General features: G+C 48.9%; 3 protein-coding genes and 1 long non-coding RNA gene across 4 annotated transcripts in view; 1 reads left to right on the top strand and 3 right to left on the bottom strand.

The window, feature by feature from the left end:
• LOC120390878 (maestro heat-like repeat-containing protein family member 2B) overlaps positions 1 to 552 on the bottom strand; it is a 3,129-nt gene extending 2,577 nt beyond the window's left edge. The window contains exons 1-2 of the mRNA XM_039513829.1: positions 405 to 552; positions 1 to 52 (exon numbers count right to left, since the gene is read on the bottom strand). The exon at positions 1 to 52 is cut by the window's left edge and continues 68 nt beyond it. Of these exons, the coding sequence (XP_039369763.1) occupies positions 1 to 52; positions 405 to 539 (187 nt within the window). The 5' untranslated portion in view covers positions 540 to 552. The remainder of the gene's footprint in view (positions 53 to 404) is intronic.
• An 11,043-nt stretch (positions 553 to 11,595) lies between these two features.
• LOC120391213 (maestro heat-like repeat-containing protein family member 2B) lies at positions 11,596 to 14,774 on the bottom strand. The gene is made up of 5 exons (XM_039514685.1): positions 14,678 to 14,774; positions 14,030 to 14,128; positions 12,593 to 12,744; positions 11,900 to 12,063; positions 11,596 to 11,602 (listed from the first exon to the last, which is right to left on the bottom strand). The coding sequence occupies exons 1-5, from the start codon at positions 14,754 to 14,756 to the stop codon at positions 11,596 to 11,598; spliced, it is 501 nt and encodes a 166-aa protein (XP_039370619.1). The 5' UTR covers positions 14,757 to 14,774.
• A 1,043-nt stretch (positions 14,775 to 15,817) lies between these two features.
• On the bottom strand, positions 15,818 to 21,021 carry LOC120390879. The gene is made up of 3 exons (XR_005591162.1): positions 20,884 to 21,021; positions 19,329 to 19,471; positions 15,818 to 15,834 (listed from the first exon to the last, which is right to left on the bottom strand). It is a non-coding gene; the product is annotated as an uncharacterized LOC120390879 (long non-coding RNA).
• A 21,032-nt stretch (positions 21,022 to 42,053) lies between these two features.
• On the top strand, positions 42,054 to 63,043 carry LOC120391212 (macrophage mannose receptor 1-like; the record flags this gene model as incomplete). The annotated part of the gene is made up of 7 exons (XM_039514684.1): positions 42,054 to 42,080; positions 46,375 to 46,457; positions 46,545 to 46,674; positions 53,386 to 53,476; positions 55,288 to 55,472; positions 59,061 to 59,167; positions 62,548 to 63,043. Coding segments are annotated over 7 exons (771 nt in total), but the record flags the coding sequence as incomplete, so codon positions are not given.
• Positions 63,044 to 70,797: the final 7,754 nt, after the last annotated feature.

Here is a 70,797-nt window from a genome sequence, read left to right as displayed (position 1 = left end):
CCAGGTCCTGACAAACTGCTAAGGACGTTCCTAGCGCCTTATACAGGAATCTCTGAAAGAAAGAGACCGGCACTGAGATACCAGTAACAGAACGTGGCAGTCAGTACAGACCCAGCTCAGCAACACTCAGGAAAGAACAAGATAGCCAAGTCCAAGCACCCATACTGCAGAAACATCCCATCATCTAGCCCAGCCAGAGAACCAACAATGCAGCACAGACAAGCAGCCTGTCCAAGCAAATATTGGAAGGGCAGGGGGGCAAGAGAGCAGGGAACAAGTAAAAACAAATTTTATATGCAGAATAAAATATAAAGTAATGAAGCCTTGAGAGAAGCCTTATGCAGCCCCCCAATCAGAATTTCAAGGGAAATTAACTAGAAACTAAGCCTTAACAGAGAACAAACCTTCTCACGGGAGGGGCTGGTATAGCTGGCCATCTGCTGGTTCAACTCAAGGCTTATCTGGCTGCTCCAGGCACTGTCGTCTATCATCGCCAGAGATGTTCTTAGGAACTGAGTGTAAAAGAAGAGTTTAACCATCTGCTTTATTGCAAGAATTTGGGGGTTGTTGTGGGGGTTGTTTGTTTATTTGTTTGGTGTTTTTTTTTCTTCCTTGTTCTCTCTTGTAAACTTTCCAATATTCAGGTGTCATGGGAAGGTTATTTCCCTATTGAGAACTATAAACATCGACAACCCAGACTTCCTCTGCTGTTGTTCTTTAACCTTTGTCTGATGACTCCTCTCAGTCCCCAAACCCAGATGGACAGTGAATTGGAGAATGAGATAGAGCCAAGAAATCTGACCATTGAGGAGTGATTTTATAGTGGATGGAGGATGGGCCTAGTAAACTTTGAACAAAGGGCCCTGGACTACGAAGGACCAGGCACCTTCTCTGAAGTGCTATGGACCCTTTATGCCACCTCCTGAGGGTCTCCAGGGTTGTGAGGTACCTCACTACCACCTGCCCTTAGCATGGAGGAAGACTTCTCTGTGCTCTGCCAGCCACAGGAAATACAAGCACGCCCTTCTCACGCCATTCAGGTTCCACTATCCTTCTACAGATAAGCAATCGGTACGGTCCAACCGCCGAGCCCTCTCTGCAGCCCCACAATGTCCAGCCCCTGTTCCACTGGACACTCACAGAATTCATAGGTTTGCTACACATCACCTTACCAGTTTCACCTCAGCGTCACCGCTCCATTTCACACACTTAGATACATTTATAGTGAAAACAAGCAGAGTTCAATTGACAAAGATCAGAGAGTTGAGAAGCAGCAAGAAAATAAATGTAAACAAATGGTTACGTAAAAATAAAATCATAACACACTTCTAGAGCTTAAACTTAGATAACCAAACATTCCCCTGTCTCACAAAGGATAGCTCCCCCAAATCTTTCTCCCAGCATGAAACACCCAGACCAAAGGTCATCCTCCATTCATAAGACAAGCCAGCTGGCAGTTCGTCCAATAGGTGAAGGATACCTGGTGCCAGATACCTCTGGACCTCCAGATAGGGTTCCAAGCATCCATTCTCTTCATTTGTAAGCAGGGTACCCCCTATTGTTTGTTTGTTTTTCTTGTATCAAATGTCCTCTGGAGACTTCACAATCACTTGATTAGAATTTTCCTCTATTGATTAGCATCCACTGTGAATAATTACTCAATCTACATACAGCCATTCAGGCAGATAAGCATCTGCTGCCTGAAAGAAACTTGTTTATCATTTTCTGGTGACCAGCCCCAACTCAGACCTTAAAAGCATCAATTTCAGTATGGAACCATAACACCTTATATATTATCCATCCAGTCACTGTGCAATGATTATGATGAGCCGTGTGGCACGGGTATCCAGTAAAGGCTTTACATGACACCCTTTGATTATATAGAGATCAGATCCAGGGAATCCTGTGGCCTCAGCCAGTTGGCACCCAAAGGACCCAGGGTCACACCCTCAACTCCCATTGAAGTCAGCCAGAGGTTAGTAACTCTCAGCACTTTGCTGTTTCAGGCCCGAATTTTGAACAGCAGCCAGGAAATCTCAGAAACCTCACAAGAAAACCTAATCTTATTTGATTTTTTAGCCCAAAGAATTTCAAAGGAGGCTGGATCTGGAATGGGGAACTCCAGAGTGTAATCCAACCCCAAATGGAACTGCAAACCTTCTGGGGCGTATTTGTCACTAGGTCCCTTCCTTTCATTTTCAGCACTCGCCATCAAAATGTTCCTTGTCTGGATTTACACGAGGCTGCAAAGAGCTCTTTCTGAGCAGAAAGGCTTCTCCCTGAGATACAGTCACCAAACCCTGTCTTGTCTCTTTTCCTTTTGGGGTTTCTCACAGCAAATTTTCCTTTGAGTGGCAAAGAGAAAAAAAGAATCCTTTCAATGTCCCCCAGTGGTGCATTAGCACCATGAGCATGCTGGTTTTGTGGTTAAGTTGTGTGTTGTTCCCAGTGGTAACGCAGAGTTATTTATAACTGGTTGAACAATGGTAAGTCCATTTCACAAAACAAGTAGAATTTTTTTTGTTTTCTTGATTTTTCAACACACACATGAAAAGTGAAAAACAAAAATATTTTGCTTTTCAAAATAAAAAATGACCATTATTCAGTTCTTTGTTTTCCCCCTTTCCTTCCCTTTATCCCTCGTTCCCAGGCCTTTCCTCCCCTCTTCCACTTTGTGACTGAAAAAGCCGGGGGCTAGGGGCAGGGGAAGGAGACAAACAGGAAAGCAAATGAAAAAACCCCAAAAAATCAACTTCAGTTTCAACTGAAAATTTTCCGGTTGGGTTGGGTTTTGTTTTGTGAAAAAAAAAATTGAAAATGTCCCATGAAAATAAAAAAGGCCAGTTTTCACTGAACAAAATGAAATGGTTTGACCAGCTCTGCTTATAATGAATAGTTTATCATTAATATTTTCCCCAGCTGATACATTTGGAGGGGGGAGGGAGGGCTATGACAATACAGCTGAAAGCCATCTTGTACCTGAAGCAGCATGTGCTCCCACCGTGCGTGGTCCAGGGAATTCTCTGTGTTTCCTATGAAGCAGGAGGCAAAACATGATGTCAGCTAGGTTAGCAAGAAGACTCGTCCCAGGAATCTCCTTTGCAATCAGTCCTTCAAAAACCCCTGCTCTGCCAAGCTGTAACATACCTGGGCTTTCAAAGCTAAATGGGACCTACGCCAACGTTCTTTGCTGGACCAACAGAAAGTATCATATTATGTACCCTGCTGGCATTTTTATTCAGGGTCAGTCAACCCACCAGGAGTGAGATGCTGAGCACTCCCAATTCCTTTTGACTTTAATGGGAGCTGAGGGTACTTAGCATCTCAGAAAACGGTTCAGCACATCAGAAGACTGGGTTTAATGTGAATATAAACTTTTCCTGCATAATAAGAGAGTCTGGACTTGATCCTAACTTGATGTAAATCGGTGTAGCTTCACTGAAGTCAATGGAATTATACTGATTTACATCAGCTGAGAATCTGGCCCTGTTTCTGAATGTCCAGCTCTAACCTACCCTTCTTTAATGTCGGCACAAGGCAGTACTGGGGACTCTGTACAGCAACAACAACTAGGGAAGATACAGCTCATTTTTTAAATCTTTTTTTGACTATCAAACCCACTTGAACATTGTGGGGTCCGACCTTCATCAGAAACCTATCAGGTTTGTGCTCCACGTAGGGTCTGTCATACTCCACAGAGACTACAATGGCACAGCCATGTCATTGGAGCTCTGCTGGCATAACCCCATAGTGTAGACGCAGCCTACACTGACTGAGGAGGTCAATAGATTCATACCACTGTAAAATTGCTGAAAGACATTATTAGGCCCACAATACCTAGATTCTACATAGGGCACCCACTTGGCCAACCTAGCTTTTATGGCTCAGGTTACCTTAAAGAAAGGAAAACTCTGGGTTTTTTAATTGAATCACCCTTGAAAGTAAACATGGGGTTTAATTTTCAGAAACATTCAGTTTGCAAAATCAGACTATATATGGAACCCCAAAATATTTCACTAACCTCCAGCTTCATGCGTAATTCACCTTCCCAAACATTAACCTAGCAAAGGTGTGGGGGGAACTGCTGTAAAATTTCCATTCAGCTGAAACCTTCCGGGCCTGATTCTGCCCGGATTGAATTGGCTTCAGTGGTTTAACTCTAGATTTACCCCAGTGGTTCACAGTTATCCAGATGAAGGAAAAGTGAGGGCCTAGAAGCCCAATTTCAATTCCCACTGTTCCCACATATTGCAACAGGAATGGCACAACACGTGTCAATACGAAGCTGCATTTTCTGGCTTCCCTTCTATGCTCCATGGACCGCACTCCTCCTAACTAGCACTTTACCTTCAATGTACTGCAGCAGAGATGGGATCTTTACTACCCACATCTCACCCACTGCTGCATGGATATTTTGGTGCAGGGCCTGTAGTAACTGCAAGGCAGCACATCCGTGTCCTTCTCCTGCATAAGGGGACGAGGCCACTACCTGTCAATGAGAGAGAAAGAACAGGCTAAGTTTGGTCAGCACAATACCAGTGTGTTCCTGAAGGAGGGAATAGTTCAGACTCTCTCACTGTGGAGACCATACAATAGAGTTGTTGATTCTACTGCAGTACCTTCCTGAAGAAAAAAGCATTCTAGCTAGTATGAGGATGCAGAACAGTGTGTCTCAGGAGAGGGCAGAGACAGAGACATCCAATCATACACATTCCTCAGCCTGTCTACAAGCATCTAGCTAGAAAACCCATTTTTATAGTTAACTGTCCCACTTCACATTCCGCAGAAAACCTAGTCTCATGGTCTACTCACCAGGAGTCGTGCCAGCAGCCCCTGGGGTGTAGGGAGTTTCACTAGGGAAAGGAAGAGAATATCATTAATTCTGCCAGACTTTCAGAGAGTCCTGCTGATGTTATTCACCTAGTCATTTCCAACATGTCCACCAATGTTGAATGCAACTGATCATAATTTGCATTTCCATAGTGCTTTCAGTCTGAGCTTCTCAAAATGCTTTACAGACATGAATGAATTCCGTCTCACAGCACCTCTATGAGGTTGGCATTAATTACTCCTTCATTTCACAAGTGGGGAAGCTGAGAGAGAAAGATCAAGTGATTTCCCCAAGGTCACATCAGAATTTTGGTGGCAAGCTGGGAACAGAACCCACATTTCCTAGCTCCCTCCCATGGCCATGTTGTAATCACAAGACCATTCCTCATTTTAGCCTTCTCATTGCAGAGGAGAGAACTGGAGCAGACTGAACCTGTTCATTGCATAGTGTGCCTGGAGAGAATAAATGAAAGTTTCTGTTATAAACCTGGTCCACCGTAGTTGAGGCAAGCAGCTTCTTCTCCTTCCTGCTGCTTTTTCTCAGCCAGCTCCCTAAGGCATCTGCAGAGAGGCTTCAAAGTACCAGTGTACTGAGCTGGCACCACATATTCGAGAAGCCTTGGCCATAACACCTGCAGAGAAGAGCAAGACTGTTCAGTACGCAGCTATTTCCATCCCCCCACCTCCAGTATCCTGCTGTCGGAATCCCTCCCTCTCATGTAGCTTCTCCTTTTATTCATCACTGACCCTTCCCTTACCTATCACCTCATCTCTCTCTCCCCATCATCTCACTCCACCTGTCCGGTGCCCCCTCACTCTGTCTTTTAAATACTCTGCCTTCTTTGGTGAGCAATTTGGCTCTCACCCAGAGATGAATCCTCTTTCCCTGCATTAGAGCATTATGGAGCTATTTAGATGGCACCATCAACTCACCCAGAACTTTACAGACCTATATAAGGCACAGTCCCAGCCCCAGCATTTGTTCAAATCCAGGATCACCAAATCTAAATGTCAGAAGTATTCATGGGGGACCTAAGGGGCAGTTGCACTCAGACAGTGGAAAGAATGAAGAGAAGATCTCTGCAACATGATTCCTTCCAGTTCAGTTGCTTTCTATCTTTTCTCTAATGTGAACCACTTACTCCATGATGAAGGGGTCACATCCCTGACATGGATTTGACATGCTGTTCCTCCATTATGCTGACTGTGCAAAAAGCTTCCTTGTGGGGAGGTACAAGGAAAGTAAGGAAGAACGTCCCTATTTCAAAAAGCAGTAGCAGCAGGTCACTTACTTGGGTCATTCCAGTGACTGAGGTGTCCAGACATTGCAGGATGTCAGTGCACAGGGTTTGGATAGTGTTTTCTTCCGGAATAGCCTGGGTGAGAAATGTTGTACCCTGCTGTGAGACAGCTCTATAGAACTTATTAGCTAGTAGCAAGACACTGGCTAGAGAATCAGTGTCCTTCTCTTACAAAGCCATCTTGAACATTGACCTATGCCTGCTTTTATATTGCACTGGAAGTGCACAAACATCTGAAGGGAAGAGAATAACGGAAACTCCTAACTGGTGGGTCAGATCCCAGGCTTAGGAAAACCCTAAAGTGAAGGGAATGATTCACTGAACACAAAAGAGTTTCCCCAACAGGGTTAATTTTCTTTACATTTGAAAAACTGTTTCATCTTTTTATCTCAGAGGAAAAGCATTCAGACTATGCAGAACCAGGGGGATCCACTCTATTTGTTTTGATGCCCCAACCAGCTTGGTCATTTCGTGTGTAGTGAGTGTGATTCTATCAACAGGCCTAATTCTACTCTTACTTACTCCGGAGTAAATATTGATTGACTCTACTGATTTCAGTGTAAAGGAGAGCAAACCTGGCCCGAGGAGAACAAGCAGCCTTCCTTAAGATGGGGGGGGGTGCGTGTGTGTGAAAAAAAGGCCCTTGGAGAGTATTGCCACAAGCTCCAACTTTGTAGAAAAGGGGCCAGGCAGAGCTAAGATCTTCAACCACTTACTGTAAAGTTGAACTGTTTATGTTAATACAGATCATGGATCCAATCCTTACCAGTTTGCTGGTGGACACACTGAACTCCCTGAAAACATGTGCTACCATATCCCATGCTGCACAGTTCTCCACACTTTCTGAGCTGAGCAGCCTCCGGATGAAATGAAGAACTGCCTTCCTCACCTGAAAGGGTAGAGATGTCACACATGAGTTATTGTTATCCCTTCTGCCTGAGATAGGAGATAGGATATGAGAGTCCTTATGCTTTTGATTTGATCTCCTTGGCTTATAAACATGGATCCATTTAACACAGGCAGGAGAATGACATGCCTTCTGTAGTCTGCAGTCTCTCCTCTGGATCTGAATGAAAGCTCCACCCAGATGTCCATTCATCCCATATCATTGAAAAAAATTGAAATATTTCACTGCTCCACACACAATCTTACCATAGCATTCTGATCACTGAAAGTGGATTTCACTGCCTTCACAATCAGCAACTTTTTCAGTCTTGTCTCGGGCACTGAAAGATAAGGAGAGGTGTACAGTACTTCTTTGTTCCACACACTCACTTTCCACATTGGAATGAATCCTGGATTTCAAAAGGCCCTATTTAAGAATAGTCCCAAGCTTCTCTCATACACAGAATCAATGGGGAAAACATAGGACCAGACTCTGGTCTCGGTTACACTAGTGTAAATCTAAAGTAATTCCAGTTCTATAAATAGTGCCATCATACTGCCATGATGGAAATAGTATAAAAGAATTAGCTCTGAGGTCAATCTGTGTTTACACAGTATAACAACACAGAATCTAGTCTATAGTGCCTAATACTGATGATTATCGAGTCGGGGATTATTTTATTTTTGATTATTGTTAATGTGCATTAGCCCCAAGTCAACTTCTGTATCTGAAGTTGAAAAATATCTTGGGCTACATTCAGCACTTAGTTGAACCTGTTGATTTCTAGGTGGCCATAGGGGGGTAACTTAGAGCAGCATTTGATCCCTTAGTGGATATCCAGACCACTGGTGACTGTGTGTTATAGAGATTCTGTGTCCCATTTGCAGAGGCGATGAGTCTGTTACAGCCCTGACATGCCTACAAAACCTTGGTTCTTTAGCTCAATCTATAGTAGCTCATGCTTTTAGCTCTGGATCAGGGCTGGCTTTAGGCCGATTCCCCTGATTCTCCCGAATCAGGCTCCGTGCCTGAGAGGGCCCCACACATAACAGGACCCCGCGCCCAGTGGCCTTTTAAATTTTTACTCACCCGGCAGCACTCTGGGTCTTCGGTGGCACTTCAGCGGCGGGTCCTTCACTCGCTTTGGGTCTTCGGCGGCACGTGAAGGACCCGCTGCTGAAGTTCCACTGAAGACTCTGAGCGAGTGAAGGACCCGCTGCCAAAGTGCAGCCAAAGTCTCAGGGCACCACCCGGTGAGTACAAGCCCCACAAATCAGGCCCCGCACTTCCTAAAGCCAGCCCTGCCCTGGACGTCCCCAACTCAACCCTCAGCATGTCGGCCAAGAGGGCAGCTGGCACAGTTGCTCCTGTGTTACTTACAGTCAGCACCAACAATAGCTCTGAGCAGATTCAGAGATGCCACACGAACAGCCTCATTCTCAATCTTCAGCTGAGAGTGCAGAAAGGCTATCAGATCATCAGGAGAAGAACGGGCTGCAAGGCAAGAAATCACGTCCTCACTGATGACAGAACTCTTATTCTTACCATACCTTACAAAGGAAGTTACAAGGAAACCACTGTGTAACTCAGAGTCTCTTCCCCTTACCTAGCTGAACTATACAATAGACCAGCTCTGTGTGATTTTCCATGCTGAGCAGCTTAGCTTGAGAACAGAGCTGTGGGAAGAAGGGAAATGGTCAAAGAAAAAAACTAATCAGAAGCAATTGAAAAGAAAATGTTCAATTAATTTCTAAGCTTCCACTTCCTACTTGTCCAACTAGAGGTCTGAACCCCAGGTGGATGGTACTGAACGCACAGCAAGAATCAAACACAATGTCCAATACATTAGATGAGAGAAGCTAAAGTGTTTTGAGCAGCAGAGCTCATCGAATCAAGACACAGCCACAGTGTTTACTGTACAACTCTGACTCCCCCTGATAATCGGCTTATGGTAAAATTGCTTTACAAACTGAGCTGGATATTAGCTAAGAAAATGAGACCTCTACCTGCTTACTCTTGAGCCTGCAGAAATCAATAAGGCATGAGGTGGTCCCCAGGCTCTGCACTATCATTCCATATATTTTGATTGTTAATATGCTTCAGATCTGCTGTGCCTAAGCTCAAGGGATCCAAGCAAAACCACCCCTCACCTGGTTGTGCAGAGCACTGCAGATGGCTTGAAACTTCCCGTCAGGGAGAGGGATCTTATATTCACCCGAGACCTCCAAGAGCTGGCTCAGACTCTGCAAGAGAGGGTGAAAGTCAGATGGTGGCACACACAGGAGCAATATGTAGTGACTGAAGCAGATTCAGGGGATTCGTGGATTCCAAGGCCGGAATTATTGCCATCATCTAGTCTGACCTCCGGTATAACACAGGCCACAGACCTTGCCCAGAATAATTCCCAGAGCAGAGCTTTTAGAAAAATATCCCAATCTCGATTTAAAAACTATCAGTGAGGGAGAATCTGCCTCGGCCCTTGGTAAATGGTTCTAATGGTTAATTATCTCGCCATTAAAAATGGACACCGCATTTCCAGTCTGAATGTGTCTTGCTTCAGTTTCTAGCCATTGGATCAAGTTACACCTTTCTCTGCTAGACTGAAGAGCCCGCTATAAAACATGACTCCCTCATGTAAGATATTATAGACTGTCATGAAGTCACCCTGTCAGAGGATAGGTCCACCCCGTCATGTGGTACCAGGTTGTGGAAAAACTGAAGTAGATCTTGGGCGGCCCAGCTGGCCTAGTCTCCCTAGCCACCGCAGCAGTCCTGGCTCCTAGGGCAGCATAGCCTAATGGTTGGGATCAGCGCAGCAGCCCTTCGGTGAGGGTTCACGGCCCAACAGCCTGAGTCACTAGCGCTCCCCTTCTAGGTATGGCAGTGCGGCCTAGTGCCCAAAGTCATTAGAACCACCTTTTGTGGCAGGGAAGTGTTGCCTAGTGACCAGCCCTTCTCCACTGGCTCCTACCTATTCCAAAGGTGCCAGCACAGGGCCCTGTCTTTCTGCAGAGGTATCTGCCACCAAATCAGCGGGGATCCTTCCAAAACATGCCAAGTCAAAACCCAGTGCCTCGGCTGGATCAGTGCTTAGTCTACCTAGGCTTCTTCTCACTCAGGGATTCTGTGGTCTCTCCTCCATCTCTGGCATTGGGTGGCTGGGGGTCGTTGGTTGCAGCCACAGTACAGCTGGCCTCTGAATCCTGGAGCACTGGCAGTCTCTCTGCAGGAGCCTGCAATGCACCTCTGCTCCCTTCGGCAGCCATCCCAGACTGAGCTGAGTGGTTCTCTTTTATATCCTGGTTCCAGCTGAAGCATGCCCAGCAGAGATGAGGGGCCATGGCCTCCTCGGCCCACAAAGTAGGATTAACCCCTGCTGAACCAATGTGGGGTAGGTAAACCCCATCACACACCCTTTACTTTCTGTTTGTTAAACTAAATAGATTGAGTTCCTTGATTCTACCACTGTAAGGCATGTTTTCTAATCCTTTAATCACTGTGGCTCTTCTCTCAATCTCCTCTCCAATTTATCAACATCCTTTTTGAGTTGTGGGCACTAGAACTGGACACAGTATTCCAACAGTAGTCACACAAGTGCCAGATTTAGAAGTAAAACAACCACTGAACTCCTCCTTGAGATTCCCTTTTATGCTTTTCAGCTTTTGGACACAGCTTGAGTTCGTGTTCAGCTGATTATTCATCATGATCCCCACAATCTTTTCAGAGTCACTGCTTCCCAGGACAGCATCCCCCATCATGTATGTATGGCCTAAATTCTTTGCGCCTAGATGCTCACATTTACATTCAGCCATATTTAAATGCACCTTTGTTTGCACCCAGTTTACCAAGTGATCTAGATCTCTCTGAATCTGTCCTCTCCATTTTTTACCACTTCCCAGTTTTTAATCTCATCTGCCAACTTTATCAGAGATGTTTTTATGTCCTCTGCCAGGTTATTGATAAAAAGGTGAAAATCGAATTCCTTCCGCATCTAAACACTTTTCTCCTTTGCTGCTTCAAGCTTCCAGAATGTCTCTGATGCCATCTACAGATTTTACTATATTGAAGCAGTTCTGTAGTGCCCTGATGCTATCAAACAAGTCCATGATGCATTGGTTCCTCCAAATCATGGGTATTTCAACCCCAAAAGTGACCACATACTCTGTACCAGAAAGCTTCAACCAACAGAGATGGTGAGTAAATATCACTACCAAGAAGTTGTAAATGAACTCACGAGACAGCTATAACTGTGTAGCCCCACTGAAGACAGAATATGGCCCCTTACTTCTTGCTCATGTGGTACTCAGGGTCGATGAAATAGAGAGACAAGGGGAGTGAGACAATATCTTTAATTAGATTATCTCACCCACCTTGGCGCTCTAATATCTTGGGACCAGCATGGCTACAACAGCACTGCACAGAACGGGAGATGAAATAGACAGGCAATGTTTTTAGATCCATCTAGTTCCATAATCCAAAGCAATGACTCTCAAGCCTCCTTAGCATTAATTTTCAACCAATGACAGTTGTCTTGGTACTGACCAGAGACAACATATGGCAGCCCCTGCTCTGAGGAGCTTATGAACTAAAACAGAGACGCAGAGTTGACAGGATGTACTGGGAAAACTCAAGGAGGAAGGATCTTTTTGGAGTGGGGGGGTAGGTGTTTTGTTTTCTAGCTCCTTATCATCCTCCCCAGGAAACAGAGGGTGCTTTTCATAAGAGGCATTTACCTACAGATCTTGTAGCCTGGCTCACCACGTGTACAAACCCAGAGCTTGTGTGGATATTTATTTTCTAACAAGTCACTGTCTCAACCAGGAAACCCCACTGGCAGCAAATTCCTCATGCAGTTCATATATGCAGACACATAGACAGTTACCTTAAGGAGCGGTACCTCACCTTGGTGATGTGAAAAACATCAGTGTTCTCCTTATATTGCTCAAGGAGCCATGAGATCGGTTTAAATAGCTGATCTTGATACTCCTCTTTGTGTAGCAGGAGGCTCATCATGGGACCAAAGGCTTTGATGATAGCCTGCTTGAGCTGCATAGATGAGACACAGAATTTATGTTCCTATTAATTCATTCAATATCATTCAATGGGCACACCTTTTCTACTTCCAATGAGTGCACCTTCCCTTGTTCCACTGTAGGAATGGGCCTATCAATATTTCCTGGTAAGAACCAGGACTCGTAGGGTTGGTTTTCAGGATTATATCCTAATGCACCTCACAACTATACCAGGTAAAATATTCCCCAGATTAGTATGCATTCTAGGCCAACTCATCCCTGCTGGAACTCCACTGGGGCTGAATGGAGGAATTAATTTAGCCCACTATCCCACGTTCATCTGCACGTTAGATGCATAAAACTAGAATCCATGTACACTGCGTACAGACAGAATTTCCACGTTGTGGTGACATTATAAATGTTTGGATTTTAGATGTTTTACATGACATTCTGTTCCATCCAAAAGGACCTACCATTAAATGTCATCATCACAATGAGTGCCAGACACATAGAATTTAATGTTACAATTTCTGCTAAAGGTTTAGAAAGCCAGCAATTCTCACCTCCGGCTCCTCACAGGTCAGCCAGTTGCTGGTCACATGAGCATAAATAGGAAGAATTGGATCGCAGAATTGTGATGCATCCATTCTGCGGAATGAGCACTTTTCCCAGTTAGTGAAATAGAAATTTACTGCTCTTGACCATTTTTCCAGAACTGCATGGAAGGAGAGAAGACAGGCAATGTGAAAAGGACATATTGGTAACAAGGAGAAGTTGCTTTATCAGTGAACACACCCAGGCCTAAAGTTTACTACAATTCCATGGCAGCTACTGCTTAGTTCAGGAATAGACACTGAAATCCAACATCAATTTTGAGCTATTCCTCTTCCCCCACATTCCGTGTCTTGTTTCTCAAAAGGCTTTTTAATTTGCAGTTCTCTCAATCTTATTTCAATTACCATCATTTGAAGAGAAATCTTTTCTCCCTTCCTTGTTACCTCTTAATTAGAGCTGGTTGAAAAAGCAGTTTAAATTAAATTAAAAATCTTTACGGATAGTTGTTTTTTTCTTTCAAAATTGCAAAGTGTAAAATCATTTCTATTTTTCAAATGTCTGAAAAATTCAGTCACCTCTTTAGATGCTCCAAAACACTGGACGCACACTTCCTGATCAAAATTGTCATGGACATTTTTCAGGTTTGTTTTTCATCAAATTTGGGGGGAAAATTATGGAAAATATAATTAAAAATCAAAATATTTCAGCAAGCTCTCCTGTAAATGACTCGTGTCCTCTGCAGTTATTGTTTATTTAACCCTAACACTGTATGATTTCATCCTGAGTTACAGTTTGTCTGAAAGATGTTGAGTGCCCCTAACTGCCATTGGCTTTACTGGGATTTGAACGTAGTGGGGAGCACTTTGCCCTAAAGGTAGGTGTATCTAGTGTCCTTTCTAAGAAGAATTAGGGCCCAATCCTGTTCTCTATGAAGTTGATGGCAAAATTCCCATTTACCTCAAAGGCACAGGATTAACCCCTTACTGAGCATCACCTGAAAAGCAAAGGAAGAGAGAAGTGGAGAGGAAGAGAAGACAGAGAAAGAGGGTGAAAGGAGATGATGATAAAGAAACTAAGGGGAGAGAATGGGTGAAGAAGTTGGAAATGGGATTTTTAAATGTACAGTATTGAAATCTGCTCCCTTCACCTCCTCCCCCAGGAGACTGCTGGCAGATGGGCAGCTTCAGCCTTTGTGTCTGTTTATTTTAAATTATATCCATGAGTCATAAAGGGCCTGAACTTACAAATGCTCAGCGCCTCCTGCAAAGTACAGAGCACTCTCAACTTCACTGAGTGCCATGGGAGCTAAGGAACACAGCACCTGGTGCAACCCAGGGGAGGGAGCACAGTGCAGGGCCTGTTTGCAAACTTGGTCAGTCACTTCAATTGTACCCAAACCCCCTAAGTATCCATTTTGGGCACCTATAGCAAGTTCTGGCACTTACCACCACAAAATGCTTGTCTCATCCTGCTGTCGTTGACTAACTCCAGCATGCAGTCCATATCATACAGGGTCATTCTCACAAAACGGATACACTTAAGTGCTGCAGAGAAAGGCCAGAAGAGAAGGAAGACAGATAATCGGCTGCTCTCCGCCTTCTTAGAACACACTTAGAAACACTGTGGGGCAGGATGCTATGGGCTCCTGGGCCATTTTGCACTGTGTAAGCAGAGCAGGATGGCTTTACAGCAGCCATTGATAGCCAGTGGGGATTCACCCTGAAGAGGGGAATCCTCCACCAGTGCACAGCTGTGCCTGATGCCCAACTCACTCCCAGCATAAGGGGAGAGCGCACTGGGGCCGGGTCGGAAGTGGGGTGAAGAAGAGCTCCACTGGACCTGATCTTCCACTCATTCCCATCCTTAAGGAACTTCAGTCAGGGGCAGAAGTTACAGCTTGCACCTCTGTCTGGATAGCTCATGATCTGGAAGCCAGAATTAGCAAGAGCAGTGAATCCTGTGTCTCTCCACACACACACGCACACACTCAAGCAGAGCTCTGTTTAGCTGTAATATTTTTAGGTAGAGAGAGTAATCCCCTGTCCTTAAATGAAAGACAATAACTTTGAAACAAAAGATGGAAGTTACCATACCATAGGCTGATGGCAGGTTGCCCAGTGTAACTAAAATAAACTCTTCCGGCAGGTTCAGATGACACCGCAGCTCAGACATCACATCATTGAAATAGCAGCGTGCCAGTGCTACTAAGGTGTTACTAGCTGCCACTTTAAGTTCATTTGTTACTTGCTAAAAAAAAAAAAGAGAGAGAGAGAGAGAGACTGAGGTGACTGAAGCCGGCTGCACTAGCCAGAGTTGTTTAGATGAGTCAAGTCCTAATTTCTGTGCATAAGTTGTGAATGAACCCACCCAACTTTCTGTGGATAGAGTCATTACTTATAAATATTCATTGAATCAAAACAATCTTCAGCCTTTGAGTTGCTTGCAAGCTGCTTGGTTAGACTATTCACTAGTAGCTCCTTGTGGTGGATGATTGGTCACCATAGTCACATGATATTTTGCCCCGCCCTTCCCTAAGGAGGTAGTAAGAGACAGACTGGGCAGCTTCAACGATATTCAGAGAGCTTTCCTGGAATAAACTGTCCCCCAAAAGGAGGCTGACTTCCTTTGGAACAAGAGAGGGATTTTTCCATGAGTTTTCCTGCTGCCAAACTAGATTCTAAATCCAATGCTGCTGCTTTTGGAGATAGCTCAGATTCTGTCTGTCTTAGGGCTTTATGCTGCACTTATCGCTATATTATCAGAGTACCTCCCACATAACATCAGTATAAAAAATGAAATCCCTAGCAGACTTTGGAAAAGATGTGCTCATTAAGAAACCATAGGCCTGTCTCTGTGTCTGATATCATGTGTCTCGGGTTATGATCCTGCAAAGCACTTAAGCACATGTGTAACTTTCACATGTGAGTTTTCCCATCTTATGCATGTGCACAAGTGCTGTCTAGGACCTGGGCTTTGGTCTGGAGGAAGGTGTGGGCCTCTAACAGAAGAATTTTCATTTCAGTATATAGTTTACTTTGCGCCCCCCTCCCCCCCCCCCCCAAAAAGAGAGTTTTAATTAGTTAAAGCTTTGGATCCTTTGATTAGTAGCTCAGGAGAACTAACTTACCCGAGTCTCTCTCATCTGCTCTGAGGCTAGGCTTATAATTTTGTTCACTAGCCTTCTCTCTAGGCCCCCGGTGTCCTGCTCTAACACATTCTCCAGGATATAGTAAATTTCTATTTTGTTTTGCTGGGGACAAACCAGAAAAGAGAACAAACAATTGGGAAAAGTTTTTCTTGATGACCACACAGTAATTTGACAAATAAGCCCCTGCCCTAAAGAGCTTCCAATCCAAACATGGAATGATTAGCCCAAGTCTTATCAGAACAGAGCAGGTCCATGGCCAGGAAGAGAATCCATGTCTCCTGAGTCATTATCCAGAGTCCTATCCACTAGGCCACACTGACCCTCAGCCAGCATGCTCACACAACTAATCCCTTGGCTTAACTGGTGTCAAACATGCCATGCCCTCCACAATCACCACATTAGCAGCTCTTCAGAAGCAGCTGAACAATTGACGTATTTTAATCTTCATGCAGAGAAAAAAAGCCAGAAGAAGCCTCCTTCACTGCCCCCTTCTTGAGTTTTATTTATTGAAAACAAACAATAAAAAGGAGCCCCTTGCCCTTGCTCTAGCCACTCCAGACAGAATTGGTAAATGTGTAATTACAAAATACCCAACTCCCGCAGTAAGTCCTCAACAGCTCCTAGGGGAAATTAGCTCAGCAGTTAGATCTTCATTGACAGTCGCACACTCAAAGGTGTCTTTTATGAGGCCCATCAGTGTAGAAATTCACAGATGATACTAAATATGGGGGAGTTTAGTATCAGCTGGGACAGAAAAAAATAAAGAGGGACACAGAGAAATTAAAAACCTGAGCGAAGAACAAGATTCTTTTCAGAAACCTGCAAACTAGCACATCTGGAAAGGAGGTAACTGACATAATGGGAGGAGAAAAGTGGGAAGCAACAAGTGCCCTGGGGGTGACAGTGAAAAAGCAAGTCACTGTGTCTATGCAAGGGGTGATGGCTATCACAAAGAGCCATGTGGGTTGGGTCTTTTCCACACAGGGATCATGGCACAAAGCAGGAAGACGACAGTTCCTCTGTTCATCTAAGGTGTGACTGTATCTGGATTATTGCATTTTCTAGCACCACATTCCCAGAGAGATCAACAAATTGGAAGTAATTCGTGGGAGAGCAAAAAAGAATGCACGGGGGGTGGCAGAATTGACTTCTGAATAGAGCCCTGCAACCTGACCCAAATCCTATGGGACCTGACTACAGGCATCAGGCTCAGGTTGGATGAGAAAACAACTGACTCTCTTGGGCTCAGGTCAGGTCGGCTTTCCTCCTTTAGCCCATGGGATCGGCACAACAGAGGGCAGCGTCAGAGGATGAAGCCATTGCTGAACATTGTTGCCGCTGCACCGGCTCCACGAGCAGGATGCGGTGGCAATATCCGGTTTGAGGGGAAGGGTTGGGACCAGGATGGAAAATGATTCAACCCTCTCAAGGTGAGGTGAGTGGGCTTGGGGCCAGTTCAGGTTGGGCTTCAAAACTGGGCCCGAGCAGACCTCTACTTCTGAAGGCAGACTGAAAGAACTGTCTACGGCAGATGCGGCCAAAGGATGGCTATGAGGGAGACATGATAATACCATACAACTATGTGAAGCGTGTGAACATCAAGGAGGGAGAGGAATTTTTTAGTATAATACATTTAGGTAAAAGTAGGAGTAATGGGATTAAACTAAAAAAAAGACATACAGTTTAGACTTTAACAACAGGAAAAATGCCTCACCTGTGAGACAGGTCTATAAGGTTATGACATAGTCTTCCTAGGAAAATAGTGGAAGTTCAGTCATTAGGGGCTTTTAAAATTAGTTTAGCCAAACCAGTGGAAAATGGCCATTTGGAATGGTTCTGCATTCGCAGGGACATGGACTGGATGATCCAATAGGTCTTTTCCATCTCTGTCTCCTGGGAGTCTCTAAATCTAGGTAACCTGCATGCCAAGGTCATAAAGCCCTTTGGAATGTTCAGAGCCAATCAGATCTCTCGATTAGCTAAACATTCCAGGGGTGCTGCTTGAAAAGGAGGCTTCTGCAAACTGCAACCAGAACACACAGCTCCACTGGGGAGAAGCTCCTTCCATTAATTTTTAAATGTCAGGAGGATTTGTTTAATTGAAAATTGTCACTGATAATTTATGAATACATAAGCACTACGTAATACAAGTAGCTCTGGATTAGGCAACAATTTTATTCTTTAAAACCAAAAGAGATTCATAATTAATCAAGTAATTCAAATAATGAAAGTACTAGGAGGCCAAGACAAGCAGTTGGGTTCTGCTCATAAGGGCTAGTGGGAGAGGACAGACTGGGGGAGGGGCTGAATGGGAGTGGAGACCCAGGGTTACAGGGCAGGAGGGAGGTTGAGAGCCACACAGTGATGGGGGAGGAGGTGCAGAGCTACACAGGGACAGAGGGTGGTTGGGTGGGGCACAGAGCCACATGGGGATGGGAGGAGTGGGTGTCTGAGCAGGGGTGGAGGAACACATGAACAGTGGGTGCAAGCACCCATGGGGGTGCAGGAACACATGAAGACAGGGGCAGATGTGCCTTACTGAATGGGAGAGGTTAGGAGTCAGCCAGGGTCTGCATGGGAGGAGCTCCCTAACAATTCCTCCCCACCCCTCCCAAAAAAAACATTTCATACTTTTCCCACCCATACCCAGCAACCCTCCAAGTTCACACCCAGGCTTCTTCCCAGCAATTTACCTCCCTCTCCCTCAGCTCCTCTATTACGCTGACTCTACCAAGCCTTTGCACTGCAGCTGAGGGATGACGGAAATATGGTTCTGTAGTGAGTTTAAATGAATTATTACTCAGAGTTCTGTATTAATATGCATAGTAAGGAATCTATTTGTCAAAAAACATTTCCTCAATCCTTTTTGTTGTCTGTATTGATACAGACATACTTGCTGACAGGGATTTTGAAATACATAATTTGAACTGGTGCAATTATATTGTATATTTGCAGAAATGTTAAAATACTGTGCACATCATTTTTATTTTTTTTGTTGCAGAATTCTCCCAGTAGAAAATATATAGATAAGGTCCCTTCAGTGCTATAATCTCAATAATATGTCATCATAAGAAAGGAGTGTTGGTTAGGAATAAGAGCAGGGAGTCAGTTCACTTGGGTTTTATTCACATTCTTTTACTAACTTGCTAAGTGGTGTTGAGCAAGTAACTTAATTCCCTGTGACAAATCATCTGTAAATGGGGATCATGCTTACCATTCTTACAAGGGCGCTGTGAGTCTTAATTCACCAGTATTAGGTAAGTGCTTTGAGATTTTTGGATGAAGATGCTAAAGAAGGGCACAGTATTATTGAAAAAGATTATTGCTAGTCCTATAGTGTACTTTTACTATATACAACCCATGTACTCCACTGTGTGTAAAAGGACAATGCTCTCTTTATAGAGCATTATATCATCCTGATCTGTAATAACAGCATTTTGCATGATGAGGTCATGCCTGAGGACAGAAAGATTAATACTGATGGCACACCAGACCAAGTTCTATACTGAATTACCCCCATGCATTCCCCCAGGAAGTCAGGCAGAATTTGGTGTGGACACATGGAAAGCAGATTTAATTTCCTGAAACTGCCCTACCTCATCCTGTTGCAGTTTCTCCAGCAGAACTCTCACAACACTAGCCAGCTTGGTCTTAGCTATAGAGGCAATCCTGAGGGCAATTTTGTTCTTATCTTGGTCAGCCATATGTGCCAGGAGGGAAACAACCTCATTATAAACACCTGAAATTAAATAAAAGGATTCAGTTGGTTACCATTGATGGTACAAATTGGTGCTGGCCTCTTTAATTCACTATCCAGTAAAGATTCTGCAGGTGCCCAAACACTGTGAGGAGAAGATGACCTGGGAATCATGTAAATCCTCTTCCTTCCTTCTGATGACCAGGTTTGTGTGCTGAAGGACCCAATGTGTTTGGGGAAATCATAATGAAGAAAATTTGCTCCTTTTGAGTAGATCCCCGTGTAAACTAATCTTCCTTTCCCTCTTTACTATCAATGGATGAGGTTTGATAGCATACAGAATAGTACTTTATGGCCCAAATTTTCAAAACTGGTTGCCTAAACTTAAGCTCCTAAATCCATATTAAGGCACCTACACCCTGATTCAGCATCCTAATCACATGCTTAACTCTAAGCCAACAAAGAGACCTAAAGTTAAGCACATGCTTTAAGAGTTTTGCTTAGTCAGGGCCTCATTTTCAAAAATCCTGAACACCCAGATAACAAGTTTTTGGGTTCAGTGTAAGGCTACTAGGTGAAATTTAATGATTTGTGAAATCCAGGAAGTCAGACTAGATGATCTAATGGTCCCTTCTGGCCTTAAACTCTATGAAACTATGAAAGAGCTGATGTATTAAAAATCAGGATTTTATCTCCCATGTATCTCTTAGCTGTGGGCAGAAATTCTCCAGGAGCCTTAATATTTAACAAGAAATCTGAAATGCCATATGTATCTGTCTCCATGGTAACAGCATTCCAAAGCATGAAGGAGGAACTGACAAGATTTCCCCTTCCTGGAAAGACTGCTTGAGGTTAGGTGATTGCCCATCCTTTATGCAAATTGCATCCTTCAGTTCTAACACCCAGATGCAAACTGAATCCTAACTGTAACCTACACTGCCCATCTAGCTGCAGTAGTGATAGTGTGGGATTAGGAGCACTAGTGTTGCTAAGAAGTGTGACCCCATGCTTTCTTATCCTGCATTTAAGATATTAGCAGAGCTTCATTTAGACAGCCAGAAGAGAAGTCCCTCTGCATTTTTTGTTCTAATTTCCCCCATCTCTGAGGATTCCACAGCTAGATCTTGGCTCCATGGATGCAGAAGACACAAAATGATAATAAACATAATAAACATAAAACACCTGGGTCAAAAGTAGGAGACCTTCCCCATAACATTCAATACAAACTGAGATTCTCAGGAAAGTTTCCAGCTCCAGAGGCTGTAGGCCAAGTCCTGAACTGGTGTAAATCAACACAGCTACAAGGAAGACAACAGAGCAACACTGGTTTACATCAGCTGAGGTTCTGGTCATAGAAATGGAGAACATTACAACTAATCTATCTGTATGCCTATGCTTTCTGAATGTGTGTGTGAATATAGACTGGATCTAGAAAATACAGTGCTGACCCTTACCTCTCTCGGTTACCTCCTGCTCAGTCACAAATTTATTCATGTTTTAGTCTTTTCAACACTTCCTCCAGTCCTTTCTCCAAAGAGCTCCTGTACTGATAGGCAGCTGGCCTCTCAGTCTGTCATGGCCAGGATAGCCAGTTCAGATTATGCAAGCACTATTATGACATCAATGTGACTGTAGCATACCACATAATCCCCTGCTGACCAGGTATGTGCTGTAATTACATGGACAAGATCCTCAAAGGTATTTAGGCTCCTAACTCACACTGAAATCAGTAGCTTTTAGGAACCTAAATACATTTCAATATCTGGGCCCATACATGTAAGCAGTTCAATAGGAGGCTACATTTGCTCCAGTGTAGAATTTCTCATTCTCTCAACATCATTTTGAATTTTGGTTTGGTCCCTCTCTGTTTACCACACTTTCCAATATTGGTTTTACCTGAAAAATCTGCTCCTGGTTGAATTTATATAAAATAAAAGCACCAAACAAAGAAAGAGAAGAAACTGCCTTGGAGAATGCACAGTGACCCTTGAGTGTGGTTGGTTGGTTTCCTTTGCTTTTTAATTTGGTTGATCAAAAAGCCTGATGAAACCTTATTGAACTGTATTACAAATATTGATTTTATATTATTTTACAATGAATTGAAATGTATACTTAATTTCCATGACCTGCCAAACAAATCAACTACATTAATGTTTATTGTGTTTGATACAGTGTGGTGTCATATGTAGGGCCATATGTAGAGCCAACTCTTGATTTTGGAAGTTATGTTGCCTTTAAAGCATTCAGAGTGATGAGACACTTTGCAGTAAACCATATGGAAAAAGAATTCCAATTACATTTGTCCCTTGCTATGTATAACTGATTTTGTGCCTTACCGTTTCTGATTTTATCCTTACACGTATATGCTATTCTTTTCTATTTCTCCTTAGTAAGTCGTCCATTTCACATTTTGTAGGATTTCTTTTTGATTTTCAGGTCATTAAAAAACTTACTATTCTTCCTATCTTTCCTTTGGATTGGCAGTTGTGCCTTTAATATTGTCTCCATGAGAAACTGCCAGCTTCCTGAACTCCTTTATGCCTTAGATATTTTCCTTATGGGTGGCTACCTACCCATTCTCTGAGTATATTGAAATGTGCTTTTTGTAGTCCTTCTTCAGTCATTCTCACTCCTTCCTTTCCTTAGAATCATGTAATCTATCATTCATGATCACTTTCACCCAAATCACCTTCCACCTTCACATTCACAACCAGCTCCTCCCTGTTGGTCAGAATCAAGTCTAAAATGGTTGTCCCTCAGGTTACTACCTCCATTTTCTGAAACAAAGCATTGTCCCCAGTACATTCCAGGAACTTACTGGATAATTTTGTTTTTTGCCATATTTCTTTCTTAACAGCTGTCTAGGTAGATAAAATCCCCCATTATTATCATCAGGATTTGTGTTTTGAATATTTCTGGGTTTTGTTCTAGAAATGCTTCATCTCCCTCCTCTTCCTGATTTGGTGGTCTGTAATAGACCCCTACCAGGACATCACCCCTGTTTTTTCCCCTCTTATCTTTACTCAGAGACTTTCAACTGGTCTGCTTCTCACCTCCTTCTGGACCTCAGAACAAGTGTACAATGCAATATGTCCTCTCTTTTTTTTTTCCTGCCTGTCCTTCCTGACCAAGCTATAATGGGAGGGAGGAATAGCTCAGTGGTTTGAGCATTGGCCTGCTAAACCCCAGGGTTGTGAGTTCAATCCTTGAGGGAGCCACTTAAGGATCTGGGGCAACAATTGGTCCTGCTAGTGAAGGCAGGGGGCTGGACTCCATGACCTTTCAAGGTCCCTTCCAGTTCTAGGAGATTGGTATATCTCCAATTATTACCTTTACCCTCTATACCAATATTCTAGTCATGAGATTTAGCCCATCAAGTATCTGTGATGCCAGTTAAGCTCAGTTATGACTTATGTACTAAAACTCCCAGATTTTACTGTTTATTCCTCATTATTATTACTCCTTCCATTTGTGTATAGACAGCTGATGTTAAGCAGATACCCCCATGGATTTCCCTTTTGTTACTCCTATAATTCTACTACAATTTTCCACATCTGCTTTTCCCCAAACATCTAGTCCTCTATTAAGGTCACCTTTTTTTACCTGGTGCCTTTTTTGACCTGCCCCCTCTGAACTTAGTTTTAAGCTCTTCTCATAAGGTTGGTGAGTCAGTGCACAAACAGGAAGCCATTCTGTAAGAAGCTAAGGGCATGGTCAGCACAGAGAATTTGCCTGTCTCTGTCCTTATGTTATGCACTCCTCACTATCTACACCTGGCTCCATAAACTTCGGCCTTTCAAGAATGCAGCATTGTGTAGGAGCATGGGTAATTGTAATAACGCTTGTTCATTGCAGCTGTTAACATCAGGGCAAGGCATCCACATATAAATCCACTACACATGGACCAGTGGTAGGAAGAGTGTTCATGCATGTAATGCCACAGAACAAATTAAGATCAATAACAGAACAACATTATGTGTGGCAAAGCCATGACAAACACTGTGAGGCATCAAGGAGCTCAGAAATTAGCACATCATCACCCGAACACTGCCTCAGCTTGACTTAGATCTTGGGCAACAGTAGACCCTCAAAAGGAGGCCACAGCTTTACACCCATGGTCACTGTGGTGTTAATTGGCTGCATTTTACAAGAGCTGGATCATAGGTTGACTCTGAGTGTGTTTACAGGGGGCCAGGTTTGAACAACACAAGCCTTGTGTGTGCGCGCACACGCACACACACACACACACACACACACACACACACACACTGTTCTGCAGCAGTGCAAGTTGAGCTGCAGCAATGAGCAGTGGGATACTGCCCGTAGCAGGTCTTGGGCTTGTAATTCATATACTTCTCTCACTAATGAGGATCAACAGGTCATAGAATCATAGAATCATAGAATTCAAGATCAGAAGGGACCATTATGATCATCTAGTCTGACCTCCTGCAAGATGCAGGCCACATAAGCCGATCCACCCACTCCTTAGCAAGTGAACCCTGCCCCATGCCTCGGAGGAAGGCGAAAAACCTCCAGGTCAATCCATATTGATTGCAGTTTGACAAGACACCATCACTTCAACACATTACAGTCAGAGAGGATGATAAATATTCCATTTATACACATTATGTACAAGGCCCAAAATGTCTGAGGATGCAAGAAAACAAGGGTGGTAAATACAGAAAATGCATTACTGCAAAAATAGCCAGCAGATTAACTCCTGCTAACAAGAAGCTTCTGTACAATGTACAGTAAGATACTGGGCTTAACCCAACTCAGTGCTAGGTTGAATTAAAGTTAGTCAAAGTTTTGTCTGAGTAGGGTATGAGGCCCAGATCCTCAAAGGTCATTAGACTCCTAACTTCTGCTGAAACCAATGGGAGCTAGGAGCCTAAGTACCTCTTAGGATCTGAGCAAGGACTGTAGAATTTCATAGAATCTCAGGGTTGGAAGGGACCTCAGGAGGTCATCTAGTCCAACCCCCTGCTCAAAGCAGGACCAAACCCAACTAAATCATCCCAGCCAGGGCTTTGTCAAGCCTGACCTTAAAAACCTCTAAGGAAGGAGATCCACTACCTCCCTAGGTAACCCATTCCGGTTCTTCACCACCCTACTAGTGAAAAAGTTTTTCCTAATATCCAGCCTAAACCTCCCCCTCTGCAACTTGAGACCATTACTCCTTGTTCTGTCATCTTCTACCACTGAGAACAGTCTAGATCCATCCTCTTTGGAACCCCCTTTCAGGTAGTTGAAAGCAGCTATCAAATCCCCCCTCATTCTTCTCTTCTGCAGGCTAAACAATCCCAGTTCCCTCAGCCTCTCCTCATAAGTCATGTGCTCCAGCCCCCTAATCATTTTTGTTGCCCTCCGCTGGACTCTCTCCAATTTATCCACATCCTTCTTGTAGTGTGGGGCCCAAAACTGGACACAGTACTCCAAATGAGGCCTCACCATTTACCCAATAACAACAATAATAATAATTTGCATTTCTAGAGATTTTCTTCTTCAACACATTTTACAAAAATGTTTTCTAGCTCTCTGCTTCAAATAAAAGCCATTATTAACAGACAATTCTATTTTTCTGTCACAGCACAGACAAATAGGAGAGTGAAGGTAACACAATTTATTAAAGGGAATTTAAGCAGGTTTTTTATGGAAAAAAAATTAAAGATCCAGCACTCTATAGATGACTCCGCTTAGCTGTGTGCCTTATGGCTGAAAGCAGAATTCTAAGAACATTACTGCGCTTTTTGAAATAGTTTCTCAATAAATGACAACTCAAAATATCTGCTTCCACCTAGTGGTGCGGATTTGCATAACGTCTTATTTATAGTCCCTTTTTAAAGATATCTTTGCCTAAAGGATAAAATACATCAGAATCTACGGAGACAATTCACGCTTCTGCACAAAGCCACAACAGCACTAAGAATGTATCTACTTGTTAGCAAATAGGATCACTGGGGAAAAGGATAATCTCAGAAAGAGTCTTTTTTTCCTTTACTGTATTCTATATAGGTTTTTAACCTGTTATCGTCAATGCAGTATCTGAGCAGCTTCCCCTAGTACATTAATGATATGACTAACATCTGTCATGGTAATATCTTTTATTAGACTAACTTCTGTCGGTGAAAGAACTGCAGAGTTCTTCAGGTCCTTGAAAGATTATTTCTTTCACCAACAGAAGTTGGTCCAACAGAAGATATTACCTCAGCTAGAGTGACCAGATGTCCTAATTTTATAGAGACGGTTCAGATATTTGGGGTTTAGGTGCCTATCAATCCCACCCCACTACCATCCCGATTTTTCATACTTACTATCTGGTCACCCTATACCTCACCCACCTTGCCTCTCTAATATCCTAAGAATGACCCGGCTACAACATGATTGCAAATAACATTTATCATGTCCAGTTCATTCTCTCTCATCCTCTTCTCATGAGGAGAATTGTGTGTGCAGTTTTGTTTTGGTAGGGCTTTGATTTTTGGTTTGTTTGGGGGTCAGGTTATGTGTACACATTTCTCTGTATTTATATTAGGGAAGCCAGGTTGAAGTGGAAAAGAACTGCAAGAGATGCTGTTTTTCGACCTTGTGTTAGCTAAGACTAGAATGCAGACTGTAGCAGAAATTGCTGAGAAAAAGGAAGATCTCAGAAAGGAAGATGTATAAACAAAATGCAGTTGTTGATCATTACTGTATGGAACAAAAGGTATAAATACTTGCCTTCCTTGTTTATCTTTTGGGATCCCTGCCGTTGTGCACTCTCCCACTTGCAATAATGCTTGAGAATGAACTGCCTCAGACATGTTGCAACCAACCTAAGAGTGAAGACTGCGTTATTCTTCCACACCTAAAAACCATGGGCTGAATGAAGATACTGGATTTATGGCTTATTGCAATAATTTATAACCCCCCTCCCTTACCCCCTCCCTGCCACCTTTCCTCCCTTTGACTAGAGGGGCATTAACAGACCGCTTCACCATGAACGCTCCCTTGAAATATGTGTTCACTACTTGTGCAATGATCTGTTTCATCCTGTAGTTAGCTGTGCTGCGTAAGGCCATGGCTACACTACAGACCTTACTGCAGCACAGCCGTAGGTGGCACAGATAAGAGGCTGGGGGGGCTAAGCCTCCCCAGAAAAGGCTGGCCATGCAGGAGGGTAAATGTTACAGATGTGTGTGTTTCCTCCCTTTGGAAGTGCTGCCTTTGTGTTGTTATAACCAGGCAAGGTACTAACAAACTTCACAGGGCTTTATTTTTAAAGTGGAAACCTCTACCAAGCTGCTGCTGCACCCTCTGTAACTCTCACTCAGCCTCTTGAACTCCTCCCCCCGCCTTCCTGTTTCCTGTCCTTTCAGACTCCCAGCAGCCAGTGCTCCCAGTTCTAATAATTACAAGCAACATCTAAACACACATTTCCTCTTCTCTTAAGAAACTCTCACAATTAAAATACGTGGTGTCCAAGAGCCATTGTCCAGCCGGCTGCCCGCTGGGGAGGGATCCTCATCCATCCTTGGCGACCCTGCCATGCCTCCAAGCCCGGGACAGGCAGGCGCTGGAGCCAGGATCGGTCCCTGTTTCCAATGTGCCAGTCCTGACTAGCTTCTTCCCTGTGGGGGAAAACATGTAAACAGAAGGGAAACTGAGGCAGGGGTGGTGTTGATCCAACAGAGATGGGACACAAAAGCCTGACCCAGGTACATCACCTCCCCCTCCCGAAATGGGCCAGCGGCTCCCAGTGCCTTGGCTTTGTCCTGCAACCTCACCCTGAGACACCCCCCTGCTGAGTTGGGGAACACCCCCATCCACTCACTGAGCTGCGCTCAGCTCCTGAGTACCCCCTCCTAGCCCAGCCTGGCATTGCTGGGCACCAGTTTCCTTGGGCCATGCATAGAGCTAGCCTCAGCTACTGGTAGGTCCCCTATGGAAGTGTGGGGGCTGGGAGCCAGGACTCTTGGGGTCTATTCCCAGCTCTGGGAGGGGACTAGTGGTTAGAGCTGGGGAAGGGTGGCTGGGAGCCAGGACTCCTGGGTTCTAATCCAAGATCTGGGACTTGGAGCGGGTGGTGGTTTGTTGGGAGCCAGGACTCCTGGGTTCTAGTCCCAGCTCTGCTGCTGCCTGTGTTGTGAGCCACCTTGGTTAAGTCACATCTTATTTGGTCCCTTGGGCCCATGCTCCTTACTTGCTTGCTAGGGGGCAGGGAGTGACAATATTTGTAACCAAAGGCAAAGCTTCCCCATTTGTCTGGGCACGTGGACTGATCTGGCAGAAAACATACCCCACCCCGCCCTTGCCATGTGTGTTGCTGGGGAACAGGAGCTTCTGAGCTCCCCATGCCTTGGCACTGCACAGGGCAGATATCCACGGGTATGAGGGACAAACGGCCGCTTTGTTGGATTTCACCAAAAAGCCCCATTTAGAGGGGAGCAAACAGCAGAAATATGGGGGTGACATTTCCAGGAAAAGGGTTCCTAAATTCTCCACAGTTTGGGGGCTTCATTAGCCATAATAACCAGCTGGGCCTTCACTGACACCACCAGATATCTGCCATACCCTCAGGCAAATCACACTCTATTCAGCTAATGTTGGACATTGGCTCAGCAGTATCTATACTACCTGATTCCATCTACTTGCATTATTTTAAAGATGTGTCTCTTACTGAGCCCAGCCTACACTTGGTGTGCTATTTGAAAAACCATACAGTCAGTGGTGAGATGCAGCCGGTTTGCACCGGTTCGCGAGAACTGGTTGTTAAATTTAGAAGCCTGTTTAGAATCGGTTGTTTCTGGAAGGACAACTAGTTGCAAAAGGGCTTTTAAATTTAACAAAAGCTCTAGCAGCTCCCTACCCTTCCCCCGGCCCCAGCTCACCTCACTCCGCCTCTGCCTCCTCCCCTGAACGCTCCCGAGGCTTCTCCTCCCCCTTCCCAGCTTCCTGCGAATCAGCTGTTCGCGCGGGAAGCCTGGGAGGGCTGAGAATGAAGCAGCCTGCTTCCACAGGTTACCATGAGGATTCCTTTCCCTAGGAGCTTCTCTAAGCAGCAATTCACCCTTCTCAGAAATTCTGCCCTTCCCTGCTTCACCTAGGGCTTGCTCTAAAGGAAACACTTTCCTGAGCAACCACAGACTCTTGCTGGGTCTCACTTACATTCAGAATCACCTCTGGACCATCAGGCAGATTCCTACACAATTCCTTTTCAGGCAAACTTATAGACTTTCTAGATAACAGGTTAGAAGCATTCTCCTTCCCTTGGCCATGAACAAGTTCAGGAATCTTTTCCTTCTTGCTACAAGTTGTCAAACTGTTAGTAGGTAACACAATTAAATCACCTTCATGCTCACCCTAGCCAGGCCATAAGGAATCACCCTGATTAGACAGAGTTGCTACACCCTTTTCCAACCACACATTAGCAACTGGCAAACTACAAGCACCAGAATTGTCTGGTCTCTGGGACTTTGCTAAGACACTAACTGGATGCAACCTAGTTATAGTGCCATTCTCCCCAGCAGACACAAACTTAGGACCATCCCCTTCCTGGGCTTTAGCTGTATTTACAACCAACTCCGAGACAACTGAATCACCCTCAACCATCACAGGCTGAAAGGCACCTTCTGTCTGCTCCACAGACACAGAAGAGCCGGAGACACATTCTCCTTCACCAGACACACAGCTTGGGAGCTCATTTCCCTTGTCCCAGCACACAGGGCTGTTCACAGACAACTGCTTGGAGACTGGGGTAGCTTCCTCCATAGGCAAGTCAATACCCCTGACAGACACAGGCACATTTCCTTCACTGTCACATTTCTCCACGCAGGAAACAGTAAGGGATAGGGACACTCATCTTCCATTATCCTTGTCTTCCCAAACTGCTGACTAGACAAAGCCATCAGCTCACAAGGCTGCCTAGGCTTCTCCAAACTTTCCCTACCAGGCACATTGCCACTCCCAATGGAGAAGCTCCTGCTTTTTTCACTACACTGAGCTGCTTTCAGCAAATCACAGTTACCCATTTCAGGTTCACTTTTACAAGCTGCACTAGCCACCAATCCATCACCCATCACAAATCTACCCTTTCCTTCCCCAGTTAGGGCTTCCACCTGACCTTTTTCTTTAATTTCCTCCTGAGAAACATTTTCCTCACCAATGAGATCTTTCTGCTCTTGATCTAACTCCAGATTCACTTCTGAGACATTAGACAGACATTTAGAAACTCCACTCACAGACACACTGCTTTCCTGCACAGACAAACCTTTGGAGCAACCCTCCTCAGGCAAATCATTGCCCACAATAGACATAGGTGTAAGACCATTCCTGTCCTGTGACTGGCTACCTAAACTGAACAAAGCTTTAACATTTTCCCCAATTAAAAGATCTTTAGGCAATCACTTCCTTACCCCAGCTATACGTTCCTGCTTAGCCCCATTCCATTCGAGGTGGATTCTGGCTAAAGGCACACGGACAGGAAACTCATAGAGGATCACAACATTCACACTCTGATTTGGTAAATAATCTTCCTCTATGACTAGATCTGCTTTAACAAGAGTGATGTGAGATGCCGTAATTTGCCCTAAACAGCTTTTACCATTGACTTTTACACTCTCTATGAATTTTCCATTACCACTCCCATACATAGCACTGGCACAAATTATGGAGCCACCTTCTACTGAACACACAGTAACAGCATCTACATAAAAGGTGGCAGTGTTGGGGTACATTTGCAGTGATGAGCTGCTAAAATCTTAACAACCGGTTCTCTATAAAAAGTTCTGATTTAAGGGATGTGCCACAGCATGTATTTTTTATACCAGCAGGGTTACCATATGTCCGTTCTTTCCCGGGAGGAATTTTTAAATTTTAAAAATTCCGCCCAGACAGCAATTTAAGAACTGAAAAGCCTGACATGTCCAGGAAAATACAGATGTATGTTAACCCTACCTAAAGTTCTTTTTAAAAAAGATGGAGCTGAACTAGAAATGAGCTCCGTTTCACATGTGTGGGTCCCCGCCACTCCCTTGGGGTGTGCTAGGGTGACCAGATGTCCCTATTTTATAGGGACAGTCTCAATTTTTGGGTCTTTTTCGTATATAGGCTCCTATTACCCCTCATCCCCTGTCCTGATTTTTCACACCTGCTGTCTGGTCACCCTAGGGTGTGCACATGTGTGGGTCCCAGCTGCTCCATGCCCCCCCTCATTGAAGCAGGTGTGCAGGGTTACTGCCCTGGGAACTGCAGGGCACCACTGGACATGGGGCTGGCTGCAGGCAGGGGCGTGGGGCAGGGCTAGCTGGAGGCAGGAAGTGTGACACAGGCTGGCTGCAACAGGGGCTGGCTGTGGGCAAGTGATGCAGACGGGGCTAGCAGGGGGTGGCTGTGGGCAGGGTGTGTGGCAGGGGCTGGCTGCAGGTGGCTGCAGGCAGAGGGTGGCTGTGGCTGGGGGAGCAGGGGAGGGGGGCAGATGGGGTGGCTGCAGGACGGGGGTGCAGACAGGGGGCTGGGTGACAGGGGTTGGCTGTGGGTGGCTGTGGCAGGGGGAGCGGGGAGGGTGCAGACAGGGGCTGGGGAGGGTGACAGGGGCTGGCTGGGGGTGGCTGGGGCAGAGGAGGGGAGGGATGCAGACAGGGGTGGGGAGGGTGACAGGGGCTGGCTGGGGTGGCTGGGGCAGGGGAGTGGGGAGGTGCAGTCAGGGGCTGGGGAGGTGTCAGGGGCTGGCTGGGGTGGCTGGGGCAGGGGAGCGGGGAGGGGTGCAGACAGGGGCTGGGGCAGGGTGACAGGGTCTGGCTGGGGCAGGGGAGCGGGGAGGGGGCAGACGGGGTGGCTGCAGGTAGGGGGTGCAGACAGGGGTCTGGGTGACAGGGGCTGGCTGGGGGTGGCTGGGGCAGGGGAGTGGGGAGGGGTGCAGACAGGGGCTGGGGAGGTGACAGGGTCTGGCTGCAGCGGGTGGCTGGGGCAGGGGTAGCGGGGAGGGGTGCAGACTGGGGACTGGGGAGGGTGTCAGGGGCTGGCTGGGGCAGGGGAGCGGGGAGGGGGCAGGCAGGGGCTGGGGAGGTGACAGGGGCTGGCTGGGGGTGGCTGGGGCAGGGGAGCGGGGAGGGGGCAGGCAGGGGCTGGGGAGGTGACAGGGGCTGGCTGGGGTGGGCTGGGGCAGGGGAGCGGGGTAGGGGCAGGCAGTGGGCTGGGGAGGTGACAGGGGCTGGCTGGGGTGGCTGGGGCAGGGGAGCGGGGAGGGGGCAGGCAGTGGGCTGGGGAGGTGACAGGGGCTGGCTGGGGTGGCTGGGGCAGGCAGTAGCAGGAGCCACAGGGTCAGAGGGCCAGCAGCTCCAGACACTCCCGGCCTCCTCTCTCAGCAGCTTCTTTCTCTTTTTTCAGACTCTTCTTTCTCCAGCTGGGGGGCTGCTCCTCTCTTCCATTCGTTTTTGCCATTTTTTGCTCATGTTCAAACTGCAGGCTGTCTGCAGGATGGAGGGGTCACTGGGAGCAGCCTACAGAGGGGTCTCTCCAAGGCTTATCTGGTCTGAGACATTGTGGTGAGGGGAAGCTTGTGCTGCCACGGTGTGTGTGAGTAGCAGCCTCTACCCTTGCAGCAGGGCCTTCAACAGCGCAGCCCTCCCCCACTTATGCCATTAACTAGTAGTAGGCTGTTTTCCTCTAGTGGTCCAGTCACGATGCCTTCCCTGTGAGCAGGTAATGCTGTCTCTGGCCCCATTCATTTGGATACTTCAGTATAAAAGATCTGTCTCCTCTAGGGGGAATGTCACAAACTCTTGAGATTGGGGTGCACATTTTTCAACCCCCCCACTCCCCATGCAGAGTATTCAGCCTGGCATCATGGGCAGCCATATTGGTCCCTCTACTTGCTTTAATCCCCGCTAGCACTGGATTAAAGTAATGGAATGGGTGTGACGCGTTTGGTCACAGAAACCCCCTTGGAACTGTCACCTGATGTGCTGAGACTACCTCTGAGCCCATTTTCTCTGTAAGGTTGGGCCTCCAGGACACTGCATTGTTCAGCCAGACATGCCAGTCTGCTCCAGCACAGGGCCAGGGTCTGATCCACATGCCACAAAGATGCAGACTTAACTGAAAACAGTTTAAGAAGAGCCCCTGTCTCCAGCACCCAGACATCCAGCTCCCAATGGGATCCAAACCCGAGATGAATCCATTTTACTCTGTATAAAGCTTATACAGGTTAAATTCATAAATTGTCCACCTTTATAACTCTGATAGAGAGATATGCACAGCTGTTTGCTCCCCCAGGTATGAATTAATAAGCAAAAGTGATTTTCTTAAGTATAAAAGGTAGGATTTAAGTGGTTCCAAGTAATAACTGACAGAACAAAGTAAGTTACCAAGCAAAATAAAACAAAACACGCAAGTCTAAGCCTAAGACAATAAGAAACTGAGTACAGATAAAATCTCACCCTCAGAGATGTTCCAATAAGCTTCTTTCACAGACTGGACTCCTTCCTTGTCTGGGCTAATCCTTTCCCCTGGTACAGTTCTTGTTAGCTCCAGCTCAGGTGGTAACTAGGCGATTTCTCATGACTGGAAACTCCTTTGTTCTGTTCCACTCCCTTATATAGCTTTGGCACCTGGCAGGAATCTTTTGTCTCTCTGGGACCCCACCCCTCCTTCCAAATGGAAAAGCCCCAGGGTTAAGATGGATGCCAGTACCAGGTGACATGGTCGCATGTCCTGTGAGACCCCCCCCAAGCCTTCATTCTGCCTGGCCTGACTCACAGGAAGGCTTGCAAGTAAACAGGGCCATTTACAACCAATTGTCCTAAGTGATGGGAGCCATCAAGATTCCAAACCATCATTAATGGCCCACACTTTGCATAATTACAATAGGACCTCAGAGTTATATTTCATATTTCTAGTTTCAGGTACAAGAATGATACATTTATACATTTAATCATATTGGTGCAACATCACAATGGGCCCAATATTCCGTTGCTTTAGGGCCCTTTACGCTGCTCTGGTAGCATCAAGGGATTTTGAAGGAGCCTTAATCTGCTCCCCGACCCTCGCCCATGTTATAATCAGCATAAAGAGGCTGGAGAAGAGCTGGCACAACAGCCCCTGGGGCAGGGGCTGGAGCCCTGCTAGGCTCTGGTTGTTCTAAGCTTTCCAGGACCCCACCAGGGCCTGAGCATAAGTTAAATGAACCCAAAGGCTGCTGTAGGTTACACTGAAGGTGGGGCCCAGCTTACTGGGGGTGTATCTCCTCTGGGACGGGGAGTCCGCGGGTTAAGAGCTCATCTCTCTCTTCTCGTTCAGGAAGTGGAATGAAGGGGAGCCCAATAACCTTTTCCTGAGCAAAAATATATGTACAGACGTGAGTTCAATCCACTGAGGTGCAGATTCACAGCAGAGATGGTGAGCTTTGTAGTGGCAAAGAGTTCTTTCAGAAATAGTTCATAGGTTATAGTCCAATGTCCAAATCTCATATTCAGGGCATACCAGCATAACTGGGATCTCAATCTTATGACTCAAACTTCCCCTGATGAAGCTTAAGCAGATCTGAGATGACAGATTCAGGAACCAAGGCTCCTTTATACAAGGGAGTTTTGCAAGGGAGTTCTCCAGGTGAAGGAGGAGCTAATACAGCATCTGTGGGGTAAGTGACTGTCTGTAGTGTGTGTTTGTTTGTGTTTGGGGGTTACTTGCTGTGTGCTGAGCTTGTGTTTGTCAGTCTGTTTGTTTGTTTGGTTGTTTGAGGGACCGTGTGCTCTGGCTGGCAGTTGGAGGCAGGTTTGAAAGCTCGAAGCCTCTGGTAATTGGCTGAGCCTTAATCAGTGGGCGGGGCATTCACTCAGGCCAGGCCAGGGCTTTATAAAGCCGCTCACAAGCGACCAGGGAGCTTTCCAAACAGGGGCTGCTAACAGGGAGTTTCGCAAGGGAGTTTGGAAGGGGAGTGGGAAGGGAGTGGGAACCCCTCGCCGGCCATAACCCCTTCCCTGTAGCCCCCCCCTAAAATCCTAAAACCTATAAACCAAAATACATTCCAAAACTACTTTCTGTAAACCAGCCTTTCACTAACTAGGAGACAATGCAGGCAGAAGCCCAGCAGAAGAGTGGGGGCTATCCAGTTTATTGCACTGAGTGTAGCATGTATGATTACCTGCCCTGTGGGCGGGTGGCGTATGTGTGCAGTCAGTGCAAGGAGCTCCTGGCTCTCAGAGACCATGTACGGATTTTGGAGGCCAGGGTGGCGGAACTGGAGGAGCTGAGAGAGGCAGAGAGGTATGTTGATGAGGCTTTCCGGGACACTGTAGAATTGTCCCACCTCCGCTTAGACAGCACCTGTGCTGTTGAGGAGGAAGAAGGGCCCAGGGAAGTAGAGCAGTCAATGGGAGCAGAGGGAAACCTTCCCGTAGTTGGGACCCTCCTTCCAGATGGTGCTGGGGTTGCCTCTCGCACTGAGGTTGCCTCTCCGGGGGAGGGAACTCCAGTTTCTAGGAAAAGGCAGGTGTTAGTAATGGGAGATTCGATTATTAGAAATGTAGATAGCTGGGTCTGTGATGACCGGGAGAACCGTATGGTGACTTGCCTGCCTGGTGCGAAGGTTGCGGATCTCTCGAGGCATCTAGATAGACTTATGTGTAGTGCTGGGGAGGAGCCGGTGGTCGTGGTACATGTAGGTACCAATGACATAGGGAAGGGTAGGAGAGATGTCCTGGAAGCCAAATTTAGGCTGCTAGGGAAGAGACTGAAATCCAGGACCTCTATGGTGGCATTTTCAGAAATGCTCCCAGTTCCACGCGCAGGGCCAGGTAGGCAGGCAGAGCTTCAGAGTCTCAATGCGTGGATGAGACGATGGTGTAGAGAGGAGGGGTTCACGTTCATTAGGAACTGGGAAACTTCTGGGATGGGAGGAGCCTATACAGGAGAGATGGGCTCCACCTAAACCAAAGTGGAACCAGACTGCTGGCGCTAAACATTAAAAAGGTTGTAGAGCAGTTTTTAAACTAGGTGATGGGGGAAAGCCGACTGCTGCAGAGAAGCGTGTGGATCGGACACAGACTTCTCTTAGGGGAGAGTCTGATGATAGAGAATCTCCAGGTTATAGTCAGGAGCAGAGGAATGAGAAATATAATGTAAGGGCCGGATCAGATGATGAACAGTCACATAAAAAAGAATCTGGCACATCAGAAAAAGGCACGCTAATAAACAGGGACAAGTTTTTAAAGTGCTTGTACACAAATGCCAGAAGTCTAAATAATAAGATGGGTGAACTAGAGTGCCTTGTGATAAAGGAGGATATTGATATAATAGGCATCACAGAAACCTGGTGGACTGAGAGCAATCAATGGGACACAATCATACCGGGTACAAAATATATCGGAAGGACAGAACAGGCCGTGCAGGGGGAGGAGTGGCACTATATGTTAAAGAAAGTGTAGATTCAAATGAAGTAAAAATCTTAAGCGAATCCACAGGTTCCATAGAGTCTCTATGGATAGAAATTTCATGCTCTAGTAAAAATATAACATTAGGGATCTATTATCGACCACCTGACCAGAACAGTAATAGTGATGATGAAATGCTAAGGGAAATTAGAGAGGCTATCAAAATTAAGAACCCAATAATAGTGGGGGATTTCAATTATCCCCATATTGACTGGGAACATTTCACTTCAGGACGAAATGCAGAGATAAAATTTCTCGATACTTTAAATGACTGCTTCATGGAGCAGCTGGTACGGGAACCCACAAGGGGCGAGGCGACTCTAGATTTAATCCTGAGTGGAGTGCAGGAGCTGGTCCAAGAGGTAACTATAGCAGGACCACTTGGAAATAGTGACCATAATACAATAGCATTCAACATCCCTGTGGTGGGAAGAACATCCCAACTGCCCACCACTGTGGCCTTTAATTTCAAAAGGGGGAACTATACAAAAATGAGGGGGTTAGTTAGACAAAAGTTAAAAGGTACATTGACTAAAGTGAAATCCCTGCAAGTTGTGGGCCCTTTTAAAGACACCATAATAGAGGCCCAACTTCAATGTATACCCCAAATTAAGAAAAACTGTAAAAGAACTAAAAAAGAGCCACCGTGGCTTAACCACCATGTAAAAGAAGCAGTGAAAGATAAAAAGACTTCCTTTAAAAAGTGGAAGTCAAATCCTAGTGAGGCAAATAGAAAGGAGCACAAACGCTGCCAACTTAAGTGCAAGAGTGTAATAAGAAAAGCCAAAGAGGAGTTTGAAGAACGGCTAGCCAAAAACTCCAAAGGTAATAACAAAATGTTTTTTAAGTACATCAGAAGCAGGAAGCCTGCTAAACAACCAGTGGGGCCCCTTGACGATGAAAATACAAAAGGAGCGCTTAAAGATGATAAAGTCATTGCGGAGAAACTAAATGGATTCTTTGCCTCAGTCTTCACGGCTGAGGATGTTAGGGAGATTCCCAAACCTGAGGTGGCTTTTGTAGGTGACAAATCTGAGGAACTGTCACAGATTGAAGTATCAGTAGAGGAGGTTTTGGAATTAATTGATAAACTCAACATTAACAAGTCACCGGGACCAGATGGCATTCACCCAAGAGTTCTGAAAGAACTCAAATGTGAAGCGGAACTATTAACTAAGGTTTGTAACCTGTCCTTTAAATCGCTTCGGTACCCAATGACTGGAAGTTAGCTAATGTAACGCCAATATTTAAAAAGGGCTCTAGGGGTGATCCCGGCAATTACAGACCGGTAAGTCTAACGTCGGTACCGGGCAAATTAGTTGAAACAATAGTGAAGAATAAAATTGTCAGACACATAGAAAAACATAAACTCTTGAGCAATAGTCAACATGGTTTCTGTAAAGGGAAATCGTGTCTTACTAATCTATTAGAGTTCTTTGAAGGGGTCAACAAACATGTGGACAAGGGGGATCCGTGGACATAGTGTACTTAGATTTCCAGAAAGCCTTTGACAAGGTCCTCACCAAAGGCTCTTATGTAAATTAAGCTGTCATGGGATAAAAGGAAGGTCCTTTCATGGATTGAGAACTGGTTAAAGGACAGGGAACAAAGGGTAGGAATTAATGGTAAATTCTCAGAATGGAGAGGGGTAACTAGTGGTGTTCTCAAGGGTCAGTCCTAGGACCAATCCTATTCAATTTATTCATAAATGATCTGGAGAAAGGGGTAAACAGTGAGGTGGCAAAGTTTGCAGATGATACTAAACTACTCAAGATAGTTAAGACCAAAGCAGATTGTGAAGAACTTCAAAAAGATCTCACAAAACTAAGTGATTGGGCAACAAAATGGCAAATGAAATTGAATGTGGATAAATGTAAAGTAATGCACATTGGAAAAAATAACCCCAACTATACATACAACATGATGGGGGCTAATTTAGCTACAACGAGTCAGGAAAAAAGATCTTGGAGTTATCGTGGATAGTTCTCTGAAGATGTCCACGCAGTGTGCAGAGGCGGTCAAAAAAGCAAACAGGATGTTAGGAATCATTAAAAAGGGGATAGAGAATAAGACTGAGAATATATTATTGCCCTTGTATAAATCCATGGTACGCCCACATCTCGAATACTGTGTACAGATGTGGTCTCCTCACCTCAAAAAAGATATTCTAGCACTAGAAAAGGTTCAGAAAAGAGCAACTAAAATGATTAGGGGTTTAGAGAAGGTCCCATATGAGGAAAGATTAAAGAGGCTAGGACTCTTCAGTTTGGAAAAGAGAAGACTAAGGGGGGACATGATAGAGGTATATAAAATCATGAGTGATGTTGAGAAAGTGGATAAGGAAAAGTTATTTACTTATTCACATAATACAAGAACTAGGGGTCACCAAATGAAATTAATAGGCAGCAGGTTTAAAACAAATAAAAGGAAGTTCTTCTTCACGCAGCGCACAGTCAACTTGTGGAACTCCTTACCTGAGGAGGTTGTGAAGGCTAGGACTATAACAATGTTTAAAAGGGGACTGGATAAATTCATGGTGGCTAAGTCCATAAATGGCTATTAGCCAGGATGGGTAAGAATGGTGTCCCTAGCCTCTGTTCGTCAGAGGATGGAGATGGATGGCAGGAGAGAGATCATTTGATCATTGCCTGTTAGGTTCACTCCCTCAGGGGCACCTGGCATTGGCCACTGTCGGTAGACAGATACTGGGCTAGATGGACCTTTGGTCTGACCCGGTACGGCTGTTCTTATGTTCTTAATTTCATGTCTTTTGACAAGCTGGAATTCCCTCTGGGAACAAAAGGTAATTAGGATGACTTTGAAGGAGGTCCATCATCTGTACTTAGCTATACGAATTAACATAAGGCCATTTGCTTGTTCCTCCACCATTCACAGTCCATTTCAAAGAGAGATGACTACTGAGAGAGCCTGTGTTTACAATTTATTTACATGATAGGATCTTCTTTTGACCTCTGAATTATCGGAATACAGCACAGACAGAGACTGTTAATTACATTGTCCACCCTACCCATACATCTGTAAATACACAAAACCACAGACGTTATCTCCCCACATGCCTTTTGAGGGTTATTTATTTTGCAGAATGTTTAACCCTTTCTAGCCACGTGTCACACCCCTAACATGAGAGTGATGTGGCAGGTAGGAGGAATAGCTCAGTGGTTTGAGCATTGGTCTGCTAAATGCAGGGTTGTGAGTTCAGTCCTTGAAGGGGCCACTTAGGAATCTGGGGCAAAATCAGTACTTGGTCCTGCTAGTGTAGGCAGGAGGTTGGACTCAATGACCCCTTAGTTCTGTGAAACAGGGATCTCTCCATATGGGGAAAGGAGTCAAGAAAAGCTGACTGTATTTTAAAGAAACCTTATTGAGGTTGCAGGAACAAACCATCCTGATGTGTAGGAAGAAAAGTAAATATGGCAGGTGACCAGCTTGGCTCAACAGTGAAATCCTTGCTCGTCTTAAACACAAACAAACAGCTTACAAGAAGTGGAAGATTGGACAAATAATCAGGGAGGAGTATAAAAGTATTACTCAGGCATGCAGGAGTGAAATTAGGAAGGCCAAATCACACATGGAGTTGCAGCTAGCCAGAGATGTTAGGAGTAACAAGTAGCATTTCTTCAGTTATGTTAGCAACAAGAAGAAAGTCAAGGAAAGTGTGGGCCCCTTGCTGAATGAGGGAGGGAACCTAGTGACAGAGGATGTGGAGAAAGCTAGTGTACTCAATGCTTTTTTTGCCTCTGTCTTCACAGACAAGGTCAGCTCCCAGACAGCTGCACTCTGCAGCACGGTATGGGGAGGAGGTGACCAGCTCTCTGTGGGGAAAGAAGTAGTTCGAGACTATTTAGAAAAGCTGGACGAGCACAAGTCCATGGGGCCGGATGCGCTGCATCCGAGGGTGCTAAAGGAGTTGGCCGATGAGATTGCAGAACCATTGGCCATTATCTTTGAAAAATCATGGCGATCGGCGGAGGTCCCGGATGACTGGAAAAAGGCTAATGTAGTGCCCATCTTTAAAAAAGGGAAGAAGGAAGATCCAGGGAACTACAGGCCAGTCAGTCTCACCTCAGTCCCTGGAAAAATCATGGAACAGGTCCTCAAGGAATTCTGAACCACTTAAAGGAGGGGAAAGTGATCAGGGACAGTCAGCATGGATTCACCCAGTATGGCCTCGGGTTTCGTAAATTGTATGGAGGGCCGGTTAGGGGAGGGGGTCATGGCCCAGCCCCCACCTCCTATCTACCACCCCCCCCCGGCCAGGACTCCTGCCCCATCCAACTGCCCCATTCCCTGATGGTCCCTCTGGGACCCCTGCCCCATCCACACACACCTGCTCCCTGTCCCCTGACTGCCCCTGGGCCCCTGCCGCCCCATCCAACCCCTCCTCTCATTCCTGACGGCCCTCCCGGGACCCCTGCCCCATCCACACCCCTTCTCCCTGTCCCCGACTGCCCCCAGAACCCCTGCCCCTCACTGCCCCCTGCCACCCCACCCAACCCCCTCCTTCCTGACTATCCCCCGGGACCCCTGCCCCCATTCAACCCCCTGTTCCCCCCAACCCCTATCCACACCCCCGCCCCCTGACCACCACCCCGGACTCTCCTGCCCTCTATCCAACCCACCCTGCTCCCTGCCTCCTTACCGTGCTGCCTGGAGCACCAGTGGCTGGCAGTGTTACAGCCGCGCCACCCGGCTGGAGCCGGGACATGCCACCACCGCCACCGCGCAGCTCAGAGCACTGGGTCAGGCCGGGCTCTGCAGCTGCACTGCCCAAGGAGCTCACAGCAGAGCCTTGTGCCGGCTCCGGCAGTGGAGCGAGCGAGCGAGCTGAGGCTGTGGGCGAGGGGGAACAGTGTGGGAGGGGCCGGGGGCGAGCGTCTCGGGCTAGAAGCTCGGGGGCTCAGCAGGACGGTCCCGCGGGTCGGATGTGGCCTGCAGGCCATAGTTTGCCCACCCCTGTTCTACACTCACTTGCTATCTTGCGTTTCTTCGGTGCTGCCATTTCTGGTGACTCGTGGTAACTATTTTTCTTTGCTTAATTTTGTTTAGTGGAGAAGCACCTTTTCTGTGACTGGCTCCATCTAGTGTTGAAACTGAGAAGTGCAACAGAGTTGAGCTCAAGCGCCATGTGCGGGCCATATTCAATTATATTTTCAGAATTTGCTGCGGGCCAATAAAAACTGACCCGCGGGCCGCAGTTGGCCCGCGGGCCGTAGTTTGGACACCCCTGATGTAGAGGCTCTCTACACACACTGATGGAATACAAGCTGTCAGAAACAGTATCCCTGATGATGCCACAGCACAACTGGTTGCTGAGCTCTGTGGCTTTATCCTCACACACAACTATTTCAAATTTGCTGACAATATATATCTCCAGATCAGTGGCACCGCTATGGGCACCCGTATGGCCCCACAATATGCCAATATTTTTATGGCCGACCTGGAACAACGCTTCCTTAGCTTCCGTCCACTCACGCCCCTTCTCTACCTACGCTACATCGATGACATCTTCATCATCTGGACCCATGGGAAGGAGACTCTGGAAAAATTCCACCACGATTTCAACAGCTTCCACCCCTCCATCAACCTCAGCCTGGACCAATCTACACGGGAGGTCCACTTCCTCGACACCACGGTTCAAATAAGCGATGGTCACATCAACACCACCCTATACCGAAAACCTACCGACCGCTATGCCTACCTTCATGCCTCCAGCTTCCATCCCGGACACACCACAAGATTCATTGTCTACAGCCAAGCACTGAGGTACAACCGTATCTGCTCCAACCCCGCAGACAGAGACCAACACCTAGAAAATCTCCACCAAGCATTCTCAAGACTACAGTACCCACACGAGGAAATAAGGAAACAGATCAACAGAGCCAGACGTGTACCCAGAAGCCTCCTACTGGAAGACAAACCCAAGAAAGAAACCAACAGGACTCCACTGGCCATCACATATAGTCTCCAGCTAAAACCCCTACAACGCATCATCAGGGATCTACAACCCATCCTGGACAATGATCCCACACTTTCACAGGCCTTGGGTGGCAGACCAGTCCTCGCCCACAGACAACCTGCCAACCTGAAACATATTCTCACCAGCAACTGCACACCGCACCATAGTAACTCTAGCTCAGGAACCAATCCATGCAACAAACCTCGATGCCAACTCTGCCCACATATCTACACCAGCAACACCATCACAGGACCAAACCAGATCAGCCACAACATCACCGGTTCATTCACCTGCACTTCAACCAATGTAATATATGCCATCATATGCCAGCAATGCCTCTCTGCTATGTACATCGGCCAAACTGGACAGTCTCTAAGGAAAAGGATAAATGGACACAAATCAGACATTAGGAATGGCAATATACAAAAACCTGTAGGAGAACACTTCAACCTCCCTGGCCACACAATAGCAGATCTTAAGGTGGCCATCCTACAGCAAAAAAAAATTAGGACCAGACTTCAAAGAGAAACTGCTGAGCTCCAGTTCATCTGCAAATTTGACACCATCAGCTCAGGACTAAACAAAGACTGTGAATGGCTTGCCAATTACAGAACCAGTTTCTCCTCCCTTGGTTTTCACACTTCAACTGCTAGAACAGGGCCTCATCCTCCCTGATTGATCTAACCTCGTTATCTCTAGCTTGCTTCTTGCTTGCTTATATATACCTGCCCCAGGAAATTTCCACCACTTGCATCCGAAGAAGTGGGTATTCCCTCTACTCTGGGCAACAAGCAGGAATGGAGGGGAGCTGGACCTGAAGCCTCTCTTAAAGGGCCTCCCACCATACCATGAGCTGCTCCCATTTGCAGTAGATTTGCTGGTCGTTTGTAGCTGGGAGCTGCCAATCAATCCTTATGCTGAATCCCATGGCATCTAGGGTTACCACCTGTCTGGTTTTCACCCGGACAGTTTGGTTTTTGGCTTCTGTGCCGGGCCTATTAAAGGTTGTCAGGTGACTGGTTTTCAGGATCTGGCAACCCTAAATGGCACCCAAACCAAAAGCCTGGTTGTCACAGGGTGAGGGAGAGGGCTAGCTTAATGGCTTGAGCATTGGCCTGCTAAACCCAGGGTTGTGAGTTCAATCTTTAAGGGGGCCATTTAGGGATGGATGTGGGGGAGTTGGGAATTGGTCTTGCTTTGAGCAGTGGGTTGGACTAGATAATCTCCTGAGGTCCCTCCCAACCATAAGATTCTACAATTAACCCTTGCCAGCCCCAGCTCCTTCTCAGCTAGGGCAGCCTCCTATCTGCAGGTGGGAGGATCCAGGAAGGGAGAGGAGCAAGTGATAGGGATGGGGCCTTGGGGAAGAGGTGAGGCAGGGGAGGTGCCATGGGGGTTCAGTTACCAGCAATTAGAAAGGTGGCAACCCTAACAGCATCCCTCAGGCTTTTGACTGATGTGGGATCCCAGCATGAAAATGGCTACACTGGGAACTCACACAGATCTAGCTGGCAGTCAGCAGCAAACACTCCATTACCAACATATTCCTCTCCATGGAGACAGGCAGTTGCTGCCATCCCCTAGCGTTACAGGCGGGCTCCTCACGCTGCACATGGCCACTCAGGACACCAGCCTGGTTGTGGCAACCTTTCCCCTCTCCTGATCCCAAGGGCATTTCTGTTTGCAGTGTCCCAGAACCAAGCAGATTGGGAGAAGATCCGAGCAGAGGTTGCAGCACTGCAGAAAACAGTAGGTGAGAGAATCACAGAGACGCTTCTGCCTCTCATCATAGTGAGAGTGAGGGACTGCGAGGTCATGGTTGTGGGCTCTGTATCTACCTGAGGCTATGGACTTGGGTGAGTTTTTTATTTGGTGTATTATGGTAGCTCCTTGGAGCCCAGTCATGGCCCAGGACCCCAGTGTGGCAGGCGCTGTACATGATTAGGTGTTTTATGGTAGCTCTGAGGAGCCCCAGCTTGTACAAACACAGACCAAAATGCTTTCAGCCTAAGCAAGTCACCTCTCAGGACCCAGGTGTCCATGGCATGGAGAGTCTGTAGCCACTGAGGGCTCTGTGGCTGTCCCCGCCCACCCAGCTGGGGCTCTCAGAACACTGCAGGGACGATGCAGAGAAGGTCTTTGACTTTCTGTGGCTTGGGCGATGCAGGGAGCCAGCCCAGATGCCCAGAACGGTCCCTTCTGGCCTTAACATCTGTGGGTGAAATCCTGCCCCCCCCAGAAGCCAGGAGGGGTTTTCCCTGTGCCCTGCCCCTCTATGAATCTCCTTTCTGCTCTGAAAGCACAGTCCCTACCTCTCCAGCTGAGCCTGGGCTACACGCAAAGGTTGTGCTCCTCGAGTTATATTGGTCCATTTAAAGCAGTACAATCCTCCTAGTGGAGATCCAGTTATCCTGGTATAAATGTACTTACACCAGCACAGCCATTCCTACACAGGGAAGGAATACACTCGACTTGTAAAAGGCACCTTCGACTCGGTATAACTGGATCTGCTGTAGGGGTTGTACTGGGATACCTAGACCAGTTTAAAAAAGAATCATATCCCTAAATGAAAGAGTTATACCAATACAAAGGCTGGGGTAGGGCAGATCTTAAGAAGAATCTCCATCAGCAGTATAGGGTCTACAACACACAGCTAAACAGTAGAGGGTACTAGAGGGCAAGGAAGATATAATAATCCCTAGCTCTTGTATACTGCTGTTCGTCAGTAGATCTCAAAGCACTTTGCAAGGAGGGCAGTATCATTATCCCCATTTGACAGATGGGGAAACTGAGGCACGGGGCAAGGAAATTACTTGCCCCAGGGCACCCAGCAGGTTAGTAGCAGAGATGGGAATTAAACTCAGATGTCCCGAGCCTCAGGCCAGTGTTCTCTCCACTGGCCGACCCTGCCTCCTTCACACATTGCTCAGTTCTGTAGGTTTGGTACCCACCCACCTCTGGTGGGGTTCTGCTGACCAGTGGCTGTCCTGAAGCGTTTTAGATGAACTCTTAGGGGCGAGCGTCGATGGTTTAATTAGCGCTGAAGCAATTAAAAACCCTTCAGAGTGATCGATTTTTAAAGAAACACGAACAGAAAATAACTTTGTTACCAATTCTCAAGTAGCTGGTTCGGTTGCCCAGGAGCCAGCACCTGGCTCAAGGGCTGCCAAAGCCCTATTTGGGGTCTTTAAGTAGGACTTAAGCAGCCTGGGACTGTCCCTCTGCAGTCGCCTAAAGGGACCAATCCTGTGTCACACTGGGCCACAGGTGGTGTGAAGGGGATGGAAATTGCCTGTGCCCTGGGCAGGGGGGAATCACAGATTGGTGTGGAGCTGGTGTCAGAGCCCTGCACCCGTCCGGCTCCCAGCCCCTGGTGTAAGGGATGGATCAGGGGCTTGGCTGAAGTGTGCTGCACCATGGTTATTCCCTGCTTCCCAGAGGAGGCAGAGCGTGAGTTAGAGCAGCCCAGAGGCTGCTCTGACTGTTGCCAGGGGCCCAGGTTCCAACCATCACAGAGGAGACTTCGAGCAGGGCCCGTGGCATCTGTAAGCGGCCCAATGTTGGGGGCTGAGCAAGAAGCTCTAAGATGACAATGCTGCACTTTGGCTGCTAACCTCCTTTCCTCCACCAATCCAGAGGCTGTCCATCTTTCGGTGTCTGGGGAGCTGGCCGTTGTGAAGGAGCTTCACAGTAAAATGCAAGAGGACATCACGGCATTACAGGAAAGAGTGGGTGAGGAGCACAGTGCCAGCTGCCGTGCCCATGCTAGGGCAGCAATCAGAGGGAGGTGGCAGCAGACACGGGCCCGCAGGGCCAGATGCTCAAGAAAGCTCTCGGCACACGGCAGCTCCCCTTGCGGGATTCTCTGTTGTTCTCAGTGAGAGCAGGGCCGGTGCAAGGATGTTTCAAGCCGTAGGCGAAACTTCCACCTTTCGCCCTCCCCTGTCCCCAAGCCCTGCGGCAGCTCCCTGCCTCCCCCACCCTGAGGCGCCCCCCCTGCAGCAGCTCCCCAGTTCTGTGGGGAAGGGAATTCCAGGGGTATTTTCAAGCAATCACCCAGACAAACTTTAACTGGCTCCATCCTGAACCTTTCCCCCACACCAGGTTATGTTTCCTGCATGCAGCCATCCCCCCACAAGCTCAGGCTGAGATCTAGACTGAGACCACACCCACTCCTTTCACCCACCACCCAGGAACAGCCCTCAGTCCCAGCTGGATTTGAGGTGGTGACACATCTATGACATTTAAGCTCCTTCCCCCTGTCCCCCAGCATGTCACACTTCAATCTTGTTATCCTGCTAGCACCCTCAGGGGCAGGGTTATTGTTCAGTTGGGGGAAACTGAGGCATAGAGAGATGCAGGGACTTGGCCAGGGCCACACAGGGAGTCAGTAGCAGAGCTGGGACTTGACCCTGGGTTTCCTGAGTCCCAGGTCAGCACCCTGCTCACCAGGCCATCCTTCCTGGCATTGGCAGAGTGCGTGGCCTGTCCCCCACCCATTCACCCCCTTAGTCTGTTCTTGTCTATTGCAGGCATTCTTGGTGAAGAACCGCACAAAGTCCCGGGTATACTGGCTGGGGCTGAGTGACAAGAAAGTGGAAAATCAATGGCTCTGGGTGGATGGCTCCCCTCTCAAACTCAGGTACGTGGGGTGAAAGGCTCCATGCCCCCCCTGCCCCATCCCTTGCTCCCCGCCGTGGTCTCCATGGGGCTTTGCTCTTCTTCACAGCTTCTGGAGCACTGGGGAGCTCAATGACTCCAGCGACGAGGACTGTGGCACCATGGCAATCGACGGGCGCTGGAACGACATAAACTGCTACTGGACAGACTACTGGATCTGCGAAAAGGCCTGGCTCTGCTAGAGCCTGGCTCGGCCGCCAGCCCACGTCCTTCCTGAGCCACGGGCTGACTGGTGGGACCAGGCCCTGCCTCCTCCAGATCAATAGTCTCCCCAAGCTGTGTTCTCTTGGTGATGCGCCCCATCGCACAACTCTTGCTGGGAGCTAGGGGTTGTTCTGTATCCCTAAGGGGATGGTATTTCTGCAGTGTGTCCTAGTGGGTAGGGCATCAGGCTGGAACACAGCACACATGGGTTCTCTTCCCTGCTTCATCCTGGGACCTTGGACAACTCCCTTCCCCATGCCTCAGTTTCCTCTTGTAAGGGCTCAGGCTGTATCACTTCTGAATTTTGGATGATTGTATGACATTGTACCATGAAATGACTGGGTCATGGAATGCCTATGTTTGTGTGGATGCCCCAGGAGGTAGCAGGGTCGGCATGTCTCTGCCAGGCCAGACACAATGGGGACGGACCAGCATGCAACATTACGTTAAACACCATGGGACTATGTGTTTCCTCTGCCTGGGAGATGCTGCTTTCTGCTCTTGTCCAAGGTGAGGGAGGCTTGGAAGTAATGGAAAGTTACCACAAGGCAGAACAAAAGAAGCAGGAGTTTGGAAAGGGACACCCAGTGGGGAGCTTTCTCGGGGACAGAGCCACCTTGCACCAGATTAAGGGCTGGGCTACACTAGAAAATCAGACTGACCCACCTATGTGGGTGAATAATCCCCCCCCCCCCCGAGCAATGTAGTTAAGCTAACCTAACACCCAGTGTGGAGGGCTCAGTCGGTGGAATAATTCTTCCATTGATTTAGCGCTACCCGTCTCGGGGAGGTGGATTTCCTCTAGTGATGGGATAACCCCTCCCGGTGCTGTATTATATGGCTGTCCAGAAACTGATAATACTGTTCAACCTTTCTTCCTGTAGTATATGATTACTCAAAAAGAACAGGAGTCCTTGTGGCACCTTAGAGACTAACAAATTTATTTGAGCATAAGCTTTCGTGGGCTACAGCCCACTTCATGGGATGCATAGAATGGAACATCTAGTGAGGAGATATATACGCATACGGAGAGCATGAAAAGGTGGGAGTTGTCTTACCAACTCTGAGAGGCCAATTAACTCCCACCTTTTCATGCTCTCTGTATGCGTATATATCTCCTCACTAGATGTTCCATTCTGTGCATCCCATGAAGTGGGCTGTAGCCCACGAAAGCTTATGCTCAAATAAATGTTAGGCCTTGGCTACACTGGCGCTTTACAGAGCTGCAACTTCCTCTCTCAGGGGTGTGAAAAAAACACCCCCCTGAGCACTGCAAGATACAGCGCTGTAAAGCGCCAGTGTAAACAGTGCTGCGGCACTGAGAGCGCGGCTCCCAGCGCCGCAAGCTAATCCCCACGGGGAGGTGGAGTACGTGCAGCGCTGGGAGAGCTCTCTCCCTGCGCCGGCGCTGCGACCACACTCACACTTCGAAGCGCTGCTGCGGCAGCCCTCCCGCAGCAGCGCTTTGACGTTTCGAGTGTAGCCAAGCTCTAAGTCTCTAAGGTGCCACAAGGACTCCTGTTCTTTTCGCGGATACAGACTAACACGGCTGCTACTCTGAAACCCGTGATTGATTATTGGCTTTTAGCAATAAACTTGACTGGTATTGATTGTTTGGTCTCTTGAATATATTTCATAACGAGCCAAAGCGTGGGCAAGCCATTGACTATACTATTTAGCATCTGCTTTTAGGCTGTTTTATACGTGTATTGTTCATTTTCGCCAATGAACTCACACAGACAAATGATCAAAGGCAAAACCACCGTCTCGCCCGTGCGGGAACGCTTTTCTCAAAGCGATTGCTCCCTAGCTGACCTTCCCATACTTGTCCTCAAAGGCAAACGGCACAACGCTTTCAAACGGCGAGGCTGCTAGACACCAAAAGCCATGCACTTACCAGGGACGCTGGTTTTATGGCTCATTACAACAGTTTTGTAACACACCGTGCTGCCCACCTCAAACCCTTTATGCATAACACTCTTCCCCTCAATTGCCCCCTTCATTTCCAGTGACCGCCCCCACCGCGTATGACCCCTTCTGCTTAACGATCTGTGCCAGCTTGGATTTTGCTCGCTCTGCTTCCTTCCCCAGAGCTGAAGAAGGGCTCTGAGTTGCACAAAAGCTTGTACCAGAAGTTGGTCCAGTCAAAGATATTAACTTCGCCCCCCCCCCCCACCCCGGTTTCTCGTTGCTTTGTGTGAGTTGTGCTCTCCTGGGCTTTACATGATTAAATATAACGAACATAAGCTGATAGACTGAACAAAGAGCATGTGTGTGTGTGTGTGTGTGTGTGTGTGTCTGTGAGCGTGTGTGTGTGTCTGTGAGTGTGTGTGTGCGTGTGTAACTGCTTCTCAACAGAGGCGGGTCCCTGAGAGGGTTAAACTGTAGGTCAGAAGCGTGGCACCTTTTGGGCGGAGTTCTGGGGGAGGCTGGTTTAAGTACAGGGGAGTCTGAAGGGTCAGCGCTGTGGCCAGAGGGGAGCAGACAGTTGGACAGCTGGGTCCAACGCTCGGCAGGGGGAGCTACAGGGAACATCTGTGCCCTGAGAGTGAGCCTGGGCACCCCAGGTTTGGGGCAGTGGCTGGTGTCTGTTCAGATTTCCGGAGCTTGAAACCCTTCGGAGATTCAGGTGCTGAGGCTTGGATTCCCCTCAGAGCAGTCCCAGTGGGTGGCCCTTTCCTCGAGCGGCAGCGCTCACCATCTGCACGTGGGTGACTTCCTCTCGCCCAGCCCTCGGGCAAGGGTGGACCCGCCTCCAAACGGATCCACCCACTTAAAAGACTTTGCTGCCTTCCAACCCTGCACTGTACACCTGGCAACCCATCGTTCAAGCTGTGCTCCGGGGGTGTGGGGTGAATGGGGCTGTTGGGGGGAGGGGGAGCTGCACTCCATGGGTAGGGAGTGAGTGGGGGAGGGGGAGCCATGCTCTGGGGACCTGGGGGTGAGTGAGGCAGTACAGGAGGGGCAACCATGCTCCAGGGGTGGGGGTGAGTGGGGCAGTACAGGGAGGGGAGCTGCACTCTGGGAGTGGGGAGGTGAGTGGAGGAGGGGAGCGGGGAGGGGGAACCATGCTCCGGTGGTTGGGGGTGTAGTGGGCAGGACAGGGCAGGAAGAGCCATGCTCTAGGGCCACGGGGTGGGGGTCAGTGGGGCAGCACGGGGCAGAGGGAGTGCTGCTCCAGGGGTGGGGGTGATTGGGACAGGATGGGGAGGAGGAGCCACGCTCCAGGGGTCAAGAGGTGAGTTGGGCAAGATGGGGAGGGGGAGCCTTGCCCCATGGTTGGGGGAGAGAGGGACAGGATGGGAAACGTGGACCGGCGCTCTGGGGTTGGGGGGTGAGTGGGAAGGACAGGGCAGGGGAATCCATGCTTCGGGGATTGGGAGGTGAGTGGGGCAGGATGAGGGAGGGGAGCCATGCTCTGGGGTTGGGGGCTGAGTGGGGTAGGGCCGGGAGGGGAGTTGCACTCTGGGGTTGGGGTGAGTGGGTGGGGCAGGATGAGGGAGAGGGAGCCACGCTCTGGGGATTGGGGCTGAGTGGGGTGGGGAAGGGAGGGGATCTGCGCGCTGGGGTTGGGGGTGAGTGGGGCAGGATGAAGGAGGGGGAGCCATGCTCTGGGGATTGGGGGCTGAGTGGGGTGGGGAAGGGAGGGGATCTGCACTCTGGGGTTGGGGGGAGTGGGGCAGGATGGGGCAGGATGAGGGAGGGGGAGCCACGCTCTGGGGATTGGGGGCTGAGTGGGGTGGGGCAGGGGAGGGGAATCTGCGTTCTGGGGTTGGGGTGAGTGGGGCAGGATGGGGCAGGATGAGGGAGGGGAACCCGAGCTCCCATGGTCGGGTGTGAGTGGGGCAGGATGGGGAAGTGGGAGCCACGCTCTGTGGGTTGGGGGCTGAGTGGAGTAAGGTGGGGGAGGGGGAGCTGCATTCTGGGGTTGGGGGTGAGTAGGGCAGGATGGGGGCGGGGAAGTTGTGGTCAGGGAGTGAATGGGGCAGGACAGGGGAGCAGCCAGTACCCCGCTCCCCCGTTCCCATGTGCTCCTCCAGGTTCCAGCAGCTTCTGCTCGTCCTGCCCCCGGTGGCGGAGGCTGCTTATTGCGATTAACTGGAGTGTCAGGGGCTAGTCAGCACTGCTGGCCAGACACTGCCAGGTTCCCTTTTCGACCGGACTTTCCGGTTGAAAACCAGACACCTGGCAACCCTTACTCAGAAAAACACGGTGTGATTGAACTGTGCCCTTCTGCCAGCTGGAGTCGGCAGCCACCAGGGCCGGGTTTAATATCCACAGCCCCCACCCAGTAATCTGGGAAAATCAAACTCTACGGGGCGCCTGTAAGAGGCAACACTTCCCCTTTCATGAGCACTGAGTCTGTGCGTGGCAGAGAACATTTAATAAAAAGGGGGAAGGAACCCGGCATTAATTGGGGGAAACACCACAGCCATGATTCAAACACATCTGACCATGAGCAAAACTCCCACCCCAGAGGACATTGGGCCGTGTCCTTTGCCTCCGTTTTTCACCATGGTGTGAAAATCCAACAAAAAAATGTCCCTTTAACACGCACTCCCCTCTCCCTCTGCCACACCCCACTCACAGCTGCTGTCCTTGGTCTGTGGAGACCCAGAGCCCAGTGGTGCCTTCACATGCGTTCACACGGGGGGGGAGGGAATTGAGCAATGCCTTCACTGCCCGCTGCTGCTGCTGCTGCTGCGTGTCGTTCACTCTGCTGCTGTTGTTCGTGTCACCGTTCACCACACTGTGCCATCTGCTCCGTCGCCGCCGGCCCTGTGCCGTCCCCTTCTGCTGCCTCCTGCCTCTCTACTGTGACCTCAGCAGGGGAACCTCACCGCTAGTGCAGGCCGAGCCGCCTCTTCCGCAGAAATGCTGCCCCACAACAGATCTAAGCAGCCCGTGGACCTGATGGAGTCTAGGTACCTCTATCTTTAAACAGGCCTGGCCCAGCCCTGTCCCTTCTCCCTCAACACTTGGCTCTGGCATCCGACCCTCTGCTTTGTGAGCTCAGTTCGGCGGAGGGGGACCCCGTCAGCCAGGGCCGGCTAAGCACAGTTCTGCTGCCCGTTCCTCTTACAATCAGGATAAAAATATTTCAGTCCCCTGTGTTCTAAAGTCATTTGTAACCCAGCACCAGCCAAAACGGATGATGTGGGCAATGGAGCTCTGTCTACCTGATACCCAGGCCGAAAGTGTGTCTATGTAAAGACCGTCTGGCCCTGAAACCTCCTCCCCACCCCCTGCAGCTCATCACTAGCTGCTTCAGACCTTGCTTCCATAATTATTAACCAGTCTAAGTTATTAACTTACCAGGATGCTTTTACTATGTAATTAACCAATTGTAGTTGGGGGTTGGACTAGATGACCTCCTGAGGTCCCTTCCAACCCTGAGATTCTATGATTCTGAGATTCTATGAAAATGGTGATACTTGGTCAATCATTGTGCTGTGACAAGTATATATAAAACTGACATACTGTTTAAATATGATTATAGAGTCCTCTAGCAAATGAAACTGTGAATTCACCCTACTGTGGCTCTCTTGGGTAATGCTAAGTGCTAATTTGGCTCCTGAGGTTTGAATATCACTGCTACAGGTTGAGGGTTTGATCCCGACAACCCTCCTGGTTATGATATCTTTAAAATTAGCCTGGGGAGAACAGTCCTGCTCTGGGATGATGGACCAGATGGGACCTAGCAGGGCTCTTCCCCTTTTGAAGGTGTGACTCACTCAGGGTCACCACCGCCCCGCGCAGGAGGTAGGGTGATGGGCGGTGCTCTGACATTGCCCACGCAGGCCGCACCATGGGACTACTAGAGTCATGCGTGTATAAGCCACTGCCTTATGGGGCAGGAAGCCCAGCGGGAGATAACAGCAGAGCACACGGGGCACCCACCCAGTCCTCTACCCTTGGCCCCAGAGGGGAAGACGCCTGCATGACTGAGAGATCCGAGGGGACCCAGAGCAGATGCCCAACGCACCTGGAGAACCTCAGTGGGACCAGGAGGACCCAGGAACATAGGCTGGGGTCTGTCCCCTCTCTGTGGTGAGACAAACCAGCTCCTTTGCTGGCTGATGAGGAACCTGCTGCTCCGTGTGTTGCTCATTTCCTGGGGATGGCAGTTGGGTTCCTTCCCTTTTTGCTCCTTTGTGGTGCTGGAAGAAAGTTCAAAAAGCAGTTTGTTTTTTTCCTCTTTTCAAAACCAGATCAGAAATGGGGGTCTCACCTACCCTGCCATCCCTAGAAGCCCCAAGGGTTAGTGGGGAGCTGGCAGGACTGACAGGGTCACAACTGGGGAAACTTCACTGCCTGGCAAGTGACGTGATTATTTTCCTCCAAAGGTTTGGAAACTATTTGACCCAACAACTGCTCCCATTTACACCAGTGTAAATCCTGAGTCACACTGTTGCCTTCAGGCTAGATTTACAATGGTGTAACTGGGAGCAGAGTTTGTCCCTTTGGCTTCATCCTTTTCATTTTTGTGGGTGCACATTTAACTCAAATGCCTGAGACACAGTGGGGAGAAAAGCTCTTTTAGCTAAAGATGCTACACACCGATCCCTGCCCCTTTAATTATTGTCAGGCTTGATTGAAAGTGTGTCCCATTCAGTGCTGGGGGTGGGGTAAAATCTAGGGTGTGGCCAGGACAGGATTATCAGAGCCATTTCCCCCCCTTCCAGATCCCCCCTCTCACAAACCGGCAGCTGGTGATTCCTACCCTGATCATCGTGGCCATCAAACTGCTCCTGATGACCCTGGTCCTCCTCGACCGTGAGTAGCCACCATGACCTAGACCCCCTACCCCCACCAGAGCTGGTCTGGTGAGAGCTAGGCACCTTCTGAGACAGCATGGACTAGTAGAGACAGGCTGGGACTAAGCCCTAGGAGACCAGGGTTCTATTCCACCTCTGTGACCTTAGGCAAGTCACAGCAATGCCCTGTGCCTCAGTTTCCCCATCTATAAAATGGTGCTCATGAGCCTGACCCCCTTCACAAAGTGCTTTGTATGCTGTACTGATGAGAAGGGGGAGGCATTATTATTAAGGTTTGAGATTCTCCCCTCCCCAAATCCTGCTCATCCCTGCCCCAAGGAGATGAGAGCCCCAATGGGCTGGGGGAGCACCTCGCTGGGATTTGACAGAGTTGACAGACCGGACTGAGAAGCTGCCAACCCACCCACTGGGAGAGGCGGGTGATGTCCCTGAGGCTCACGCTGGGGCTCTGCTCAGTTTCTTAGATGGTCCCATCTTCAGACATGGCCAGGGACCCCAGCCCCACAACCAAGAGGGGCTCGGCAGGTAAGGTCAGGGGTAAATGGGAGGAGCTCGCTGGGCTCCTCTTGAATGTTCTTAGTTTTCCTTTCCTTAATGTCCCAGCCCGCAGCCTGAGAACAGGGATGGCACCACATGGGGCGTAGGGAGGGGGATGAGCACCCAGCAGGGACAGGGGTCAGGGGTGCTGCAGTGTCTCCTTCCAGTTTAGGAATGTAGGGATCAGGGGTGGTTCAGCCTGCAGATGAGGTGGGGGAGAAAGATGCTGGAAAGTCTTGATCTGGTTTAGGGTTGCAGGGAGGTGGGGATCAGGCACTAGGCAGGGTTGGGGTGCTGCAGCATCACCCTCTGGAGTGCAGGGAGGTGCGGTGATCAGCACCCTGCGGAGGTGGGGGGGTGTATCCTATCAATGGCCCTGAGACTAACACAGGCCGTGCTCAAGCAGCAAAGAATCCTGTGGCACCTTATAGACTAACAGACGTTTTGGAGCATGAGCTTTCGTGGGTGAATACCCACTTGGTCGGATGCAAGTCAGGCCATGCTCAGTTTCACAGGCCACCCCTTCTCCCACCAAGCCAGGAGACCCTGGCCCCACAACCCAGAGGAGCACAGCAGGTGAGAGCAGAGTGGGGAGAATCCAAATGCAGTGTCACATTCTAGCTGGGGTGGGGGGTCCCCCCTAGTTGGGGTGTGGGGCTGCAGAATCCCCCATTAGTGCCAGGGGTGGGGGCTGGAACCTGGGAATGGGGCCCTGCCACTCGCCCTGTGAGAGCAGAGCCCATAAGGATGGATGGAGGGGCTGCCTGTGCCCCACGTCTCCGCCTGTAGCTTCTGCTTTCACTTGTGGCTTAGGTTTCCTGTGGAATACCCACACCTGCTGTGGTCTGGCCTGTGCTCTGTGTCTGCGGGGGGAAGGATTGGCCCCTCAGCAGTGCGTGTGGGGAGGGATCGGTTGCTGTCCGGCACGTGGGGAGGGTGAGATCGGGCTCTCGTCGGCGCATGGTGGGGGGTTAGTCCCTCATTGGCACGTTGGGTGGGGGGATTGGCCCGTCATCGCCATGTGGTGGGGAGGGATGAGCCCCTCGTCGGCACCTGGCGTGGCAGGGTTCGGCCCCCCCATCAGCACGTGAGGGGGAGGGATCTGCCCTTTGTCAGTACATGGGGTCGGGGGATCGGCCCCTTGTTGGCACGTGAGATGAGGTGGATAGGCTCCTGATCGGCGCGTGTGAGGGAGGGATCGGCGGCACATGGGGTAGAGGGATCAGCCCCTCATCGGCATGTGAGAGAGGGGATTGGCCCCTCATTGGCGAGTAACGGGGGAGGGGCTCACAGCTGTGTTCTCTGCGGCAGGTGTTCCCTGGTGCCAGTCGGGCTGGGACCAGGACCAAGGGAGGTGCTACCTTCTCTCCCAGGCTAACCAGACCTGGGAGGCAGCGAGAAACTCCTGCTTAGCCCAGAATGCTGATCTGGTGGTGATCAACGACCAAAGGGAGCAGGTACGAACACTCAGCCCATCCTCTCCCTGGGGTGTAATGACCCCTGGGCAGAGAGCTGGCATGAGGCTTTGGCGCTGTTTGGGCCTGACGGGAAAAAAGGAACAGTGGGAGTTCCTGGTGCAGGGCTGGAGCAGGACTCCAGGTCTCCAACAGTGACAAGGGCTAGCCCTGCCCCACCCCCGGGGTGAATTTTGCCCAACGGGGGCAGGAGGGACTTGGGGCAGCAGCACAGAGAAGGGACGGTGAGGAGCAAATGGTGGGGAGGTTTGAGGAGGGCTCAGAAAGCAGAGCTGCTTGGCAGATAAGAGAGGAGGTTTCCGGGCAGGGTAGTCAGACTCCCTGGGGTGCTGGGAACACGAAACTATCTTGCCAGAGGTGGATTCCCACCAGACTGCAGAGCCCAGGGGTGTCTGCTGGGAGAGAAGAGCCAGGACTTGACTGTAGTGCCACAGGTAATGATTTTAATTTTTCCAGGTGGGTGCCCCACCTCGATCCTGCTTCAACTCCACCCCTTCCCCCAAGGCCCTGCCTTTCTCCCCGCCTATTCTCATCCCTGCCCCACCCCTTCCCCCAAGACCCCGCCCTTGCCCCGCCTCATCCCACCCCTGCTCTGCCCCCTCCCCTAACCACCTCCCACTGGCTGCCAAACAGTTGATCAGCAGCAGGGTGGCCAAACAACTGATGGATGGGTGGCTGGTGGGTGCTTAGCACCCACTGTTTTTTCCCCATGGATGCTTCAGCCCCAGAGCACCCACAGAGTCGGCACCTGTAGTAGTGAATGTATTTCTTTGGTCAGTGATTTCCAGCGCCAGGAATGGGCCAGCACCTTGGCTGGTGCACAGCAGCTGTTATCCATATGATCCCGGTTGACATCAGCTGGGGATCCAGCCCAAAGATCCTGCAACAGGAACTTGGGTGACAATTCTGCTGAGGCTTGAACCAGAACAGGCCCTGGCTGGCTCTGCTGGGCGTATGAGAGGGAAAAGCAGGAATGGCTTAGGTTAGTCCCTGCAGCCAGCAGCTCTGGCTCTGATACCCATAGGGATGAGGGAGCCCATCTGGGAGCAGGTTTTTTACAGTCACTTTCAAAGTGTAACGGCCCTTTGGAAAGGGGAACTTGGACGGTGCATTCGTAATGCTCATCCTTATCTCCTGCTGCACCCGGTCGGAATAACTGGCCTGACAAATTTACCCTCACTGTGAACGCAGCTGTAAAAGTTTGTGAGTGTTCCTGAGATGGTACAATGACCGAGAGTAACCAGGGTTGATGGGAAAAGGTCCCAAACGAGAGACAGATGGAGTTAGTCCAAACGAAAGAGCCTCCTGCTGTAACTCACCGACTGGGTTCAGATCACGACTGGCAAACAAGAAATGTGTGGAACCAGAAAGGAGTGAATCCAGTGCTGGAGATTAAACCTACTTGGTGGTCAAAGGAATGAGGGGATGGATTGTTCCACCCATTGCTCCCTTTTGGGGACCTGAAAGAGACTTTGGGGAGAAAATTAGGCTTCTAGAACGAGCTTCACCATCATGGTTCTCCCCTCCCCCACATCTTTTGGGACCTGAGACCTTTGTCATCCTGAGCCTGAGACATCCTGACCAGATGGGACTGGAGAAAAGGACCCAGATGATGTCGCCTCTACCGGCTCCAGCTAATCCCAACCACCAGCTGGGATGAAACAGGTCGGACTGTAACAACAGCCACTCCAGCCTGTCTCAGCAGCAGGATGGTTGTTACCAGCTCTGAAACCATCTAAGAGACAGTGCCGGGTTTACAATCGCGCCGGGCCCACACTTAGAAGGGGCCATGGCACCCGGACTGTGGCCCTGCTATCACGGACTCACAGGTTGTGCCCTCTCTTGGTCCCGTGGAGTCCCTGGGGGGAATCCCCTTCAGTGTGACAGCCCTTCTCGGGGGTCCAGTCTCTCTCAGGGATTAAACCTCTCCAGCTCCTGGAACTGCACATCTCTGAGCCTTAGCACACTTGTTTCTCACCGTGGGCCCCCTCAAGGAGTCCACGTGCTCTGGACCCCCAGGGCCTCCACTCCCAGAGGGAATAATGCAACCCTGTTCTCTAGACTGGAGCGACTCTCAGCCAGCGTAAAACAGGAGGGTTTATTGAGTGTCTGAACACGGCATAGGAAACACTCAGGGCCCTCGGGCCTGGCCTCCCTCAGCACAGCACATCCCAGTCTCCCCTGCATCCAGGTGGGCTCTGCCTGCTCTCTCTCTCCAGCCCAGAGCTCCCCTGCTTCCCAGCTGGGCATCCGATATCCCCGGCCCCAAGCCTCGGCTCTGTCCATTGTCTTCTCTCCAGGTAAGCAGGGTTGCCTGGGCCTCCTCTCATCTCCTGTCCTCTGGCTGGAACCAGCTGGTCAGGTCACAGGGTCCTCTCTTCATAGCCCGTTGTCCTCCCACTGGCCAGAACTGGCTGCGACTTCTGAGCTGGGCCTCCTGGTGACCACAACCCCAGGTCACCAGTCGCTGGGATGTCCATTCTCCAGGCCATTGGCCGGGGTCCCAAGTTCAGTCGCCGGTCCTCTGTAACAACAAACTCCCTCTCCCCTCACCTCGTTAAACCAGTAACACCCAGGGAAACTGAGTCCCACTCGCTCTGCATGCAAACCATGGAAAAAACAAGAAACCTCCCACTTCATCACACCTGCCCCCTCTGTTCCGCCCACGCTTTGCGCCAACGCCCCATCCCCACCCGGCCTCTCACCGAGGCCCTGCCTGCCGCTGACTCTGCTCCCTCCCAACCGTGCGAGCGGTGTGGGGGGCCTTGGAGGGGAAGAGGCTGAGCAGGGGTGGGGCCTTGCAGCCAAGCGTGAGCGGAGCAGGGGGCAGGGCCACAGTCCGGGAGCCAGGGCTCACAAATGATTAATCTGGCCCTGCTAAGAGCCTGTCACACAAGGGGGGCGGGTTCCTTCTAAAAAATCTGCAGCTCAAGGGGATGGGCCCAAGGGAGGCTGGCGGACTGAAAGCCTGGCTCGGTGCTTTACCGTTCAAAGGGTTTCCCTGGTTTTTCCCTCTTCCCTTTGTCTTTGATCAAAGGTTAAAAAGGTTTTTAAGGGAAGCGAGCAGGCCGGGTTAGCGCTGTTTAATGTCGGCCAACGGCTGAGTTCTGCTAACACCTTAGGCCCATATATTCCAGCTAAATGAATACAACAGGCCCTCCTGGACTCCCTGTGCATTACCCTCCCCTGCTGGGTTGTGCCCGAGTTTGACTGCAGGGTTGGGATCTGTTTGGTGCGGTGTGTGGGTGATCTATGCCACAGCCCCCTCTGTCCCACTGCAGGACCCAATACCCTCCCCCCTGGTTCCAACACCATCCATCCCCCAGGCTCGGGGCCTCCTCTCCCCATCCCAGGCTGAGACCATCACCAACCCCTGCTCCTCCACTGACGTCTCTCCATCCCCCACACCCTTCCCTGGAGGGAGAGGAGAATCGGGCTCCTTGCCTCCTCCTCTGGCATATGCAGCACTGAGTGCCCAGGTCATCCCTTGGGGTAAGTTCCTGCCATGGGAGACGCCTCAGGATCTGGCCTCAGTTCTAAGCACCCAATTCTCTGTGTCATCCTCTCCAGAATTACTTGGCTATTAAAGCTCGTTCCATTCGGCACTGGATTGGCTTCACCGACCAAGGGACTGAAGGCATCTGGCGCTGGGTGGACAACACTTCTGCGGTATTTACGTAAGCATGGGGCGATCCTCTGCTCTCCCATTCCTGCCCTGGCCTTCCCCAGCTGCCCCTGCAGGTGCTTTCTACCTCAGTAGCTCCAAGACTGAGGCCAGGGATGAAGCCACTCAGGTTTGATTTCATGCCCTGAGGACTGAACGACTCGAGGCTTTATCGGTCCCCGCAGGTCACTGTTTGCAATCTGGCCCAGGTCTCTAGTGACCAAATGGCATTGCTGCTGGGTGCCCTCTGTATGAAATGAGCTTGGGTGCTTGTTGGCCATCACAGCCAATGTACCGAGGACGGAATGGGTCACAGGGACAGAGCGCCCCTCTCAGCCTACAGAGGGGTCTCTCCAAGGCTGGTCTGGTCTGAGACATTGTGGTGAGGGGAAGCTTGTGCTGCCACGGCGTGTGTGAGTAGCAGCCTCTACCCCTGCAGCAGGGCCTTCAACAGCGCAGCCCTCCCCCACTTATGCCATTAACTAGTAGTAGGTTGTGTGGAGGCCAAGAATTAATTAATATAGGTTTGAAGGGATCTTAATGTATGTTAGAAGTTAACGTGACCCTGCATGCTGTAAGGTATGTGGTACAAAGAGAATTGTGTGAAGAGTCATTACGACCTTGTGAATTGCAGTCTTGTTTTCTGTTCTAGTATTGCAGACAAATAAGATAGCGAATAGGCTTATGTATAAACAAATGCAAATGTTTATTTTCAATGTCTCCAAGATTACTAACCATTGTCTGCTAGAAAGGTATAAAGATTGTTATGAATTGTTTACTAATTGAGAGAGATCCGTCCGGGACAAGGGGTAACCCAGTTCCTGACACTCTCTCCCTCTTGTGTTCACTAGAGTATTTAATAAAGTATTTTGATTTTGCTGCACCCAAACAAAAAGCGAGAACTGAGTTTTTCTTCGACAGTTGTTATCCTCTAGTGGTCCAATCATGATGCCTGTCCTGTGAGCAGGTAATGCTGTCTCTGGCCCCACATTCATTTGGATACTTCAGAATAAAAGATCTGTCTCCTCTAGGGGGAATGTCACAAACCCTTGAGACTGGGATGCAAATTTTTCAAACCCCCCCCCCCACTCTCCATACAGAGAGTATTCAGCCTGGCATCATAGAATCATAGACTTTAAGATCAGAAGGGACCATTATGATCATCTAGTCTGACCTCCTGCACAACGCAAGCCACAGAATCTCACCCCCCACTCCTGTAACAAACCCCTAACCTATGTCTGAGCTATTGAAGTCCTCAAATCATGGTCTAAAGACATCAAGGTGCAGAGAACCTTCCAGCAAGTGACCCGTGCCCCACGCTGCAGAGGAAGGCGAAAAACCTCTAGGGCCTCTGCCAATCTGCCCTGGAGGAAAATTCCTTCCCAACCCCAAATATGGCAATTAGTTAAACCCTGAGCATGTGGGCAAGACTCACCAGCCAGACACCCAGGAAAGAATTCTCTGTAGTAACTCAGATCCCACCCCATCTAACATCCCATCACTGGCCATTGGGCATATTTACCGCTAGTAGTCAAAGGACCACCATGGGCAGCCATATTGGTCCCTCTACTTGCTTTAATCCCCGCTAGCACTGGATTAAAGTAATGGAATGGGTGTGACAGGTTTGGTCACAGAAACCCCCTTGGGACGGTCACCTGATATGCTGAGACTACCTCTGAGCCCATTTTCTCTGTAAGGCTGGGCCTCCAGAACCCTGCATTGTTCAGACAGACATGCCAGTCTGCTCCAACACAGGCCCAGGGTCTGAAACACACGCCACAAAAATGCAGACTTAACTGAAAACAGTTTAAGAAGAGCCCCTGTCTCCAGCACCCAGACATCCAGCTCCCAATGAGATCCAAACCCCAGATGAATCCGTTTTACTCTGTATAAAGTGTATACAGGGTAAACTCATAAATTGTCCACCTTTATAACTCTGATAGTGAGATATGCACAGCTGTTTGCTCCCTCAGGTATGAATTAATAAGCAAAAGTGATTTTCTTAAGTATAAAAAGTAGGATTTAAGTGGTTCCAAGTAATAACCGACAGAACAAAGGAAGTTACCAAACAAAATAAAACAAAACACGCAAGTCTAAGCCTAAGACAAAAAGAAACCGAGTACAGATAAAATGTCACCCTCAGAGATGTTCCAATAAGTTTCTTTCACAGACTGGACTCCTTCCTAGTCTGGGCTAATCCTTTCCCCTGGTACAGTTCTTGTTAGCTCCAGCTCAGGTGGTAACTAGGCGATTTCTCATGACTGGAAACTCCTTTGTTCTGTTCCACTCCCTTATATAGCTTTGGCACATGGCAGGAATCTTTTGTCTCTGTGGGCTGGTCTACACTAGGGGGGGTATCGATCTAAGATACGCAACTTCAGCTATGTGAATAGCGTAGCTGAAGTCGAAGTATCTTAGATCAATTTACCTCGGGTCCTCACAGCGCGGGATCGACGTCCGCGGCTCCCCATGTTGACTCCGCTACCGCCGCTCGCTCCGGTGGAGTTCCGGAGTCGACGGGAGTGCGTTCAGGGATCGATATATCGTGTCTAGATAAGACGCAATATATCGATCCCTGAAAAATCGATCGCTACCCGCCGATACGGCGGGTGGTCTGGACGTACCCTCTGGGACCCTAGACCTCCTTCCAAATGGAAAAGCCCCAGGGTTAAGATGGATGCCAGTACCAGGTGACATGGACACATGTCCTGTGAGACCCCAAGCCTTCATTCTGCCTGGCCTGACTCACAGGAAGGCTTGGAAGTAAACAGAGCCAATTGTCCTAGTCAATGGAAGCCATCAAGATTCCAAACCACCATTAATGGCCCACACTTTGCATAATTACAATAGGACCTCAGAGTTATATTTCATATTTCTAGTTTCAGGTACAAGAATGATACATTTATACAAATAGGATGACCACACTCAGTAGGTTATAAGCTTTGTAATGATACCTTACAAGAGACATTTTGCATGAAGCATATTCCAGTTACATTATATTCACGCTCATTAGCATATTTTCATTAAATCATATGGGTGCAATGTCACAATGGGCCCAATATTCCCTTGCTTTAGGGCCATTTACACTGCTCTGGCAGCATCAAGGGATTTTGAAGGAGCCTTAATCTCCTCCCTGACCCTCGCCCAGGCTATAACCTTCATAAAGAGGCTGGAGAAGAGCTGGCACAACAGCCCCTGGGGCAGGGGCTGGAGCCCTGCTGGGCTCTGGCTGTTCTAAGCTTCCCAGAACCCCTACCAGGGCCTGAGCATAAGTTAAATGAACCCCAAGGCTGCTCTAGTTACACTGAAGGTGGGGCCCAGCTTACTGGGGGTGTATCTCCTCTGGGACGGGGAGTCCGCGGGTTAAGAGCTCCTCTCTCTCTTCTCGTTCAGGAACTGGAATGAAGGGGAGCCCAATAACCTGTTCACGAGCAAAAATGGTGATGAGAACTGCGCCCACCTGTTGGACAACGGCCTGTGGAATGATGGACCCTGTAGTTTCGCTTACAGGTGGATCTGTGAAAGAGCCGCCACTGTGTAAACAGCCCCCTCTCCCCTCGGCTCTGAACACAGGCTGAAATTCATCCCTCCGCCAGGAGGCCTGGGCACAGCTCATGGCCTATGCATCAGCCCGTTGTGCTCTTGTGCTGACCTGTTGCCCAGGGTTGAATCCTAGCTCTGCCTGAGGTATCCTGGCTCCTCTGCCCATTTGCTGCTCCCAGTGAAAACACCTTCCCCCTGCATTTCCCGGTGCCTGGGTCGGGCCCCCTGTGACATTCCCCTGGTGTTATCTGGTTCAGTGATCTGCTAGGTCACTCCTATCCTTGACTCTGGGAGCCAGCCTTACCCTGCTCTGCTGTAAGAATCCCCATTCCTGGGCTGTTCATGCACAGCCTCCAGCATGTAAGCTGCTTGGATTTCACAACCAAATGACACTAGCCAATATCTCCAGTCCCAGACACAGCCCTAGGAACCTCCCTCTTGCAGCGTCCAGTTATGCCTGCTGAATGCTGCAAGCTTATATGAGTTTGTCAATTTAATAAAGAAATTGATCTGTACCAGGCTTGTTATCCCAAGGGGAGTCTCTGACAGGCTTCAAACCAAACGCACTGCTTCAGGTCAAATAAATGAACAAATTTATTAACTACACCGATAGATTTTAAGTGATTATAAGTCAAAGCATAACAAGTCGGATTTGGTCAAATGAAACAAAAGCAAAACACATTCTAAGCTGATCTTAACACTTCCGGTGCCCTTACAAACTTAGATGCTTCTCACCACAGGCTGGCTGGTTGCCCTTCGGCCAGGCTCTCCCCTTCGATCAGCGCTTCAGTCACTTGGTGGCAATGTCTGTAGATGGAGGTGGAAGAGAGGGGAAGAGCATGACAAAGTATCTCCCTTGTCTCATGTTCTTTCTTTCCTCTTGGCTTTGCCTCCCTCCCACCCACCCTCCGAGTCAGGTGAGCATTACCTCATCGCAGTCCCAAACTGACCAAAGGAAGGGGGGTGACTCACTCAAGAGTCCAACAGATTCTTTGAGGTTGCCTAGGCCAGTGTCCTTTGTTCCTCTGAGGCTGGGCTGGGCTGGGTTGAGCTGAATAAATTTGACCCTGGTGAAAGGTTGGGGTCCTGCTGGAGTGTTCAGCCGGGTCTCCAGTTCCTAATGACTGTATCGGACTGACTGTAACAAGCTCAGTGCCTCCCGCTGCTGAGAAAGGGGCCCTGTTTCAGTGTCACCCAAATCCTGGTGTTTACAGACCGTACACAGACATGTCAGGCTGAGCTGCACACATCTGCAGCTCTGGCTAGCTTCTGGCAGCTTCGGACACCCAGAACATGGTGAGCGCCACTCAAGGCTCCCAAACTAAAGCAGGGGTGGGCAAACGTTTTGGCCCAAGGGCCACATCATGGAACAGAAATTGTATGGCGGGCCATGAGTGATCACAAAATTGGGGTTGGGGTGTGGGAATATGTGAGGGCTCTGGTTGGGGCTGCAGGCTCTCGGGTGGGGCTGGTGATGAAGAGTTCGGGGTGTAGGAGGATGCTCTGGACTGAGACATAGGGTTTCAGAGGATCAGGACTGTGGCAAGGGTGCAGGATGGGGTGCAGGTTCTGGCTGAGGGTGAGGACTCTGGGGTAGGGCTGGGGATGAGAGGCTTGGGTTTCAGGAGGGTGCTCCAGGCTGGGATCGAGGGATTTGGTGAGCGGGATATGGATCAGGGCTGGGGCAGGGGGTTGGAGTGTGGGGAGAGGCTGAGGGGTGCAGGCACCAAGCAGCGCTTACCTCAAGTGACTCCTGCAAACAGTGGCTTATCCCTTCACCGGCTCTTATGCAGAGGTGCAGCCAGGTGGCTCTGCGTGTTGCCCCATCCGCAGGTACCGCCACTGAAGCTCCCATTGGAGCACTGGAGGGGGCCACTGGAGCACATAGGAGCCAGAGTGGGGCCATGCTGTGGCTTCCGGGAGCCATGTGGTGCGGCCCACGACCCAGCGCCCCGGCCAGAGCGGGGCTGAGCTGTGTGGTGCAGACTCCAACCCTGCTCCCCAGCAGGAGCTCATGGGCCAGCTTAAAACAGGCCGGCTTTAAATGGGCAGTAGTTTGCCCACCCCTGATTTAAAGGGATGTGACCCCAATCCCAATCACGACGGAGAGTTTTGTTTCCAGTGTCCAGGGATCTGGCCAAAGTGAAATATGACAGAGATGACATCAGGGCCGAGACTTACAAGATCCTGGATGCCGCGCAGAAAGGGAACGGTGAGATACACGCCAGCCTTGGCTCGCTCTTTGCGGCAGGGGGACCATTTTCTGTTCTGCTTCTGTACAGCGCCTGGCACAACGGGGCCTGATCAGGGGGGCTACGGTAATACAGATAATAACTGAATGACTCTCCTCCTTTCACGAACATTGAGGGCCTCCATATTCATTGAAGCCATAGGGAGTGGGGGGGCCTGTAGGGGGCACTCTTCCCTCACAGTCAGTGCTGACTGCAATCCCCCAGCGCGATCCTAGGGGGCGCTATTCCCTTGGAGTTATATGAAGGATTGTGCCGTAAGAGTCTGTTTAATGTTTCCAGTTGCTGTGACAAAGCTCCAAGCCTGTATTGGTGGGTCCTGCGCTTCCAGGTGGATTCAGTGGCCTCAGAAGCTTGCTAAGGCCCTCAACATGACCTCCCTTTCCCAGTTTAGCAGCAAAGATCACGGCTCATTGAGCTATTTTCATCACAAGCCAGTATGGGAGGTGGGAAGGTGGAATACCCACTGTCTCTGTTGCTCCTTAGAGCTCAGTAGGTGCAGTTTGACCTCCTGCCTGGACCAAGGTCTTCTTCCCCTCTCAAAGGGATCTCTGTAGAGGCAGGTCCACTGGCCCAGCCTGTGTCTGTAGAGCATGCGGGGAAGGGAGGAACCCGGGCCCGCCCTGTACTCTGGGTTCCAGCCCAGAGACCCTAATGGTAGCAGCTGTTGGTGGCTTTCCCTTCACCACTGACACTGCTTATTCCCTGGGCCACTGCCCCATAGTTCCGTTTTCCAAGCTTCACCCTTTCCTCATGATTCAGCAATGCTTCCTCTCCTCTGGCTCCTTTCACCTGGGCTTCTCTCAAGGGAACTGAAAAGGAGAGCTTTTAAGCACACTGGTCCATGGAGGGAGCTACCTCAGTATCCAAGCAGTTGTCTGTGAACAGCCCTGTGTGCTGGGACAGGGGAAATGAGATCCCAAGCTGTGTGTCTGGTAGAGGGGAAGGTTTCTCCAGCTCTTCTTTGTTTGTGAAGCAGACAGAAGGTGCCTTTCAGCCTGTGATGGTTGAGAATAGTGCAGTTGTCTCAGAGTTGGTTCTGAATTCAACTTAAGTCCAGGAAGGGAATAGTCCTAAATCTGTGTCTGCTGGGAAGAATGGCACTGTAACTAGGTTGCATCCTGTTAGTGTCCTAGCAAAATCCTAGAGATCAGACAATTCTGGTGCTTTTTTTTGCCTGTTGCTAATGTGTTGCTGGAAATGAGTGTAGAAACGCTGTCTAATCAGGGTGATATCCTAGCCAGGGCACAAGGAAAGCATGAAGGTAATTTCATTGTGTTACTTACTGACAATTTAGAAACTTGTAGGAAGAAGGAAAAGATTCCTGAGCTTGTGTGTGGCAAAGGGAAGGAGAATGCTTCTAACCTTTTAACTATGAAATCTAGCAGTTTGCCTGAAAGGGGATTGTGTAGGAATCCGCCTGATAAGCCAAAGGTGATTTTGGATCTAAGTGAAACTCAGGTGTCGGTAAAGGCTCAGGAGAGCAATGCTTCTGTGGAGCAAGGTAAAGATGAACTGGGGCTTTGAAAGATTCCAGAAGAGAAACATTTTCAGGCTAGTCTTTGCAAGCAGTTTGCTGCAATAGAAGGGTGTGGAAGTGATTTAATCGAGGACCTTTCAGCTCCTAACAGCCAGAAGTTTTCTGTTGTGAATGGATCCACTGACTTTACTTTGGAAAGATCCAGAGTGGATTGCTTAGGGCTTGGCTACACTTGCAGATGTAGAGCGCTGGGCATTAAACCAGCCTTTAGAGACCACAGCAGGAAAAACACTGCCGTGTTACACTGTGAGATTCAAGTGCACTGGTGTGACCACATTAGCAGCTCTTGCAATTCAAGTGGCTGCAATGTGCTTTTCAAATGGGAGTGTGTTGTGTGTATGTGGGAGGAGAGAGAGTTGGTTTTTGGGGTGCCGAGAGCATGTCAGAATGCTGTCTTGTAAGTTCAGACCCCACCCCCCTGACTCTCTCTCTCACACACACAGCAAGCAGCATTCCACAGTAATGGTTGCTTTGTCCTGGAGCAGCTGGCTGTCAGAAAGGAGCTTTGAAAGGGGATATCCGCATTCCTACAGCCAAGTTCAAAACAGTGACAAGAGTGGCCACTTGACTTCAGGGGATTATGGGACGTTTCTGGAGGCCAATCACAGCGCAGTAATGTTCACACTGATGCCTGGGCGTTTCAGCTGAGGTGCAGCAAGCTTTATGCTTCTTGTGGAGGCAGATTACCAGGAGCGCTCCAGCTGCAGAGTCCGGCTGCTGTAAGTGCCTTGCCAGTGTGGATGGATCGGGAGTTAGGGTGCCTGGGGCTGCTTTAATGTGCTCTAACTTGCAAGTGTAGCCAAACCCGTAGAGAAGGTCTCAGATGAAATGAAAATTGTCAGGGAATTTGAGCAACCCTATGACCAAGTGGCTGTGTTTGGCCAGCTTGTTGGGAAGACAATGGTGTTGGGACAGGAATGTCTCCATGATGATTCTTTAAGTGAGCAGTCTGCACTTCAGGGTCTGAGGACAGATTTGGTTACTGATGTTTCAGAGCAGAACAGTTTTATGGATGAATGCTTAAGGGTGCAGGGAAGAGCAAGCAAACATTCACCCTCACACTCTTTGGATTTGTGTGGTATCTCTTTAAGACAGAGTCCAGCCTTGAAATTGGTAACAGTTAAGGATCTGAATACTGGTAAACAGGATCCTGTCTGTGTGAATGCAAATTACCTGGCATGGGGGGGGCGTTACATGGAGCAGATAGACTGACTGACAGACCACGCCCCCTGCAATGGGTGGGGGGTGTCTCCGTGGGTCATTCACCCCCAGTGAGCCCCCTGCCCTGCTGTGTGTGACCCCTCCCACCCCGCTATCCCTTCCCAGACATCGACAAGTGCCGCAAGACCCCAGATATCTGCAGCCCCAAGGCCACATGTATCAACACCATCGGGAGCTACCGGTGTGAATGCCGGGCTGGCTACATCCCCTCCAACAGGAACACGACCCTGTGCCAAGGTGGGTCCTGCCGCGGGGGACATGGAGGGGGCAGCTGGGGGGGGGCTGAGCAGAGTCTGAGGCTGCACAGGCAGAGGTCTTGCCCGAGGGGGCAGGGAGCTGAGAACTGGTCTGGGATGTTGCACCAGCCCCCCTCCCCCCATGGACGGGGTCCCTCTGGGTCTCAGCCCTGGCCGGGGAGAGCTCAGTCTCCAGGCTCTCCCCTCCCCCAGCCCAGCCTGTCCGTCCACTGGGGTGTTTCCGGTTGTCTCAGAGCCACAGGCACCAGCGTGCCCATGTCTGGCTTGGGGAGCGGAGGGATTCTCCCCTCCCTCCATTCAGGAAGGCGATTCTGGAAGCTGAATGACAGTACCCAACTGGGCGAGGAATGTGGGTGAAGCCAAGCAGCAGCAATTAAGATGCCTGTATACCAAGGCAAGGAGGCTGGGCAACAAAATGGAGGAACTAGAGCTGCTGCTGCAGGAAGTGAAACCAGACATTGTAGGGATAACAGAAACCTGGTGAAATAGGCATGGCTGGAGTCCAGGGATTGAAGGGTAGGTGCTGTTCAGGAAAGACAGGAACAAAGGCAAAGAAGAAAACCCTTGAGCCATCAGTTTACCCATAAACAAATCTAGTGTTCTCCCTTCAGCCATTGTATTTTCTCTACAAACTCCCCTACCTATGCCCAGGTAAGGGTTCTGATGCGTAGACCCAAAATCTGCATCAGTTCCACTGGGATTCCATCTCCTGACTGATCGTGCTGGGGGCTCTGCCTGTCTCCAGCACTCAGGACCCTGAGCTACCACCATCACCTGGGAACCCCGACCAGTTCAAGCCTCATGGAGTGGGTGAGATCCATCTCTCTCTCTCTGTTTTCTTTTCTAACTCAGGTATTAACCTTTAAAATGTAGCTGTTATGTTTGTTTAGCCCTCCTGGTGTGGTTATCACTATGATTCAATAAATGACTTTTATGGTTCAGCTGGTTGCTTCTCTCTCTCTCTCTCTCTCTCAATTTTACTCTTTTGTGTTTTAGCTTCCCCCATTTACTCTGCAGCGATGCTTCTTGTACCTAAGCTAAAGATCCCTGTAGTGCCCCAAAATACTGTGGGGTTTGTTCATCAAGTGGGTTACAACCAGTACAACTGTGATGTGAATGTGTGATAGGGATGTGTTAAACTTGGGGAACATGGGTGGGTGTGTGGGGCAGCTGAAAGTGCTGCTCAACCCAGCCCATTGAGTACAGGAACACAGGGATCAGCTGGAGAGTGCTGATTGACCCGGTCCTCTCAGACTTGCTCTGCTAGTGTGTGTGTGTGTGCACATGTTCATCTAGTTCTAGGGCTGGAGGAACCCAGCCCTGGGGAATCGAGGTCCTGCAGGAGAGCTCCATTGGGAGGGGACTTGCACAAGGAAGGAGCAGAGCTCCATGTGAACACACAAGTGACTTTCACAGCACGTTAATAGAATTACAGAAGCCCCTCCCCCAGAAGAGTAACCCTGATAAATGAGCTACCCCCAAAGTAACGGGCACGTCTGGGCACAGCAGGCAAAAAGCCCTTTTCCTTCTTCAGGAAAGTTGGATCCCAGGCATGTTGGTTAATGCTGCTGGGAGATTGCTTTAGGTGAAAAACTGCTGTAATAATTGATTTTAGATTCTAAGGAGCATGTTATGATTTTCATTTTATATGTAACCAGTTCTGTTTCCATGATCTTGACTCAGTACCTCTTAAATCTTAATCTTTGATAATGAATTTAGGATTATTCCACTATACATATGTCTCAGTGCTGCGAGGTTATAAAGATCTGATCCTGAGCTGTACCAATCAAGCTGTTTAGATTCTGTTCCCTGGTAATTTCTGTGAGTGTCCTGTGACAGTAACCTGATGCTACTGGGGGACACTTTCAGAGGGGTTTGGGGGCTGCGGTGCAACTACTGTTACCGTACAAGGCGGAGCAAGGGCTGGCAGAGCCCTGTGGAGATTGGTAGGCTGGCTAACAGACTGGTGGTGTTATGCTTGACTAGATATCAGCTCCCTGAGAAAATCTTCATCTCGCCGGATGAGTAACAAGGTGACTCAGAGTCCTGGGCAACCCAAGAAAGCTGCACACATACCCCTATAACCTGCTTTCCCTCCTCCAAGGGCCTCTTTATCTTAGCCAACCCTCAAATATGTTCAAACCATGTTCAAATATGTTAAGGACTGTTATAAAGAGGACCCTGATCAACTGTTCTCCATGTGCACTGGACGTAGGAGAAGTAGGAATCAGCTAAATCTGCAGCAAGGGAGATTTAGGTTAGATATTAGGAAAAACTTTCTAACTATAAAGATAGTTAAATTCTGGAATAGGCTTCAAAGGGAGGTTGTGGAATCTCATCATTGGAGGTTTTAAAGAACCTATTGGACAAAGAGCTGTCAGGGACGGTCTAAGTATAGTGCTGGACGGGATGATATTTCTAGGACCCTCCCAGCCCTACGTTTCTAGGATTCTCTGAACTGTGGAGTTTAACTGGTGAGCCCCTCAGTGAACTGCCCCATCAGCCTTCACCCAGCTCTAGTCCAATGTGAATTATTAACAAAATGAGCTGGTCCCCGATATGGAGACATCACAAGACCAGTGAGCAGACCAAGACATACTCAGAAGGGATAGCTCAGTGGTTTGAGCATTGGCCTGCTAAACCCAGGATTGTGAATTCAATCCTTGAGGGGGCTACTTAGGGATCTAGGGCAAAAATTGGTCCTGCTAGTGAAGGCAGGGGGCTGGACTCAATGACCTTTCAAGGTCCCTTCCTGCTCTAGGAGATTGGTATATCTCTCCAATTGTCAGAGATACCCAATGACAGTTGTTCCCTTGTAGTGCAGTGGGGGAAG

The sequence above is a fragment of the Mauremys reevesii genome, linkage group 25, assembly GCF_016161935.1.
Source record: "Mauremys reevesii isolate NIE-2019 linkage group 25, ASM1616193v1, whole genome shotgun sequence".
Lineage (NCBI taxonomy): Eukaryota > Metazoa > Chordata > Testudines > Geoemydidae > Mauremys > Mauremys reevesii.
Note: the sequence above shows the minus strand (reverse complement) of the source record. Positions and strands in the feature narration are given on the sequence as shown.

What these genes read in the sequence shown, in the direction of transcription:
- LOC120391213 (XM_039514685.1), bottom strand. Translation starts at nt 14,756, where the DNA reads ATGTCTGAGCTGCGGTGTCATCTGAACCTGCCGGAAGAGTTTATTTTA. An exon ending in CAACCTGCCATCAGCCTATG is followed by an intron (nt 14,129 to 14,677) that starts GTATGGTAACTT and finishes CTTTCTCTGCAG; the next exon opens with CACTTAAGTGTATCCGTTTT. An exon ending in TGACCTGTGAGGAGCCGGAG is followed by an intron (nt 12,064 to 12,592) that starts GTGAGAATTGCT and finishes TCATCTATGCAG; the next exon opens with CTCAAGCAGGCTATCATCAA.